We start from the raw sequence: 72,089 nt of genomic DNA on the forward strand, positions 1-72,089 counted from the left end.
AAAAAAGCTTGATAAAGGTTAGTATGATTCCATGACTACTACCAATATTCATAGGAATAAGCAAATGCCAGTACCTAACTATGAAAAGTGTGTAGGATAGCCATTGAGGTAAGAAAAAAAGATCATCTCTTCTGAATAAATATTTTCCATAATATGTCCCTAGGAACACATTGTCTGCAAAAGATGTTAATAGGAGTTCTGAGTTACAGGGTACCACAGTCGTAAATATTTGGGAAACTTCTCCTCTTGGAGATTTACGACGCACATTAGTATTTTAACATTATAGGTTCAGCTGGAGCCTGGAGTAGAGAAAGTAATTTGACTTTGTTTAATCCAGTTTATCCCAGATGTGTGTGAGCACAGAACCCTTGCTGAGGGTTGGTGTGTGTGTGTGTGTGTGTGTGTGTGTGTGTTGGCAGAGGGTGGGAGGTCCATGGTGAAGGTGGTGGTTATTGCTGTGTTTCTGTTGCTCATAACGTCTATTAATTCCTTTAGGAACCAGTGTTTCCTCTCTAGGGCACACTTTGGGGTAGTACTCACATTTAATGTGCATATGGGGATCTGATTAAAATACAGATTCTGATTCAGTAGGTCTGGGGTAAGGCCTCTGATTCTGCGTTTCTAGCTAGTTCCCTGGGGCTGCTATGCTGCTGCTGCTGGCCTGCAGGCTTCAGACTGAATAGCAAGGCTTTTGGAAATACTCTTTGGATGACAAGAGAAGGACGCATGGAGACCATCAGGAATTTTCAGAGTTACGTAACAGGGACAGAGGATAGCCTAACATAGAGGCTCACAGCTTAGACTGCACCTTAGAATTACATGGAGTAATTGGGGAACGGAAATTCAACCCCTGCCGGAATTCAGATTTAACAGGTTGGGAGAGGAGATCCCTGGGGTAGCTCAGCCGTTTAGTGCCTGCCTTCAGCCCAGGACGTGATCCTGGAGTCCTGGGATGGAGTCCCACATCGGGCTCCCTGCATGGAGCCTGCTTCTCGCCCTGCCTGTGTCTCGCCTCTCTCTCTCTCTGTGTCTCTCATGAATAAATAAATAAAATCTTAAAAAAAAAAAAACAGATTGGGAGAGAGGATCCCAGGTACTGGTGGTTTTTCCCTACAACCTTGCCAAGTGAGTCTAATGAGCAGCCAGGGTAGAGAACTACTGGCTTAATGGGGAGGGGCTTATTTCTGGAGTCAGAGTTCCAAGTTCCAGCTCCAAATTAGCAGGTGACTTTTAATATCTTAGTTCAATTCTCTGTGCCTCCATTTCCGCATTTGTAAAAAGGGGACAATAATGGTGTATAATCTCGTAGAGTCTTTGCAAGGATTAAATGATATGTTAGTGAAATGAAAGCATCATTTCTAATACATGGTAAGAGCTCAATAAATGTTCGCCGTAATGACAATTATTGTAATCATCATTATTGTTATTTGGTAACAGAGATTCTTAGGTCATTGTGTTTCTTTTTAAATCTGACCAAGATATTGCATTGGTTATGAGCTAAAACCAGATGAACACACATTTACTTTTCTTAATAAATGGAGAACAGCGTTAAGAGCACATGTAATGGGGGCGGCCCACGTGGCTCAGCAGTTTAGTGCCACCTTAGGTCCAGGGCGTGATCCTGGAGACCCGGGATCGAGTCCCACATCAGGCTCCCAGCATGGAGCCTGCTTCTCCCTCTGCCTGTGTCTCTGCCTCTCTCTCTCTCTCTCTGTATGTCTCTCATTAATAAAGAAAATCTTTTTTTTAATAAATTAATTTTTATTGGTGTTCAGTTTAGCAACATACAGAATAACACCCAGTGCTCATCCCGTCAAGTGTCCCCCTCAGTGCCGGACACCCATTCACCCCCACCCCCCGCCCTCCTCCCCCTCCACCACCCCTAGTTCATTTCCCAGAGTTAGAAGTCTTTATGTTCTGTCTCCCTTTCTGATATTTCCCACACATTTCTTCTTCCTTCCCTTCTATTCCCTTTCACTATTATTCATATTCCCCAAATGAATGAGAACATACACTGTTTGTCCTTCTCCTATTGACTTACTTCCCTCAGCATAATACCCTCCAGTTCCATCCACCTTGAAGCAAATGGTGGGTATTTGTCATTTCTAATGGCTGAGTAATATTCCATTGTATACATAAACCACATCTTCTTTATCCATTCATCTTTCGATGGACACCGAGGCTCCTTCCACAGTTTGGCTATTGTGGACATGGCTGCTAGAAACATCGGGGTGCAGGTGTCCCGGCGTTTCATTGCATCTGAATCTTTGGGGTAAATCCCTAACAGTGCAATTGCTGGGTTGTAGGGCAGGTCTATTTTTAATTCAATAAAGAAAATCTTAAAAAAAAAAAAAGGGCACATGTAATGGGAGAGCACATTTTCAGCCTCAGCTGCCCCCAAGAAGCATTCATTTAGGCTATGATCTCCATGAGAACAGGCAACCAATTAATTTTTTTTAAATGTGGTAGCACCAATGCTGTTGTTATGTGCATTGAACATATGGTGATAACTATTACAAGTGGAGATATGTCAACTTCTGTCTGCATCCACTGGTTTATTTTAGTGGCTGGAAATAATAAGACAATCATAATAAAGAACTGAGAAATGCCATATTTTTCATTATTTACAATTTTTTTTTAAATCCAGTGTTGGTTCCTCTCTTAATTATAGAAGTAGACTACTGAGTCTCATTCCTTATTTTTTTCTAAAGTAAGCTGTGCTCCCTGCTGTTTTCCACTACTCCACTCATATACCATCAAAAACTACATAACTTTTTATTTTCCTGCCCAGTGTCTTGGTTCCTTCTCCCCCTGCACTCTGCAATTTCCTACTCCTACTATGGTCATTATCAGTTTACTTATGTAATTTTCCAGTTCTCACCTTAATGGATTTATTTCAGGTCGAACTATTGGTTTGTGATTTAGGGGACAGAAGATATGGTCTATATGTTTTTATATTCTTATAATATGTGAATAGTAGTGTTTAATAATTTTCATATCATTCTGTAACGAATGTATGTATATTGTATTCAAGGTCAAGAGCTATCTTATAAAATAGTGTAGGTTCCTATCCTATTTCTTCTTCTGGGAAAGGAGGAAAACAGTATCTGCTCCCTTCACTGTCGTCCCAGTAAGATATAAAGATGCTCGAGAGAACATCTGTGAAAGAACTTGACAGATGCCCTTGGAGAGAAAGCATTACTTTACTCACTGGTGTTTTGAATATCATGAGAGTTTGAATTACGAATGAGTACATCCAAGCACATAATCGGTTAAAGACACTTTCAGACTCATTGTGGACACTGTTCACAGGCAGAATTGATTATGCAACTCCAATCGCTAGAGCCATGGGGATATCAGACCACAGCTACATCCATCTAATTCAGGAAAGACCTGAAATCGCTCCTCATTTTCAGGGCTCAAAAAAATAGAGCTTTTTCACATTCACCCTGAAGATGGAGCCATTTAACATTTTGGATACTTTACGATTTTAAAATTAATAACTTTGAATTGACTTTGTTTTGAGACACTGATGTTCTAGGATCTTCTTTTTTTCCCTTATATATGATGATTGTTTCCTTACCCAAAAAACAGAGTATTAGAAATATTTGGTTACAGTCATGGAAATTTGGGCATCAATCTGTGACCTTGCCTGTATTTATGGAGGTCATTTTTTTCTTGTTCACCTTTTGTTTTCTGTATCTGTGGATTCAGGAAATCAAGTATTTAAGTTTTCCAAATATGTTTTGAATTCCCATCATTGATGGCTGGCTACAAATAAAAGCATATTTTAAAAGCAGTATGAGAAGGAATGTGTTTATTTCAGATGCCCTTGTATCGTCCACAAAGTTTGCTTTGAATCTAGAATCTTTGAGTCAAGAGGATCCTAGGGGACATCTAATCTTCCTTTTCATGTAGTCCTCTAAGATTTTTATTTATATACTTTTGTTAGTTGTCATGGCTGGATTAAAATATCTATGATTAATTATATAATTCCCAAATCTAACCTTAATTGGTCTCTTTAGCAATGACTTGTCTTTTTTCACTTGTGAATGAAGGTAAAGTAGATCTAGATTAGCATTTTCTGTCATTAAGGAGCCTTCCGTTCTCATAGCTGAGCATCTTCAAACAAAGATAAAGTCTACACCAAATTAGAGGTCAAAATACTTAACTAAGAAAATACTTGTCTGTATTTGGAAGGACTGAAGACATGTAGATATACTGTGCCAAGAAACCATCGGGAGATCATGGGTTGGGTTCAGGTGAAACATCATGATATGTGGTAAGAACAGCACTGGAAGAGTAGCTGTCCTACCACAAGGAGGGTGGAAGTGGTTAGAAATCCAGGACCCCAGTGATAGCAGGGTACCCTTAAAGCAACTGTTGAACAACTTGTGGTTGTGTTAGAGAAGTGAGGACTACGTGAGGGTTGCCTCCTCCTTTACCTCCTCCTTTACTGATGTTCTCAGGCTCTGTGATTATGATGCAGGCATTTTCTTGAGAACAAGTGTTGTTTTTTAGTGGCACTTCTACTTTACTTTCTGAAAGGCTGGATCCCAATCCCCTCTCCCCTGTCACCTAATTCCACAGCTGGGGCCATTTGATCTTTTCAGGTACTGTTCCTCTTGTGTAGGACCAATTCTGACCTTAGGAGGACTATAAGTGCTGGAGATTCCAGAGTGCTTTGGAATCCTCTGATGCCTTGGGCTTGGGCCATCTTTTAGGGGCTGATCTCCAACATCCACCTCATCTCACAGTCTGGAGCCTTGCCTTAGAGGCTTAGAGGCTGTGGTATGCTAGTCACTGACATATCAGTCCCACAGTCTATATAGCAACCACAACTACCACCACCATCATCACAACTCTTATTACTAATGGTGCTACTTCACTTTTTCCTTTTCTTCCCCCACTTTCTCATATGATTATTGTTATTGCTATTATTTATTGCTATGAAGTAACCTAACCCAAAACTTAATGTGTCAAAACCAGAAACATTTATTATTTTTCATAGTTTCTGTGGTCAGGAATTAGAAAGCTGCAGAGTTTGGTTTTCTTTTCTTTTTTTTTTTTAATTTATTTATTTATTTATTTATTATTATTTATGATAGTCACACAGAGAGAGAGAGAGAGAGAGAGAGAGGCAGAGACACAGGGAGAGGGAGAAGCAGGCTCCATGTACTGGGAGCCCGACGCGGGATTCGATCTGGGGCCTCCAGGATAGCGCCCTGGGCCAAAGGCAGGCGCCAAACCGCTGCGCCACCCAGGGATCCCCAGAGTTTGGTTTTCACCATTTCATATGATACCAGCTGCATCTTTTTTGTAGATGCCCTTTATAAATTTGAGGTACCTCCCTTCTATTCCTAGACTGTTGAGTTTTCCTAATCATGAAAGGATCTCTGTTTTTGTCAAATTCTTTTTTTTTCATCTATTGAGATGGTCATGTCATGTTGTCTTTCATTCTATTATTGTCACATATTACATTGACAGATTTTCATATGTCATGGTTGAAAATTCTTTTCACGTATTGCTGGATTTGGTTTGCTAGTGTCTTCTTGAGAATTTTTGAATCCATATTTATAATGGATATTATATTTATCTTGTGATATCTTTGTCTGGTTTTGATGTCAGGGTTATATTGACCTCACTAAATGAGTTGAGATGTATTAGCTACTTTTCCATCCTTTTGGAAGAGATTTATAAGAGTTGTTAATTCTTTGAAATTTTGGTACAATTCACCAGCAAAGCCATCTGGTCCTAGGTTTTTTCTTTGTGGGAAGTTTTTTGCTCACTAATTTAATTTCTGTACTTGATATAGGTCTGTTCAGATTTTCTATTTCTTGATTTTTGTAGTTTGTATCTTTCTAGGAATTGTGCCATTTTATCCTGGTTATCTAATTTTCTTTAAAAAATATGCAATAGTCCATAGAATTCCTATAACCCATTTTATTTTATTCTTTCTGTTTTGGATTCATCATTTGGATACTTTGATTTTTTTTTTAATAAAGATTTTATTTATTTGAGAGAGAGAGTGTAAGCCAGGGGGAGAGGCGTAGGGAGAGAGGGAGAAGCAGAGGATGTGGGGCTTGATCCCAGGACCTTGGGATCATGACCTGAGCCAAAGGCAGATTCTTAACCACCTGAGCCATTCAGGGATCCCTGATACTATGATTCTTAGTGTAATTTTTTCCTTTAGTTCTTTTACCATACTAAGGTGTTTTGGGGGGCACCTGGAAGGCTTAGTCAGCTGAGCATCTGACTCTTGGGTTTGGCTCAGGTCATGATCTCAGGGTTGTGAGACTGAGCCCTGTGATGGACTTTGTGCTCAACAGAGAGTCTGCTTGAGATATTCTCTCTCCCTCTTCATCTGTCCCTCCCCCAGCTCATGCACTTGATTACTCACTCTCTGTCTCTCTCAGATAAATAAGTAAATCTTTAAAAAAAATGTTTTTGAAGTCTTTTTCTGCTAAATCTAACATCTGGTAATACTCATAGGTTGTATCTATTGACTGCTTTTTCCCAAGTATTGGTCACAATTTTTTGTTTTTTACACATCTCTCATCATTTTTTTCCTTGGAAAGTAGATATTTAGATATCAATGTAGCGACTGAATTCTGGTGTTCCCCAGATAGTAATTGTTGCTGATTTTGTTGTTTGTTTATAAAGCTTTAGCCTGGGCTAAAGCTGTGAAATCTGTTTCCCCCATGGTATGTGGCCACTGATGTCTTTGTTCATTCCTTGTTTTTGTTTTTGCTGTTATTCTTTTTCTTTTGTTTTAAACCTTGGTTTCCAAGGGTTTTATCCATTGTCTCTGTAGTTTAACAGCCAGCCAAAAATTGAACTAAGGCTTGTGTTTTAGCACCTTGAGCAATAAGAAGGCTACTGTTCTCTGTCGAGGGGCATGTAGGGAAGTGTATCTAGTGTTCAGGTTATTTTCAAGTCTTTGCAAGTATTTTTCTTCTGCTGAGCCCTTTTACGTTGCTGCTTTATCTGCACACTGCCTCAGGATCAATCAGGAATATTTGGATAGCATCGGTCTTCTATAGTCTTCAGTGAACCTGTACATGGTCTCAATTTGAAATATGATTGCCCCAACCACAACTTCAAGCCATTTATGCTGTTGGCTTTCCCCAGAGATGCTGTTGGATTTAGTCAGTGTTCTCTATTTTAAATTGAGTCAGCCCTTTTTGAGTGGTAGCAAGGCTGCCAGTAGTCATAGTCTGCCCAAACCAGTCAGAGCCTTCCTAACTAGGGATGGGAGCAGCACTGTCCCCCCTTCCCCCCTCCCCATCTAGAACACCAAAGATTCCCATTTTTATTACCTAAAGCCCAGTAGTTTTTCAGGTAAATAAATACTTCTCAAACTGTTGGACGTTTTTGGTTAATTTTTTGAGTGTTGAAATATTGTTTTGTGGTGGTTTTGGTCAATTTTGTCTAGCTTTATAGTTTTTTTGGAGAAAGAATTTGCTGCCTTCCTCACTGAGCCATAGCTGTCAGTTCTGACCATCTTAATGTGCATTTGTCTTCTTTAATCCAGCAAAGGGCATAGCACATTGGAAAACATTCAAAAAATAATAATTATAGTTTGTGACTATTTATTCATATGAGAAAGACAAATCCCCATGTATTGATGTCAGAGTTCTTATTTGAGGCCACTTAGGATTTTCTTTAAAGTTTTCCCAATATGTGATGTTAGGAGATGGGGCCTTTGGGAGATGCTTATGTCATGAGGGTGGAGCTTTTGTGAACGAGATTGGTATTCTTATAAAAAAAAGACCTGAAAAAACTCCTTTGACTCCCTTCACCATGTGAGGTCACAGTGAGCAGAGGGCCATCAGTAAGGAAGCAGGTTCTCCCCAGACATCAAGTCTAATCTGATCTTGGACTAGTTAGTCTTTAGAATGGTGAGAAATAAATTTCTGTTGTTTATAAGCTACAACAGAAGTTTATGGTGTTTTTGTTATTTCAGCCTAGAAGGACTGAAACAATAGGCAGTATTAAGTGTATGTAATCAACCCACAAAAATCTTGAGGTGTCACATAATTAACATTTATGCCTTGCTGTCATTGTGGTCTGATGAGATTGGGTTTTTCCCTGAGTCTAGGCTTCTTCTTGCTGTGACTCGATCATCTTGGAATGTTTTTGGTTCAAGCTTCATAGATAGGGAGAGAGAACTTGAGAAGTATGTTTCTTAAAAGTGCTTTATACTATCTCTGATCATACTGGTTTGGCTAGAGCTGTCACATGGTCCTGCTGGGTTGCAGGCGAGACTGGGAAATGTGGTCTTCCCATGTGCTGAGGAAGACTATGGGATCATTTGATTAATAGAGAGTGTTTCTACTCTTGCTTTTTGGAGGTCCTATTACATTAGCGTCCTTCTGTGGAAAAGAAAACTGGGACACAGAGATGGTGAATAACTTGCCCAAGATGTGTTCTTTAGGTAAGTTATTGGAAGACTAGACACTGGAAATAGTATTTATTGACTTCTAATCCAGTGTTGGTTTTGTTTTCCTCAACTTTACTCTTTACTCTTCTGCTTTTACAAAGCATCAGTTTTAATTGACATAGATTAAGATACAGGAAAATAATTTTAGAAAAAGTAGAAAAGCCTACTTATAATTCCACCAACCACTTTGATTATTTTTAATGTATGCATGTTTCTTTATGGATGTATGCTACGAGTTCAAACAGTAATATGCATTTATTTTTTATTCTCTTTTTCAATATATAAACATTCTTCCTAAGTCCACCTTCTTCTAATTATTTTGATTGTTGTATGGCATTGCACTGAGTGGACCTAATATTTACTCAGCCATTCCTCCTCTTACCAAACATATAAATTGTTTTGACACATTTTAGCCTATATACCTCAGTGTGATTTCACTATTACTTTAAAATGATATTTATTGTACAAAGGCTAATTAGGTAGATATTCTGACCACCTATAGACATTTAGGAAAGCTCATAGTTAAATAGGATAGCCTTTAGCTTATTTCTTTTATGCTGCTGACTGAACCATGTGCATATAGTGAAGCCCTATTTTTATATAATTCTTTTTTAATGAAAATATTTAACTTGTGAAAAATATAATTCTAAAAAATATTTGAATGAACCTCATAACATAGTTGTATTAGCCATGTAATATAATATTTCATTGCAATTTGTTTATACTAATTTATTAGTGAAGGATGGAGGACAAAAGGAAACTCAGAAGTGTCAGATTATATATATATTAATTCACTGAAAATATTGATGAGCACTCACTAAATTCCTGGCAATCTTTTACAAATTAAAGATGTATTGTGAAAAACCAAAACCAAAACCAAAGTTCTTTCCCTCAAGAAACTTATGGTATACTAGGGAAGGGGAGAGCATTGGGAACACAGATTTATACATATAAACCAATGACACATAATACCATTGCCATGAAGAAAAACAAAACAATGTAAGGAGAATAGAGTGTGATTGATTGGGTGGGATTCTATTTTATTTTATTTCATTTCGATATTTTATTTATTCATGAGAGACACACAGAGAGGCTGAAATATAGGCGGAGGGAGAAGCAGGCTCCCTGCGGGGACCCCTGATTTGGAACTCGATCTCAGGATGCCAGTATCACGACCTGAGCTGAAGGCAGACGTTCAACTGCTGAGCCACCCAGGCGTCCCGGAATTTTATTTTATATGAGGGTGTGTGTCTGGGAATGTATTTCTGAGATGTGACATTTGAATAGAAACCTGGAAATAGTGAGAAAGAACACCATGTGGATATCTGGGAGGAGGACCAGACAAAAGTTACAGCCAGTGCAAAGACATTTGGCTGGATATTGCTTGTTGTGTTCACAGCAAAGAGTTTGGTATGACTGAGTGAGGAAATGAGAGACACAAAAGTGGTACTGTATGACGTCAGAGAGTTCACAGGAGGCTAGACCATGTAGAGCTTTGAAGGTCATGGTATGAACCTAGAGTTTTGCTTTGAGCAAGGCAGGAAGCCATTGGAGGATGTTGACCAGAGGGACAGCACGATATGATTTTACAGGGATACTCCAGCTCTTGGGTGGAGAATACATGTGGAGCAAGGTAGAAGCAGGGAGTCCAGTGTAGGGGGTAGGGAGTATTATTATAATCATCCAGATGAGGAACGACCAGGATGGCAATGCAAGTGTGAGAAATGGCCAGAGTTTGCATATATTTCAGAAGCAGATACAGCATGTTTAAATAGGGAACTGTGGGATGTGCAAAAGAGAGAGGAATCAGTGGTTTCTTCAGGTATTTTATCCTGATAATTTGGAAATGGATGCACTATTTATTTCCAAGATGGATTTGCAAGAGGAGCAGATTTTCAGGGAGGAAAAGAGGGAAGGAGAGGGAGTGAGTTTAAGAAGGGGAAGGAATTGGGAGTTCATGTTTGGAAATACTCAACATGAGACCCTGATTGGATTTCCAAGGGAAGATGTCAAGGAAACAGTTCTTTGAGTCTGGAGAACAAGGAAAAGGTTTGGCATGGAGATGCAGATTTAGGACTCTCCATCTTATAGATGATATTTGATGCCTTTAGACAGGACAAGATCACACCCATCACCATGTGCACATGTCATAATATATGCAACATTAAAAAAATATATATCCCCTGTGACTCCACTTCCCCTCCATCTGCCACCCTGTTTCTCTGATCTCCTTTGCACAAAACTCCAAAATAAAACGTGTCTATATTTGCTATCATTTTTTTCTCCTTCTATTCTCTCTTGAATTCATTCTAACGAGGCTTCCCTCCTGCCTACCTTCTGGGTGATATTATCCTGTCACAAGGCATTCAATACTGACAATAAGCTGATTATCTCCATTTTACAATGAAGAAACTGAAGTTCAGAGAGGTTAAGGCCACTCGAGTATTCAATAGCAGAACTCAAACCAGAGCCTTGCTTCACTGTCTGCAGCCTGCCTCTTTCTGTATCCTAGTTCTCGACCAAACAGTATTGTGTTTGCAAACAGGGGCTTGGAAGAAGATCGGCTTGATTGCCAACTTACACTGAACATGTTACAAATTCCTCATAATTGTCTAAATAGAATATGATATCTCACCCCAATAAATGTATGGGTTCAAATTGTTCGTGCCTACTTTTTATAAGAAATAAAAGTTGTAGACAGATTGTGAACTTGCTTTATTTTAAAACACACTGTGGCTGTGTTTTATTTTAATGCATTGTAATTTCATGGGAATCCTGTAATCTTTAAAAACATCTGATACTGGTGTGGCTAGTGAACATGCACGTAGGGGGCAGGAGGAGGTTTGGGTCTTCTTACCTTGATATCCTAAACAATAGGGAAGACACGTGCCTTTCAGAGAAGGGTGACAGGATGTGTTATCTTCCTCAGAGCTATAGGCAGGCAGACCCACATCTTCTTTCTGGCCTAAATAACTGTGACTTGTAGTCGATCTTGTATTGCTCTGGCATTATTATTTCTCTGTCTTCCTCGGATATTTGCTTCTTGCAGTGGAAGGAGGAGAATCTCCCGGGGGATGTGAAAAATATTTGTTCTGACATGATCATGTCTTTATATGCGCTCATTTTGGCTGAGATCTTATAGACAGGATAGAATAATGCCTTAGAAACCAAATGTGGTGAAATGCTTTTATGATTTTAATCGTTTATCAGTTTGTCATGGCAGGTCTAAAATCTACTCTTTCATAGATTAATTCATTCAAAAATACATTGAGTGGTAGCTCGGGATTAGAGTGTGATGTTAGGGGATAATTTATTGACACAAAGGAATTTGGACTGAGTTTGAAGAAGGAGAGGTTATGAGTTGTCAGAAATCTAGAGACAGGGGCTGTTACCTGCAGAGGCGCATGGATACAAGAACAAAGCCATCATTCATAGGGGGTGTAAAGAGACTTACTTGGTTAAAGAGAAGACTGCACAAAGAGATACTGAGAGTGGAGAAGATTTTGGTGGAGGGTGTGAGTAGAGGATTGTGAAGTCCAGGAGCAGAACTGGAGCTTGGAGGAATGAGGCTTGTTGTAGACCATGTCATCAGCTACATTTGGATGGGTTATGAATCAGTGAGAGGAGATACTGAAGTCAGGAAGTGTGCTGGAAGCTGACTGGAAGCTGACATAGTGATGGCTGCATCTGGAGATGATGCTGACCTGGTCTGGAGAATGGGGCCATGACCTTGGTACTTTTGGTGCCAATGAGGAGTGAAAGGAAGATGGTGGAGTAGGTCAGTTTTCCGAGTGCTTGATTTTGGGTTACAGCACAATATCCCAACAAAAGTAGGGCTAGCGCTGCGCTGGTGTGCAGCAGGCCCTGAGTTGGGGAAATCTAATCTTCCCTCCAATACTGAAATGATTCACAATCTGAGCTAGCCCTTGGATCATTGGATGTTTTTGCAGCTCTACTGCCTCATTTATTAGGTAACACAAATGAGCTATATTGACTTAATATCTTCTTGGCATATTTTTGAGCATCCATTTTTGTGCACCAGCTAGAGGCAGTGGTACATCAGAGAAACCCTTTTCTAATAGATACACAATTAAAAAGCCATTCTCATGTTTTGCTCTGAATGCCTGGATGGGGAAAATATAGGATGCCATGGGGCTACCTAAAGGAGTCCAGAAAAGCATTCTACCTCCCTGAGGAAGTAACTCAGGATGGGAGTTGGAGTTTTAGTGAAGAGAAGAGTTGGTTTGGGCAGTACAAGGAGGAAGGAAGAGTAGAACAGGGGCATGGGCTAAGGTGCTGGCTTGAGCAGAGGCCCAGAGCAAGGAGAGATGCTGGACAAGAGCACTTATGGGCATGAAAGAGGTGGAGGCAGAGAAAGTAAAGACACCAGTCACACTGCCCAACATATCCTCCACCATCTAAATGGTGGGAACCTTGGGAATAACTGTCAACAGAGGGATAACTTGATCCCATGTGCACTGTAAGATCCCTCTGCTGCATTGTGGAAAACAGATTGGAAGAGACCAAGTGGGAACTAAGTGTACTATGGAGATGTTTCTATGAATGTTAGGAGATGTTTCTATGAATCCAGGCTAGAGATCAGGGCACAGGTGATGCCAGTGGGAACTGAGAGAATATGTGGGTTTAATTCCTACTTAGGAAGTAAAGTATACCCTGCTCGGTGACTGCTGTGGGTATGATGGCAAAGGCAAAGTGGGCAACAGTGGAAGGGGCATGGGAAGGAGAAGTCTAGATGTTAAACTGTTTGGCACATGGAAGTCAGCTTCCCTCCTAGAATCCGGTACTTCTTAAATGTTACTAATATTTAGGGCTGTGTGTGTGTGTGTTGAATTTGAACTATTCTCATTATGCCGTAAAAAATCTTCTAACACATATGTGCTTATAATACGCGCACACACACACGTGTGTGTGTGTGTGTGTGTGTGTGTGTATATATATATATATATATATATATATATATATATACTTGTATCTCACACATACTCACAAACACACATCTGGAATGAAATACACCAAAACATTAACAGTGGTTATCTCAAGAATGCAGATGGTGGGCGATTTATTTTTTATGCTTCTCTCTATTTGTCTAATTTTCTACCATGAGAAAAAAAGTTTTTCCTCCCTAAGACCAAGAAACAATTAAAGGTTTGAGGAGAAATGTATCTGCCACTATTGATTTTGTTTTAACAAAAAAAGATGGCTAAACACAAAATACGGTCTTTATAAACCTGGCTGGCAATTCTTTCCCTGATGTTATTGTCTATTTCAGACAAAGAATAGAAGTGTATGATCCCAAAAACCTTCAGCTGTGAGGAAAAAAAAATAAAGATCAATATATTTCATCCCTGCTTATATTTTCTGCTAACTCCTTGTTTCCCAGCTACCAGAGTGCTATCAACTTTAGTAACTAAATTAAAAACTAAAAAGCTGTAAACAAAGAAATCTTGGGAGTAATGAGATTACCCTACATGAAGTAGAGGAAAAGTATACATAAGGGATATATTATAGTGTGCCTTCATTGTTCTTATCTTTAAATGCAAATCAAAATGTAGACTTTCCTAATACGGAGACTTGAAGCACATAACAGTTCACTTTTTTTTTTTTTTTGCCAAATATATACATTTCATACCGCCAAAATATTATTTGGGCCAAGAGAGCAATTTGATTTTCTTTTCCTAAGGGATCTGGAATAAAAGAGATTGAGAGGAAATTTGGTGAACCCAAACCAAATGAGACCCCAAGCACAATGTGAAACCAAGCTAGTCAATCCTGAAACATTTCAACACATTTATTTATCTAACCCACCATGGACCTTGGCGCACATACTAAGAGTCTTCCATGTTCTGTGTGGTTTTCGATGACCTCCGAAAACTACCTGTGACACTCTGCACCAACGAATGGTTCCATTTCCCATCTGTTGTCATGCAATTGTTTTGTTTACCAACAGCTGTCAGATGGATATTATAATGAATGCTTTCATAGCAAATGTTATAAAACCAAATATAACAAGCGTTCGGGATGAAGCTGTTAGCACAGGTGGATACACAGTGCCTACAAAGAGACTCAAAATGGGGCTTTCTCATCTGCATCAGGAAACCATGCATTGAAAAGTATCTCATGTGCTTGTTCACAAGTATCTAATCCTGCCAACTCAAAATAAACTTCTCAGTTGTTCATGCAGTCTTGCCCACTCCATCAGTTGCAGAGAAGTCTTTGGTTGCTTAGAGTAATTGTGACTTAGCTTTTTCAGAAGCATTATGCTCACCCATTAGCTAGGTATGCTCATATGTTCATGTGCAAACAAACCACTTTTTGCATGTGCTCAAATGCATGTGCTCAGGCCCCCACATTACTTTGTTCTGGCCCAAGAGTCTATGTGGGGCTCAGGAACTTGAGCGTTTAATAATCATTTCCTCACTGTGTTCTGATGCCCCTGTGGCAAGACCACACTTGGAGGAATCCTTGCCTTAGCTGAGTGTTCTCTGCTCTCCCTCCATCGTTTATTTTAGAATTGCCCACAGGGAAACTATAATTGACACAGTCAATTCACTCAACCACTTCTAAACTATCCGTGCTCTCCTCACCAGCAGAAGGGTGTGTTTGGACCCCAAGGAAGAGGGATAAAGCAAAAAGAAAGGCGTGTGGTGGTTCTGGTGGTTCTTCTGACCTTATACCCAGGACTCTGGGGCCATCAATCTACCTGCACCCACTGTACTTGCAGAAGGCTTGGGAGGTGGCCTAGGTATCAGAGCCCTTAAAAGCATAGATATGGGGTTGTCCTCCCTGCTCCAGTTGTTGGGAGCATTGTAAGCCATGACCTCGTACCAATAGACATGGGCCACAGAGGATGGTGTGTTGCAATTTTTTTTTGAAAATTTTTTAATCTTACAAAAGTAATCTCTACACCCAATGTGCGGCTCTAACTCACAACCCTGAAATCAAGAGTCACATGCTCTACCAACTGAACCAGCCAGGCACCCCCGTGTGTTGCATTTATTGGAAGCTCCATTCCCTGTTCCCCAGGATTTTGTCTCTCTAGTTGTTGTAAAGAAAATCTCACTCCTAGAGTTCATACATTCCACCAGTAAACTGATAATATACCACACTCCTTTTTTTCCTGTGAAATGAAAGAGGGAAATATTTTGTGAGTTGCTATATGTGTATGTGTGTATGTGTATACTTTTATTATTTTTTTGCTCAATCTCAAAGGAGGAAGTTAAAACCATAACAGCAAGTCTAGTGTATGGATCTGGTATTTTTTTATACCCCAGGCCCAAAATATGTGTTTTTAAAGTCCTGGATGAATACTCCTGTTCTTCAAATTCTGTAAATGTTGAATAAGTGTTTGAGTAAATGAATGCACAAAGGACAGTCATTTGAATGAATCAACTTTGCTTCGATGTCTCAGTTTTGTGACCTTGAGTTCACAAAGCTAGTACCCAAATGAACACTGAAGAGCACTACTATTCAGTGTATATATTGTAACCATATAACACCTGCATTGTAGATACTACACAGTTTATGGGATCAACCATTTACTGTAGCATTAGGTTTGCAGGCCCTGGAGTCCTGGTGCTTGTGTTTGAATCCTGGCTCTGTGCACCTGACCACAAGACCTGGAACAAATGCTTTAATTTTTTGAGCCTTTGTTGCTTCTTTCAAAAATTTAGGCTAATAAAAGGACTTACCCCGTAGGGTTGCTATGAAATTTAGATGAGAAAAATCTATGTAAAGCTGTCAGCACTGTGCCAGTAACATATAAGCACTCGATGAGTGGTCGGTGGTGGTATTATTATTATTATTATTATTATTTAAAGATTTATTTATTTATTCATTCAGAGAGAGCGAAGAGAGAGGCAGAGACACAGGCAGAGGGAGAAGCAGGCTCCATGCAGGAAGCCCGATGTGGGACTCGATCCTGGGTCTCCAGGATCACACCCCGGGCTGCAGGTGGCGCTAAACCGCTGCACCACCGGGGCTGCCCTATTATTATTATTTTTAAAGATTTTATTTATTTATTCATGAGAGACACAGAGAGAGAGGCAGAGACATAGGCAGAGGGAGAAGCAGGCTCCATGCAGGAAGCCTGATGTAGGACTCAATCCCGGGACTCCAGGATCACGCCCTGAGCCAAAGGCAGACACTCAACTGCTGAGCCACCTGGTGGTGGCTTTATTATTATTATTATTATTATTATTATTAATAACATTAATCTGCCATTTTGCTTTCCTTTTGGGGGACACACATGCCTGTCAAGTTCCCCTACCAAAGATATGCCTTGACTTAGTTGCTGTTGGTCCTACCCTCAAAATTATTCAACCATGTGCCATAAGGCATATTGCACAAAATATGGTGCTCAGAATATCATGGCTTATATATTTTATCTTGCTGGCAAGGATTCTAAAAGGTTTAAAGCTTAAATTAGAGCCCACATGTACACGGAGTCGGGAGAAGGCGCCATATGCCTCTCCATCTTGTGTGTGGTATGACTAGAAGCCAGAGGGAATGACAACACACTAGTGGCTCCAGCCAAAACTTGAGGCCAGCAGCCTAAATCCAGATCAGGCAATATCTCTGGCTTTCCTGGTTCTGTCTGCTTGTGCATTTGACCTTGACAGCCAAGGTCTGAGCAGTTCCTCTTTGCTTTCTGTCATTAATCAGTCCCGAAGCATCTTTTAAACAGACAGCTTGGTTGGATTGAATAATGTGCCTGTGTTTTCTCATCTGATACAAGCATGAGTTAAACTGGAGTCACCTCCATTGGTGAGCTTGGATATCAGGCTAGGGCAGGATTTTCAAGTGGAGCCTTACCTGAAAATATCTTGCTAATTGGCTGTTAATGTTGTCCTCTTGCTACCATGGTGCCTGTAATTATGATAACCTACTGTTTCGAGTTTTCTATTGCAGTGGAAATTGTTACTGGAGGAGGGGAAGAGATGGCATTTACTTTCAATGGCAAGTGAGGCCAGATTTGGACTATGAGTCACTCTTGAGAATTTAGGGGTGGCACATAACACTGCATCACAGGAAGTATATTATGGTAGAAGATATTAACCATGCCCCACTTTATGATTGCCATATATTTTTAAAGTCATGAATGTACCATATAATGCATACTTTATTGGATAGGGGGAAAAACTAATATTGTATAGAAAAGTATGTAGTTGCTAGAAATATGGGTAAGAGAACCTGAATCATCTGTACTATTTTGCATGGTTCAAAATGCAATTTCTGATGCCTTTTACAGTGCTTTAGTTTTAAAAGATGTTTTTGTTTAACAAAGTGGAAACTCCTGCCAGATAGTTTTCATGATTAACTAAGGTTCTTATGGAAATTCATGACAGAGCTTTTCCTGGAATGCAGATATCTTGACTCCTGGTTCTGAGAATTTTCCACTAGATCAATATAACCTCCTAACAGAAAGATCGTGATTTGAGGAGAGAAGAATCATCTTTTATAATTAAGCCACCACTAAGCTGACATAATAACAAAGGAATTAGTCTCAGACTTGGAATTCTGTAAATGATTTTTGAGACTAAATGGCATTAAACAGCATCCAGAGAGTTGAGGAAGAGGCATGGGATGATGCCATTTAGATGACTTCTGAGCTTGTTTTTTAGCCCAGAAGAATTCCATATTGCACCCTATTCCCTCCCCCATAGCAATCACTCAGCCTCTGTGTTTCCTTCTCCACTGCAGTTTAGGTTAGAAGATGTCCTTTCTAGTAATACAATAAGATTTTCCCAGAACACTTCTCAGGACCAGCCTTTGGATGTTGGGAAAACATTCTACTCTGTTAACTATGGGATGGTGTGTACTTATCAAAATTATGGTGGACTGGAGATGGGCTTGGCATTTTGTCCTCTGGAGTAATAGCCAGTAAGATGAGTGATATCATTCTTAGTTCTAGTTTCATCTCTCTTGTCTTTATTTTAGTTCTTCCTCCTCTCTCATTTCTTTCTTCTCTCTCCTTTTGTCTCTGTCTTTCCTTCTCTCTCTTCCTCTCTCTTTCTCTCTCTCATACACACATACATACTCACACATACTTTTACCTATCCCTTAACTGGTATGTTTAATGAGGACTGTTATTAAACCCTTCCTTATATTTGATAATAGAAATTCTCTGGTACCCAAATCACAGAGACATAGTGATGGAGAACCAAATTCATATCGTGACTGTGTCATGTACTAACTCTATCATGTAACTCTGGATATGTTCTGTAGACTCTCTGCCTCTGTTTTGTAATATATAAATCAGGAATCATAATAATACCTTTCTCATAAGGTTGCCAGAATGATTAACTTTGATTATACATAGGAATTGCTTAGCACAGAGGCTGATGGATTAAAATATTTGAGTGAGCATTGCTAATAGAAAATATTTTCATTGGATTCGATCTCATAAGATGCAGGACTAAGGCTAATATCTCATAAGAGACCAACAATCTTTAAACAATATTTCCTGCTCAAATTGAATTAAAGGTCTTAACATGGTGCATTGAAACTGGTATCTAGGAAACATTCCATTTATCTGATGGTGTAAAATATTTGGAATGTTTATATTTGTTCTATGAGGAAATGTAAAATCAAAGCCATTTTTTTAATTTACCTTCTTAACATTCATCTTTAATATTCTCTAATGGATTTAATGATTTCAATGCTAATGAGTCCTGTTGGTGAGGCAGTCTGTCCACCCCCCCATCTTCTTACCTCTTCTTAGAAAACCTCATCATTGGACTATGAGTCACACTTGAGAATTTAGGGGTGGCACATAGCACTGCATCACAGGAACTATATTATGGTAGAATATATTAACCATGCCCCACTTTATGGTTGTCATCTAAATGGCATCATCCCATTCCTCTTCCTCAACTCCCTGGATGCTGTTTAATTGTGGCTTCAGCAGGTCTCTCAATAGGTTGAAGATCCCCTCGTTGGCAACAGCTGATTTGACTGAGGAAGACATGAATGAGGTTGGCCAATCAGATGATCTCTTCCTAAGAGTTAAGAATTTTGACACAGGGGATCCCTGGGTGGCGCAGCGGTTTGGCGCCTGCCTTTGGCTCAGGGCGCGATCCTGGAGACCCGGGATCGAATCCCATATCGGGTTCCCGGTGCATGGAGCCTGCTTCTCCCTCTGCCTATGTCTCTGCCTCTCTCTCTCTCTCTCTCTCTCTCTCTCTCTCTGTGACTATCATAAATAAATAAAAATTAAAAAAAAAGAATTTTGACACAGACCCATGTTCATACTCTTAAAAAAAGATCGGAAGGGTAATAAGAAATGGACCCTAGGAAGAGGGGCTACATAAGATCAGGAGGGAAGACAGATATCACTATTTACTAGTTTAGTGACCTAGAGCAGCAAGTCACTTCATCCAGAGAACCTCAGTCTTATCTTTTGAAAAGCAAGAATAGTAGCAGGGACTACCTCAAAAGAAGAAAAAGGAGGAGGAAGAGGAAGAACAGGAACATGTTAAGGCAGGTGAAACATTGAGCAGTGACTTTAACATAGTGTTAAAACATTTTGAATTGGATTCAGCCTTTAACCAGCCACTAACTGGGAGTTACTGACTCTTAACACTAAAACTACCCATTCCTTTGAGCAATTTGAAATGTTTTCTTTTTTATCCTATCTGGTGTGACATTGCTAATTGTTTCTTTCTTCCCAAAGCTCTGTCCTCCATTCATTCGCTGGAGGGGATTCCCACTTCTTTGCTTAGGTGGGCTTTTGTTGTTTGTTTTGCCTTTTCAATGCCTCCTTGTGCTTACCTAAGTGAAGTTGCTGTCCAAGGTTCTGACCTCTCTCAACTGTCCCATCTGTTTTCTCTTAGTCACTAGCTACCATTTGTTGAGCACTTATTTGGCCCTGGCACTGTACCAAATGCTTTGCATACATTCTCACTTAATACTCCAAACAGCTCTGTGAAGTAGGCATTATTGTGCCCTTCTTCAGATGAGGAAACTGACTCAGAAAAATTGACTAAGCTGTGTAAGGTAACATAGCTGTGTAAGGAAAAGATCAGGAATTTGCACCCTGGATTCCAAAGCTCATACTTCACTACCACTGTACTAGAGGAAGCCACATGTTAGATTTTTGCCTCTTCTAAGTTACTAGCTGTGTTATTTTGAGTAAATGACCTAATGTGGCCTTGATTCCATAACCTATAAAATCAGCATGATGATGCCTATCTTTCAGTTTTTTTTGTGTGTGTGTGTCAAATAATTTATGGAAAGCATTTAACATGTAGCATGGAATACAGAATGCAATAAGTCCAGGCTGTTATTAATAACAAATAATTAGCTTTCTATTCTGAAAGATTTCATTTTGGATCCATGGATGTGACTTTAAAAACTAAACCTACCCTCAGATTTGAATTATTGCCTAAGTAGATCCATGAAACTGGAAATAGAGAAATAACATACAATTCTAGCAATATCAACATTATTATTTTCATTTTTTTCCTGATGCTGTCAGCTTGTTATTTGTGCTATTTCTTAGAATAATAGAATTTATTCAGGCAATTTATCCTTAATACAAGTGATATAAATGGGACTATGCAGTGCTTATATATCATGCTAATAATGTCTGGTTCATCCTTTTTTTCTCTCTCTTTACAAATGGAGACATTGATTTCCAACCCCGTCCTGTCTTTTATTGCATTTTCTGCATTGAGGTCATCTCTGTTTACCACCTACACTGGATTCTGAAAGCTGAAATGATGTTTAACACTGTCCAACAACATTTTTTAAAACATCTACCATGTGCTTTCTTCAGCACTGTATATACTGGAGTAGAGTAAAGGAGAAAAAATATATTTACTCTCCCCAGCTCTAAGTTAAAATAGGTTAGTTAAAAATATACACCTGCCCAGTGATTTAAAGACAAATATAGACCTTTATATTGGGAGCTTCTGAAATAGTTGTTATATGCATACATGTTAAAATATGTGGACACTACTCATGATCTCACTTTTTAATATTTTTACTCTACTCTCTCTCTAAGTATGTCTTTCAATTTATGTTTTTTTGTTTTTGTTTATTTTTTGTTTGCTTATTATTATTATTATTATTATTATTATTTTTAATACAGGGAGAGACAGAGAGAGTGGGAAGGGCTGAGGCAGAGGATGAGAGGGATCTTAAGTAGGTGCCACTGCTCAGCATGGAATCTGATGCTGGGCTTGATCTCACAATCCTGAGATCATGACCTGAGCTGCAATCAAGAATCAGATGCTTAACTGATTGAGCCACTCAGGCACCCTTCAATCTATGTTTTTAATGCCCCAAGTATATCTTGATGGCTTCCTAAAATATTTCCTTTTTCCCCCCAAAATATCATTTCTATTAGCAATAATCGTGCCTCAGATAAACCTCTTTGGCTATGATACTGCCACTGTGCAAAGCTCAAAATATCATTTCTAACTCCAAATGTTTCTTCTGAGCTTGAGACTCATATTTCTTCATACACATCTCCAGTTGTCCACCGGCCATGAATAACTCATGGACCCCTTTCATTCATTATATCTGAAACTGAAATCAACACCCATCCCCTTGCCTACCTACCCCAATCTGTGCTGGCTCCTCCATCTTGCCAAATCACACATACATTCACCTACCCATTTTGTAGATCTGCAAGCCAGCACCGAATTACTCTTTATCATCTCTGCTCCACCTGAGCACAGTTCATGACCAAGTCTTATCAATTAACTTCTCTATTATTTCTTGAACTTGACCCAGCCTCCCTATTTCCTGCAAAGATTAAATCGGACAGTAGCAATAGAGAAGTAGTATCAACCTTTTTGGTTGATGCAGGAGAATCTTCAGAGTAGATGTTACAGCACTGATTTTCATTGTGCTTCAGACAGGCATTCAGAGGTGAAAACCAAGACAAGATTGTGACTTTGCAGAAGGGAAAAAAAATAACTTGAGTATATAAAAAGAAGCAAAAATCAGCAAGAATTGATGACAATATAGATTTAAGGGAAGAAAACATAGATTGGAACAACTTTCAAACATATTCAATATATTACATTTTTTGTCTATGCCTTTATGAATGAATTTTAAGGGAGATCTTATTACTTTATTTGTTTAGATTTTATTCATTTATTCATGAGTAACACACAGAGACAGAGACATAGGCAGAGGGAGAAGCAGGCTCCCCGTGGGGAGCTTGATGCAGGACTTGATCCCAGGACCCCAGGATCATGACCTGAGCCAAAGGTAGACGCTCAACCACTGAGCCACCCAGGTGCCCCAAGGGAGATCTTATTTTAAAACAAAAGGGGAAACTCTTTTTTTTTTTTTTTTTTGGGTGGGTGGGGGGAACTCTTTTTTTAAAGAGTTTGACCTAGTGGACAGAGAATGCTTTTGGAGTGGATTGTCTTTGCGGAGCCGTGTGACCTTGAGCATGTCCATTAACCACTGCAGGACTTAATTCATCTTCTGAAAATGAAGGATTTGGATTAGATAATATCAGACATTTTGGGCTTTTGGGTAGTCAGAGTTTTATGATTAGGGACTTGGAGGGAAAGTTTAGCAGTTAAAAGTTGGTACTGATGAATTCAGTGAAGAACTGGGCTGAATTATATTTGGAACTAAAGTGTACCCATGCTGAAATCTAGAATAATAATGAGTCTGGTATTAATATAGTCTGGCTTAAGTTTAATACTAATATAAACAAAATTATATTGAGAGAAAATGATGTTTATAGAGTACACCATCAAGATGAACTCTAGAAAAGAGAAACTAAACCTTATCTAAATAGTTTTTTTCCTCCCTATTGTCACCTCCTTTTTACATTATCATTATGTTTTCCAGGCTGAGAGATGAATCTCAAAACCTGCTTCTGATTGAGTTTTTTCTTCCTTCCCTGATAGAATATATATATTTTTCATTTATAAAAAGCAAATAGGTCACGTGTTTTCTCTTCTGAGGCAAAGATATAAACACAGCAAAAGTTTCTATGCTCAATTTCAGTTTCTTACTGAAAAAAATTAATATAAATGAAAAATATTCATTTACTTTTTGAACAAAGTTTTATCACAGATCTCTTACTTGGGAATAAATACTCCTTAAAACAAGCTAAATGCACATCCTTAATAATTTAAAGTCAGAGAAGCAGCCATGTGTAAAATAGGTGTGTGTTCACATAATTGACTACAGTATTTTGCTACATGGTTAAATGCATGATTTCCCCTAATAGAATGCCATTGTGGTCTACATCACATTTTCTAGTTCATAAAAGTCAAATGAGCTGTGACCATATTCTCCCAAACTTAATGGAAAGTTCATTTTGTGACTTCTGAGTTTAAATTGTGTCTTTCTAGGATGAATCAATAGATTTAAAGCACGTTAATGGATCACATCACCAAAAGGTCTAATCCTGAGTGACTAAAATGGTAGATCTAATTCAGATTTATTGCTTTTCTAGCACGTTGGACTAAAAGGTCTTTAATCTCTGTAATAGTATAATGGATTTGAATTAACTAAATAATGCTCACCTGATGCACATCATTTAAGTTGTCTACATATTCACATGGCACTGTGCATTTCAAACTTTTCAGGGGAGGGATGTGGGGTAAATGTGTTTAATCTGTGAATACTAGCAAAGAAGTAAAACCATATGTCAATAGAGACTTGAGAGCTCACTGTACATTTTGTTTCCTGTGTGGGACGCTTGCTAACGCGATGAATTTATACACTGCTCTGCCAACACACTTAACCACAGCTACCTATCAGAAGGTTATCAAGGCTAGAACAAAAACACATAAGTTATGTCCTGGGCTGTACAAACACTCTTGAGCACAGCCATAAACTATAGCTGGAATGTTCTCCAACACTCAACCATCCAGGGTTTTTGACCTTGTACAAACAGCATGGGTCATCAGATTGGCCAGGTTCAGAGATGGCACCATTTACAAAATACAAATGAAGATGTTCAGAGGGTTCTGGCAATGAGCTTCTGGGAGGACACCATTTGAAGGGAAGCCAAATTGTTTCTGTTATCTCAGGGAACACCTTGATTTTGAAAGACATTAAAAGAGCATGAGTCTACCTAATAGTTCTAGAAAGATGAATACAGTGTATTTATATTAGAACTACTGCCTCTAAAATAGTTAGAATCCTCCCTAATGTCAAGCAGTTGGATGGTCTTTTTGCATTGCTTTGCTCAACCTTTTTCATTGTATGCCCCCAGAGAGTACAATTTTAAGAATCTTAAATGTAGTAGAGTTAACTGATATGAGAGAGAGAGAGAGAGAGAGAGAGAGAGGAAAATCAAGTGATATTGTGACTCCACCTTCCTTTTTCTCTTAGCAAGAGCAAGTACCATCAGTTTTGCTATAACATGTCCTCTGTGTGGGATCCCTGGGTGGCTCAGTGGTTTAGCACCTGCCTTCGACCCAGGGCATGATCCTGGAGACCTGGATCCAGTCCCGCGTCGGGCTCCCTGCATGGAGCCTGCTTCTCCCTCTGCCTGTGTCTCTGCCTCTCTCTCTTTCTGTGTCTCTCATGAATAAATAAATAAAATCTTAAAAACAAACAAACAAACAAACATATCCTCTGTGTTCCTAAAAATCACCACTCTGTGCAAAGTAGTGCAATAAAAACCACAGGACTTATGGGAAAAACAAGATCACAGGCCATTTCATCAGTGACACATTAAAAACAACAACAGGAACTTTATTAAAATAGTAGCACAGAGGTGCCTGGGTGGCCCAGTTGGTTAAGCATTTGACTCTTGATTTCAGCGCAGTTCATGATCTCAGGGTTATGCAATTGACCCCTGTGTTGGGTTCCATGCTTGGTGCAGAGTCCACTTGAGGTTCTTTCCCTCTCCCTTTGCACCCCTTCCACACTTGCGCATGCTCTCTCAAATAAATCAATAAATCATTTTTTAACCTTTTAAATTTATTTTTTTATTTTTTTTTTATTTTTTTATTTTTTTTTAAATTTTTTTTTTATTTATTTATGATAGTCACACAGTGAGAGAGAGAGAGAGGCAGAGACATAGGCAGAGGGAGAAGCAGGTTCCATGCACCGGGAGCCTGACGTGGGATTCGATCCCGGGTCTCCAGGATCGCGCCCTGGGCCAAAGGCAAGCGCCAAACCGCTGCGCCACCCAGGGATCCTTAAATTTATTTTTAAATTGTATTTAAGTTCAATTTGCCAACATATAACACCCAGTGTGCCTCTCATCATTTGCCCTCCTTAATGCCTGTCACCCAGTTACCCTATCCTCCCACCTACCTCCCCTTCTGCTATCCTTTGTTTCTCAGAAGTCTCTCATGGTTTGTTTTCCTCTCTAATTTTTCAGCACTCCGTTTATTTCTTTCTTTCTTTCTATCTATCTATCTATCTATCTATCTATCTTTCTATCTATCTATTTTTAAAGATTTCATTTATTTATTCATGAGAGACACAGAGAGAGAGGCAGAGACACAGACAGAGAGAGAGAAGCAGGCTTCTGGCAGGGAGCCTGATGTGGGACTCTATCCAGGATCCTGAGGATCATGACCTGAGCCAAAGGCAGACACTCAACCAATGAGCCACCAAGATGCCCCCAGCCATTCAGTTTAAATCAGTGAATTTTAAAGAAAATAAAACAGTAGCACAGTTTCACATGTGTTAGATGATTAAAATGCACAAGTCCTGTAGTAAACCAGTACTTTAACTTGAAGAAGATGAGAAATTTTCTTGTGAAAGTGGGCACTGGGAGGGTTGCAGCTTTTGATTAATTATTGAGAAATGATAGAAAGGGAAAGGTCTCTGAAACTGGATGGAAAGTGTAGCACCAGATGTGAGTGAGCCTGACTCATAACACATATTGTGAACTGGGTTGGCAGGTATATGTTTGAGGTACATGTTTGTGTGTCTTATTGAGTATTTCTGTGCACCTCATTTTCAACTGGGTGGAGTTTTCTGTGTTAACCTAGTGTTTGATGAAATCAAACATAAGTAAGTATGAAATCCACATTATCTTCAAATTGTTCCCTGCTTTATCTATTGATTGGGATGCATTTGCATTTTCAAAACCAGCATGGTGGTAAAATTGACTATGCCTCAGAGTGAGCATGATATGGTTGGTAAATATTGGGGTCCTTTCAGTTACTCTGTTCCCACTGTATCTCAGAGTATTGCATGTGACCAAGAATACAGATGATTCTCCATGACCTCACATGCAAGCTAACCACTATGTCTTATACTCAACTGGGTAAATAAATAATATGTCCTGAGTTGGGAGGAAAAACATGTCTGCATCAGGTCATTAAATTGTTTGCAAGGTGTCCCCCTTCTAACAAAGGATATGTTTGATTTCATTGGATATTTTCCCTTTACATATTTGCTCACAACCTAACTTTTATAGGAGGATCTCTTTTTTTTTTTTTTTAAATTTTTATTTATTTATGATAGTCACACAGAGAGAGAGAGAGAGAGGCAGAGACACAGGCAGAGGGAGAAGCAGGCTCCATGCACCGGGAGCCCGATGTGGGACTCGATCCCGGGTCTCCAGGATCGCGCCCTGGGCCAAAGGCAGGCGCCAAACCGCTGCGCCACCCAGGGATCCCTATAGGAGGATCTCTTATCTCATATATCGTTGAGATCATTTTATTCCAACAAGCAAAAAATTGTCCAGGAATGTTGGGTCACTCAGAGAGAACTGCCTTGTGATTCAAATATTTTTGTCATCGATGGGGACCTGTGATCTTTGTGTCAGCCTCAAAGGAATTTTGAGGTTATTCAATCCATCCTCCATGCATTATAAAGGAGGATACTGAGTTAGAGAGAAAAAAAGGACTTTATTCAAAAATGTTAAGAGAAAGGCTCTTTCACAAATATGTCAGGATGTAACTCTAGGGCTTTCTTAATTAAATGTCTGCAGAATTCCTGTTAGGTCAGTTTCTTTTACCTGTTGTGTTACTGGCCTGTACCTGACTCATGAATACATATACATAGAAAAGTCAACTCCAGTGTGGCGTCAGCGTTATTTCTTTTATTGTCAAGAATGGCCAACAGGCCACCAACAAAATTAATATGTATGATTTTATTTTTTCATCTAGTTACTTGTTTTCTCATTTTATACCAAATTCTGTTCAAAGAAAGTTTTTTTTTTCAAAGAAAGTTTTTAAAGCTTTAATTCCTCCCATGATACAGTTAAGAAAATGGGGATGCAGAATTTGTTTTTAGAGTAAGTCATTTTTATACATCAGTGTGTAACCAAGTCAGTGTTGGCCCTTCTGACTACCCATTCAGATATATTACTGAAAACATTGGGGAGCAAATGCCTTGGGGAATTCACATTTGTTCTAGTTCATTCTAGAAGGTCCTAGAAGCTTTAGCACCCATTAGGCACTTGAAAAAAATCTATAAATAAAAATAAAAATAACAAAGTCTATCCAACCACCCAAAACAGACCAAATCACTATTTTACTGAAGTTGAAACTAATATTCTTTGGAGGTATTTGAATATCAGCATAAAATTATGTGTATTACAGCGATGGGGGGAACATATGACATTAGAGACTAATTTGTTGGGCATGTCTACAATGTCCTTAAAATATGAGCCATTGATGGGGGGAAGAAAAGATGATGAAGTTGAGACATTTTGGAATGTATGCAATATTAATGGATTGATTTCTTTATATTGTTAATTGAGTTGGATGGCCTCATTTAACAATGGATGTCTATTGTCAGTACATTGTGTGTGTGCATGTGGGGGTGTTGATGCTCACACGTGTGTTTCTCATAAACCCTTAACCTTCCACAAAGAGGGCATTCCAAAAGAAAGAGATGAAAGAAAATGCATAAATGCACGATAACACATGATTAAGTTTTGACCCCATAGATTGTTAACCTTCAAAGCTAACTCTGCAGTAGCACAATATTATTAGCAATAAAAGGAATTTGCTTTGCCCTTTTTTAAATTACCATAAACCGATTGACTGAGACAGAATGATGTTAATATTTAAGAAGTAGGACACTAGATTCTATTATCTCAGAAGCTCTGTCACCAGGCCCTCTCTGTAGTCCTGTTATCTAATTATTGGGCTTAAATTGCATTAGTGTGCTAGCAATTTGTCTACCACTGGAAAAGTAATTGACATTTGGGTTACTGCTTCATATTTGGGAGACTTGCTAGCTAGTTCCGAAGAGTCCTCTTCTGTCAGGGCAGATTAGCTTAATGTTGCCTAGAAGAAAGGGAAGCTCTGTGTTTTAAGGTATGCTGCCTCTGTAGCTGGTTGCAATTTGGTATTAAAATTTCGGTTCTGTATCAAAGCTGATAAGTCACCTGAGATGAAATTGAACAAGGTTGTCGTGACAAAGTAATTAATGGCATTTTTTGACTTTCAGATGACTTTAGGGGAAGCACACTTATTCCATTCGTCTGCTTCTGCTGCTATGTTTATAAATATGTATGCACATTTACAAAACATCTTTAACTGTTGTCAGATGTTTTTGCGGGCTCCAGATTTATGGTTCCTCTGAATTAAACAGTACCAGGTACCCTTGGTTTACCGTTACAATTTGGCATTGACAGTAAAGGCAGTGGCTTTCCATAATATTTCAATCATACTGCTTCTTTTGACACCACACATTGTTGATAGGCACTTTTCTCCCTCCTTTTTTTCTTTTTCTTTGTGTAAAAACTGTGCTCTGGTTATATTACTTGTAGGCTTATTTTCTGCCTACCAGTTTCGGTTTGTTTAAGAAGACAGGGATGGGTATTAACACATAGTCTGCACTTCTCTTTGAAGTAGTGTCTGAGAAATCATACCAGTCTCTGACAATGTGGCAAACGTACTTGGAATAAACAGATTATTTGGCTCCTATAACCAATTCACCTGAGAGTCACAGGCTTTCTCTCACATGTCTTGAGAGTATGGTCTGGGGTAATCTGGACAACAGAAAATAGAAGTGGCCAGTTTTCTTTATTTTGAAAACTAAAGGTGACACTTGAAAGTATTAAGAAATTGAAAAAAAGTTGGTATTTTCTCTTTTAAGTCACGGGTCAAATCTGCTTTGCCACACCACTCCTTGCTAAGTCACTTCAACCTCTTCTTCCTGGCTCTTTGTACTCCGTTTCGCTGGCTCCTTTCAGTCCCACGAGCAAGCCAAGCTCCGTCCTGCTGCCAGGAGCGCTCTTTCCTTAACTCTTTGCCAGTCCAGTTCTTTCTCATCCTTTAGGAACCCGATAAAACATCACCTCAAAGAGTCCTTTCTTATTACCTTCTCCTCTGTCCCAGTTTCTCTCCATCTAAGCTTGATTGCTTCTTTCTCTGTTCTTGCTACAATACACCATTAATTAATTTACCTACTCGTTTCCATCCTTTTTCTTCATCTGCTTTCCTCGATAGATCACAGGCTCCATGGGGCAGAGGTATGATCTGTTTCACTTGGTGTTTCAGGAGCTGGCAGTCTTAGATGCTCAATATTTATGCTGCATGCATTACTAAACCTTCCCCCAATTTCAGCCACAACACTTTTTTCAACTTTTGATTTTGAAATACAGACTCACAAGAAGTTGCAAAATTTCCCCTCCTTTCCCCTGTGCTCATCATTTAGTTCTCCCGTGTGGTGATGTCTTAAGCAAGTGCATGAGGACATAAATGGCAGGAAGCCACTACATCTCACCTGTCTCCTCTTTTTTCGGTAAAAGACAAAAAGAAAAAGCAACATTTTCAGGTGCAGTTTATATTCCATAGGATGCACTTGTTTGAGGGGTGCATTTTGATGAGTTTTGACCAACACATACACTCATGTGACCACCTCTATCCTTCTGCCTTTCTTTTAGGCTGACACTGATTTCAGTAGACAACTCTCATTCATTTAATCCTTTGCCATTTTATATTTTACATAGATATAAATTCCTCTCCCCTCCCCTGATGTTCCCTTCAAGGACAACATGAATTTTTCAAGCACAGGAACTTTTGTTTATGTGTGTGTGTGTGTGTGTGTGTGTGTGTGTGTGTGTTTGCATATGTAGTATTGGTTGAATGCATTACATGTAATTCCTAAAATTCTTAAAGTATCTAATTGAAATGTCATCAGAGAACTACTTTTTCTAAGTGGGTGCGTTTGCTTTTAAAAAAGAAAAAGAAAAAAAAAATAAAGAGCTCCTGCCTCAAGTTCTGTTTGGAGTTGCTTGGAAGTTTTCCCAGGACAGATTTTAGTTATGGCTCCACACACACCTGCCAGCCAGGCTTCTGGCTTGGGTTGCCCATCAAAACAAACCTTGCCTCTGACGGACTATTTAGTATCCTCACCTTCTTCCTTCAGCTCTCAGATGCTCTTAGTGGCTTCCAAGGCTCATGCTGTTCAGTGGAGCATTCTGCAGAAGGCACACTTTTCCTTTTATCTCCCAAGAAATGGCAGTTAATGCAATCTATAGAAAGCCATAAATGAGGCTGATAAAATTATCTAGCAGCCAAAAGGTTGCTGCACTCATTTATCTCTGCATAATTCAGAAGCTAAATGACAAGATTAGGGAGAGGAGGCAGTCCATTTGACAGGAAGATGTGACTTAGAATGATGAAAATCAAGGATTTTTTTTGTGTGTGTGTATGGGTTCCCCCCCCCCCCAGTTTTTGGGAGAGATTGTTAAGAGAGGGTTAAAGATGAAGAGTGGTTCAAGGAGAAATTACTCTCTAAAAGTGTACTTCTGGGGACACTGCAGTACATTGTCATAAGAAGTAGATTGCCATATACTCACATATTTAGTGACCTCATTGAATGATGATAGGACCCTTACCATTTGATGTGCAGATTATAGAAAGGTGACGGTAGAGATGAAATTTGAGTCAGTCTGAATTTTTTGTTTACTTCATAATTTTTTTTCTTAACTTAAGAGGGATATCATAGTCATTAATCTCTCTTGGGATAAATATATTTATTATTCATATAATTTTATATTATATTGATATAAACATCTATTATGTATATTTATGTTTACTTACCTGAAATGTAATAGCTACTTTAGTTTTTACTCATAGAAACTAAATAATCTATAATAAAATATATATAGTGATTTTCATATGGACTTATATTTTATATAACAATACAAAGTAATCCCATTTTTATAAAATTAATAACTTTTTAAAAATTTCTAATTGCTCTACTAATGTATATTTCTAAATGGTGAGATATGGAATATTTAAAATCTTTCTTCTTTTTTTATACCTGTATTTTGCTTAATTTTTTGTATGTGTGAAGATAAATATTTGTTGCTTTGAAAGAAAAGATTATGATTGTTAAAAAGAATGCTACTTCTAGGGTGGAGGTGAACATGAATGATGTCTTCATTTATTTATTTACTGAACAAACGTTATTTGTTGCCTACATATACTTGACATTTGGTAGATACTTGACATTTGGTAGAAGGTGAAATCTACTGGGTCCCTGCTTCTTTGGAGCTTACCTCCACTTCTCTGTCCCTGTCCTAGGATTTGGGACTCCTTATAGACACAGTTTCCCCCTTTATCTCACAAAATGCCTGGTATAAATCAGTCAACAACTATCTACTGGTTGTGTCCTGGGGAAATATTCACACAGTTGTGCATGGCGGGCATATTTTATTTGGCTTGCAGTTTTTTAAATTCAGGTTAATTGGCATTGCTTTAAAGAATCAGGACTTTTCACAGAACAAAAGTTTGTATTTCTGGTTTTTCTTGAAAAATTGGAATCTCTGGCAAAAGTGCTTCCTTTGTTTGAGGCATGTTCTATTCTCAACATTCCCTATAGTGTTTCCCCTACACTAAGGCTTAGTGTCAGTTTATCAACAGGCCATTTATATGCTGGTATAATTTAGACACTTTCCTCCTTTTTGTGACCCACCTGGGCCTTTTAGGCATTTGAATTTTTTTGGCCATTTATCTTATGACCTTGAAGGGGAATTTTGCAGTTGTTTGTAGTATAAAACTGTAAACTTTTCCATAGTTTTTGAGAAGGGGTACAGACAACTTACAAAGTATTTCTTCTTTCACAGAGTGGGATAAACTGGAGATAGGACAAGCCTTAGCATTTACATTATAAGTACAGGCTGAGCGATTCCCCTTCTCATGGGAATTTGGTTGGCACAAAGCTGCTACAGAATACAAAAGCATCTTTATAAATAGTGCAAAGTACCTATGAAGATGGGCTACATTTGGTGCTATTGACAAGCTATCCACCCATAGTTAGCACTTGGGCGTGTGCATTATGTTCCCATGAGCTCCATGGGCTTCTGTTGCATCAACAGAAACCCTTGCTTACCTTAAGAGAAACTTAAGAAAATCAGAAAGTAGAGCAATTGGCCTGTTTTTTAGTTTGAGTGGAACCTGATGCCATCTCATCTAGTATATGTAATCCTTCTGGTATGAGGGGGAAGGCAAAGCAAGTGATTTGCTGATAAAGCCAGGCATTATTAAAGCTTTGAAAACTCTGACCATACAGGTGTGGTCAGATGCATTTATCTGTACTGAGTTCTCCCCCTTCTTCCTGCCCTAAGGCTCAATCTAGTTCTTTTTTTTTAAATTTTATTTATTCATTTGATAGAAAAAGACAGCAGGAATGGAGGGAGTGGCAGGCAGAGAGAGGGGGAGAAGCAGGCTCACTGATGAACAGGGAGCCCATGGAGGTTGAACCCGGGACACTGGGAACATGACCTGAGCTGAAGGCAGATGCTTAACTGACTGAGCTACACAGGTGCCCCTCAAACCAATTTTTCCCTGAGATCTTCTCAACTATCTAGGAAATTGAGATTGTAAGGGAGGAGCAAGCCACAGGCACTGAACGACTTAGTTATTCTGTTGCCTAGAGGCAGGATGCAAACCAGATGGTGTCTTAGGTACTTCCAGCCTGAGACTGTTTCAGCTCCTCTTCCTACAGTTGGGCAGAGGGAATCCATAGACATGAGGTATCAACGTCTGCATTCAGTTTCTTACTAGCTCCATTACCTGATTCTTGTTGGTCCGTATAGGTTCCTATTAGACTCTACCCAGAAGGGCCAGTACACTTTCTATTGATGGTGGGAAGACCTTGTATTTCTGTCCTTTTGGGCTTTTCAAAACAAACAAACAAACAAACAAACAAACAGAAAACGTTATTTAAAGGATTTTATTTCCTTTCTCTGGATAGAAACGCAACAGAGTTAAAGCCTTTACAAAGGTCTCATAATAATCCTAGATTTTTAAAAATGTAGGCACAGACTTTTCAACTGGATATTCCTCAAGTTAAGTATCATAAGGGAGGAAAGATATCTCTTTGCCCTACCCTTCTAAGTTCTCAACTGGGACTCCTTTAACAGACAGCTTGACAAGAGAAAAGCATACAGATTTATTTAATACAAGTTTTATGTGACATGGGAACCCTCATAAGGAAATGAAGGCCTGGAGAAATGGTTAACATGAGTGTTTTTATGCTAGGTTTGATGAGTGGAGGAGAGTTCGATGACCTGCTTCAGGGGAGGGTCTGAGGGTCTTTCTTGACATGCCATTTTTCAGATTCCTCCAGCTGGAAATATTCAGTATGCCAAGGTACCCTATTTTGGAGCAGGGGTCCTGAACCCTGTCATTATGTAACAGCTCTCATGGGACTGGGTCAGTGGAACTGTTTGGCCTTCTCTCAGGACAACACAGGGCCTGTTTTTTGGTTTCTTTCAAGATGCCTTATATTCCAACTCCACATTTGAGAAATTTACTATTACAGGAAAGACCAAACCAAATGAAGGGAGGATCATCCCTTTGGTTTTGACACCAAAAAAAGACATATATGGCACCTGGACAACCTGCTTATATTATATAGATCAAGGAAGATCCTAGACTCTAATGACACACTTGGAGAAATTGTCCTGTTCTGTTTCCATGGAATCCAGGGTTTCCTTTTTGCCAGTGCCTCAATTCTAGCAGTTACTGAGCTTCTGCATTTGTTAGAAATGATTTCAGCTGCAAGTAACAGAAAACTTGAACAACAATAATTTTAGCAATAGACCGATCTCCCTCTCTCTCAAAAACACTGACATCGGTGCAGATTTCCTTTCTAGGTACAGATTTCCTATCTTCCAGAACATATATCATACCTTCTAAAAATGTATTAGGTGTACACTACTCTGTATTTAAAATTACATGGATATATATGTGTGTATGTGAATAAGTTTTATGAATAAAATAAATATTCACTGATATAATGGAGTAATCTATTGGGGTTTTATAAGTCTTCACTTATAAATGTGTGAATCCATCTTCTTTCCACAAAGAAGACACATTTCAAAACATTTTTCTCCCAAAGAAAGATGTACTATATATTCACTTTGAAAAAAAGGGCAAGAGAAAGAGGCCAATAGTAACGAAATGTCCCTGTTATTAATGGGGAAATTGAAGAGCCACCTATTTAGAATAATCATTTTACATAATGAAGCAGACCTGAAAGGCATCGCCTGTTAAGAGTGAAATATGCTAATTTTATGTTCACTGCTGTGGTCAGCTAAAGACATCCCTGAGTTATGACCTCGTAGCCTTTAAAATATTTGGTTAGCTCTTATGAGTCAAAATGTACCTCATTTTGAACTAAAATCCTCAAAATGTAAGTCTTGTCGTTGATGGTAATTTCTATTTATCACTATATATTTGCATGTAGATACTAAAAATTTATTGATTTTTCTCTTTTATTACATAATGTATCTTTTTGGGGGGAGGTAGCTTAATCAGCCCTTTCTTGAACCTTAAATTACTTTTTTCTAGGTGGCCTTGTAAAGTGCCCTCATGTTTTGCCTCTATCATATAGGCGTCTTCAGTGGGTAAATGAGATCTCTGAGGCTTCCCTTAGCCCTCTTCCTGCAACTCTGGTGGGATGTATAGCCTGCATTGTGGAAAACCTCCTAGGCTGCTTTTGAACTCCCATGGTAGACTCTTGCTGCTTTGACATTCTAACACCTCTAATGATGATGATGGTGCCAGCCCTGTGCTCTGTGTGCTTCTAAGTTGTCAGTTATTGCTGAAGAGTTACACAAACATTGTCATTTGCTTATGACACACATATAAACCATTTATGAACCTTAAAGCCATTGGGCTAGGCTTTTATTTCATCTTGATGAAGAGTAGAGCTATCAGACAGCTTGAGTATTTCTGTGCTTTGTAGCAAAGACCAGTCTGGGTGTTAATCTCAGTGACTTTGATCTGTTCTTACCCTTTTGTCAACTGAGCTAAATTTTCTTGTGCTAAGGCTCATTCACCATATTCCATCTCTCACTTAGCGAGAATTTCTCAACCTCAGCATTATTGATATATTGGTCTGGATAATTCTTTGTCAGGGTGGGGGGGAAGAAGGGGAAAGGCTGTCCTGTGTATTATAGGATACTTAGCCGTATCTCTGCTTTCTATCCACTAGATGCCAATAGCACCTATTCTGGTTGTGACAACCAAAATGTCTCTAGATATTGTCAGATGCCCCTGGGAAGCAAAATCACCCCTGGTTGAGAATCCTGCTTGAAGCAGATGTCCCATCCATCTCTCAGACTTCTTCACCATCTACTGCCAAACTTGCTTCTTGTACTTCAGGAACATGGTCGTTTTTAGTTCCTCAAATGGGCCAAGCTCCTTCTCATCACTGAGACATTGTGTGCCATTCTCAGTCTGTCTCCTGTTTTTCTTTCCCTTACCCACCACCCCCATCTCTGGGAGTCTAAAGGTCCTCAGGACCTTTAATATACCAGTGTGTGTTAGGAATCTCCAAGGATGAGAGAGAGTGGTAGACGATTGAGATTAAATGGTAGTGATAGAGTGCATCCTTTCCTACATTTATTTACTTGACCATGTGCTTTCCCCTAATTCCCACACATGAAACTTCTCTTTTGAGGCTAGCAATTATAAACATAGCAATTGAAAACATTCCATTTCCTTCTTTCTTTAAAGATGCTTCTCCTCCATGAAGTCTTGTTCTCATCCTTAGGCCGAAGGGATTTTTTTTTTCCTCCTTTAGATTTTCTTAGCGTACTTTTGTCCTTCCCTCCTTAGGATTGTTGATCTTACGATGATTGTGTGGGTGAATCTCACCCCCCCCCCCCCGGTGCTCACAAGCTCTTTGAAACCAAGTATTCCACCTCATTCAACTGCATAGAAAGGGCTCCCCAAGTATTCCAACCAGTTGGCTGTGTTTATAACTCAAGATCTGAATCTACTTGCTATGATACCCATTGACGGGATCCATAAGATGATCATAGCAGAGTAAAATGCGGAGACAGTTCTCAAATTTAAAGATCAAAAGCATCAATATTTTAAGCATCTAGAAGGCAGAGATGACATGGATCATATATTTGGACCTCCTCTGTGGTTCCCTGGAAAGAAATAAGCACAAGTGACCATAGTGGTTGAAAGAATAGATTCGGTTTGGTAGCTCCAGTGTTCTCCAACCTTGTTTGCACCATTTCTTCATTTGAGCTGCTGCAGCAGTCAAAACAACTACTTGCTTTATTTGGCTTACTCTTTTCTCCTGATTAGCCTCTGCTGGAGATGTTGATGAGCTACAGTTTCAAACTCTAGAGTGAGCAGAAGCCGAGTATCTGACACATTCAAATGGTAACTGGAATTTTATTTTCTCTTATTCTAGCATAGACAGATACTCATCTCTGGTTACAGTCTCTGATCCAACTTTTGTTTGTGCCTCTTTATCTTCTTTACCTAGTATGCTTGAAATCTGAAAAGCAATTCTTTCTTTTCCCCATATCTATGCCTCTGAATGATTTATATTTTTAAATACGGCTTTACTTGAATATTGACCTTCTGAAAACTTTCCCTATTTCACTTTTCCCCCCCTCCCTTTGGAAGCTCTTCTTTGATAACCAGTCTGGTCTTCTGTTCTTTCTACTTTCCTTCTGACTATTCACCTTTTGCCCACTTAAACTGAAGCCCTTTGGTGTCTGCTTGGAATTTTGGCAGTTCAAGTTCAAAAGAAAGCCCTCTTGAGGTAACCTGTTCTGACATAACCACATCTTAACACAAAGCTTTGCTGGATTAATGGTTAGCTAAAAACGTCTCTTTGCTTCAGTCATGTTCACCTCTGTGTATGAGGGTAACATTGTGTCTATTCATTTGGGGGATTCTTTTTTTTTTAATAGAATTTGTCTGAATCTAGAAACAAGTGTTATTTTATTGAATGTCCCACTTTCAGAGGCATATTGGAGAACAGAAATGTTGCCAAAGCAGTCTGAACACTACTATCATATTTCCTTTATTTGAACATGCAGGCATTTTCCACATTTTAACTCTTTTTAAATGGGGAAAGCTTTTATAAGTTGATGTCTCATACAGTCCCTGTGTTCTCTTACAACTGAGAAAATGTGATAATACAATATTTCAATATTAACAGGACACTCTTAGGATTAGCCCTTATGAGGGGAATACCAGGGAAATAATGGGGAGAGGAAGGAATTGATTTGCAATTTGACTGTCCTCCCCATCCCTTTCTCACCACAAGCTGGCCGTGCATGTGTGGGCTCTGGGCACACCCATGTCATGGCACTTCATGCAGCACGTTAGCAATATCTGAGTCACTTTCTTGTCTCTTTGAGGGCATGAACTATCTTTCTCCTCTCTGTACTTCAGTATTACATAGACACCTGACCAATACGTTGAATGGTTGTATGTAAGAAAGAAAAGTTATATAATCTTTGCCAAAAGGAATTTTGAAAGAATGTGTCCTTCCCTTGAATGCTGTTAGTTTGGGTTCAGTATATATTATTTTTTTTTATCAGTTTCTTTGTTGAACCCACAAGCATTTTCAATAGAATATTTAAAAATACCCGTCTCTTCCTCTTCAGCATGCCAGGTGAATTCTAGAGTCATTCATTGAGATAAGTGTATGAATAGAATTAGCTAGCTGTCTTGGTTTGTGTTTAATAAGAAGAAAATCTACTTTTGCTACATCTAGTTCTCAACATACAGGATATCGTGACACAGATGGATAATTTGTGTCAATAGAATTAAATAATACCATCCCTTGACACTTCTATGGGTTTCCAAGATCCTTCTTCAGATGGTTCATCTACTAATTCCAAAGCCAGAATCTCCATTAAGCTTATTAGTAAATCCCAAATGGAACTAGTTGAGCAAATAGAAAAAAAAATCCTAATTATACTTTTTCTCCTTAAGTGCAAACACAAATGGGATATTAATTGTAGTTTTTTGACACAAAGGCACAAAGGTCAGTTATATATATGTCAAAGTTGAGGTGTGCTACACAGCTATTTGATAACTGAAGGACCACATCTATAGACCAGATATACATTTGTGCTGTGTTACTGAGTCACTGAGAGGGGATACTAAAAATGATATGTTAAAAGTAAAAGCCACAATTGGTAGTTGATGATTTTGGTATGCCCAGCGCCAGTCTTTGCTGCTTTTTCTTTTTTTTTTTTCCAAAGATTTTATTTATTTATTCATGACACACACACACACACACACACACACACACACACAGAGAGAGGCAGAAGCACAGGCAGAGGGAGAAACAGGCTCCATGCAGGGAGCCCGATGCGGGACTTGATCCTAGGACTCCAGTATCAGGCCCTGGGCCTAGGGCGCTCTAAACCGCTGAGCCACCTGGGCTGCCCTGGCTTTTTCTTTAAAAAATATGCATTGGTCAAGGCTGGGCTTTGTGTTCTGTTGATTGGGTGATGCTCTCTTCAAATGGGAATTAAATTGTAGAGTGATCTTGGACAATTTACTTAGCCCCTCTATTTCTTTATCTATACAATGGAGATAAATTAATCCTTATAAAGGTTCAATGGAGATAATGCATAGAAACTCTTAGCACAAAACCTGAACATATAATAAATATTCAGTATTTACATGTATGTATCAATCATCTAACTGTCTGTCAGCTATCTACAGCTCTGTGTGTATACATATAAATGTATTTATCTATATATCTATCATCTGTCCCTATTGTCTCTCCACACATACAACACATACAATACATACATTTATTTTACTTTCTTGAAATACTAATTAATTGTTGCAAGTTGATGAGCACTTTCATCTCTTGTCTTTATGTGACTAAAAGAATCATTGTGAAAGGGGGATCCCTGGGTGGCTCAGCGGTTGAGCATCTGCCTTTGGCCTGGGGCATGGTCCTGGAGTCCCGGGATGGAGTCCCGTGTCGGACTCCCTGCATAGAGTCTGCTTCTCTCTCTGCCTGTGTCTCTGCCTCTCTCTCTCTGTTGTCTCTCCTGAATAAATAAATAAAATCTTAAAAAAAAATCATTGTGAGAAATGGAATTTTGCCTCTTCCCACCACCTGCTCCTAATAGATATTAGTGCTGTTTTGTTGTTCTTAAAGAGTCAGTTAACACAGATCTACTGGGTTAGAAAACTCCTCTGATGTCAGAGGAATGGTAGAGACAAAACAAGGACTTAGCTGGTTTTTCTCTTAGAGTCTATCAGTCAGATTATATTGACTTGTGATTCTTTGATAGTTTGTAATTCATGTTAATATTATCCCTCTCAATCAGTGAGATCTTTTGGTTAACCAAAATGCAATCAAAATTCTGAAAAGACTGTTTTATTATAGTTATAAACTATGTTTAAGGAGCTATTTCTTCCAAGAGATTCAAATGTTTGCAGTGTTTTTATTATAAATCCATTTTTCATTAAAAAAGTAAGATAACACTGTTACTAATCCTGTAATGGAAAATTATGAAGAAAATAAAAACATTCATCATAACACAATCAGCATTAAGTTTGTGGTACATTCATTGCCATGTAATCTGTAATTTATGTAGCTTTGATTATAATAAACATGAACTTTTGATTTTTTAAAAAATGAAACATTGTCCCATAGGTGTCTAGTAATCTAGTTTCTATAACTACAATTTTAAATAGCTATCAAATACTTCATTGAGTGTGTGTGTGTGTGTGTGTGTGTAAAATTATAGAATATTTGTCATTCTGTTAGGGAGAATTAAATTTTACCTTTTTTATTCTAAATAATGTTCCAATAGGCTTCATTTTCCCTATTTAAGATTATTTCTTTAGGCCAGGCTCCCAGAAATGCAATTACTGCATCAGGGAAAAAGGAAGATTTTATATGGCTCTTGATATATATTTCCAACTTGATTTTCAAAAGGGTCATACCAATTTATGTAGCTACCAGCCGTGGATAGAAATGCTAGTTTCTCTACATCCCTACCAATCTTGGGTATTGTAATTACTTTAACATTTTGCTAATAGGAACTGTATCACTGCTGTTTAATTTAAATTTCTCTGATTACCAATGAGGTTGGTTATTTTTATAAATGTAATCTCTGGGGACATTTTGCTAATAGAGATCTGCCTTGTGTTTTAACAGTTCAGCTGCCCAGATAACACTTAGAGAGCCATGACTAAAAGTTCTAGTAGGCATTAAACAAAATAACATGTATGTGTTTTCAAAGATTATATTGTATAACCTCAATATTAGTCAGAGTTCTAATGCATCATCCACAAAATTTGTTATTCACTAATATGATTTTAAATCAATAAAAGGGAATTGATTTACTTTCCTTATTTTCTATAATAAGGGAAATTGTGATCCTTCTTTCTTTATATTCTTTCTTTTCATTTTCTAATAAGTAATTTATGCACCTGGTACCAAATTTAAAAGGTAAAATGGCATATAGTAAAAGGCAAGGGCTAATGTAAGACATATTTATATCTAGCAAGATGTGTTTCCAAACAGCAAACCAAATGTTTACCCTAATGGGAATGAATGTTTTAGAGTAGGGAGATATTTATTTTTTAAAATGTCAATGTGAGTGCTATAAAATAATGCTTCCAAGTTCATCTTAACAGTTTTCCATCTCATTTATAAGAAATTATTTCCAACCTTCTTCTACTTTGCTGTCTCTCACTATAAAGGCTGAAAATTCGTTATTTTTCTGTTCTAAATGTTTTTTAATCTTCCTTGAGACAAAAGCATAATAAAAAGGATTAAGCAAGCCTGTTCTTTTCCCCTTTTCTCCCTGCTGGGAGCATACAAATGATGCCTGGAGCTGTGGCAACCACAACTGATCGTGAGAAGAAGGTGAGGAGAACCATAGCATTGATCAGCTCTGCCACAAACTCCACTTTCCTCTGGATCTCCAACTTTAGCACCCAGAAACATCATCTGAAGGGTTTTTTAAAAACACAAATTGCTGGGCCCCCATCCCTGAGATTCTGGTTCAGTAGGTCTAAGGTGGAATGCAAAAATTCATGTTTCTGATAAAATCTCAGGCAGTGCTGATGCCTGAGACCACAGACCATATTTGGAGTGGTAAGGTGTAAACTTGTTAAGTAAGAAAATAAAATCCAATTTTTTTTAAATTTTTATTTATTTATGATAGTCACAGAGAGAGAGAGAGAGAGGCAGAGACACAGGCAGAGGGAGAAGCAGGCTCCATGCACCAGGAGCCCGACGTGGGATTCGATCCTGGGTCTCCAGGATCGCGCCCTGGGCCAAAGGCAGGCGCCAAACCGCTGCGCCACCCAGGGATCCCTAAAATCCAATTTTTAAAGGCCGCTGTAGTTGATATTGCTTCCACCTCAAAGAATTATTAACTGATTCACCTGCGAGCCCACTTATTGCTATTTCACGTACACCATTTATTCTAAAAAAAGATGTGGAGGTCAGGCTAATTGAATGTGCATGAAGATGAAGACAGAATTGATTAGATGGTCAAACGTGGTCAAGAGTCTCCTATTCCTAGAATGTTGGCTTGTCCCTAGTCTCTTCCAAATGCCTCTTCTCTTCTGGGTAGTGATAGGCTATATGAGAAGAAGGGAACAATGGAAGAGTTTGAAGGTGATTTTTCAAAATGAAGAGTTAATAGCTACAAACTCATCACCTACTACTGAACTAAGAAAGTGTTATTTAAAAAAAAAAAAAAGTGTCCTTGTTCTGAAAGCTTGCATCAAAAGCTCCAGAGTTTGATGTTCAACAGCAAAGCATTGGATACAACCTGAGTATCTTCTAAAAAAATATTTCTACGTCCTCTGTCTCACCTCCTGGTTTGTCTTTGGAACACATAGAGCTTGGTTTCGAAGCCCTTTCTCCAAGGATTAATTGAATCAAGATCAACCCTATCTGGAATGTACATTTAATACTTTGGGATGATGTCAGTAATATATGTAAGAGATTTTTATATTAGATAACTACTCATTAAAAGTCAATCCTTTCCTCCAGGGTTTAAAATAGAAAGTATTCACCTTTTGCAAATGAGGATAGTGAAATTTACTTTAACTCATGCTACAATGAAAACTGGAAGAAAGGGAATTGCTCACAATACAATATAACTCCACCAAATTTGCATAATTTAGGCATAAAATGTAATACCCTGCTCACACTCTTTTGTCTTGAATGAAATTGGTTTTCAAGTAATGTGTGGGGAATCATAACCAGCTTTAACAAAATGGATAATGTCAGAAAGCAAAAGTTCCTATTAGCCCAGGAGGCATTGCCGAAGTGTGAATCCAGTGTACCACATTTCTAAAAAAAGTTAGTTTTGTGATTTAATGCAAAGGGCTTTGTGGACTTAACTGAAACATTTAGACTTTTTTTTTTTTTTTTCTATTGAATGGAGTAATTAACTGTTTGGGACCTTAAGGCAATCTTTTTTTTTTAGATTTCTTAAAATCATTGGGTGATCATTATTCTAAGAATGTTAAAAATATGACCTAAATTCCTGTAACTCCTTTCCAAACAACACAAAATTCTTCTTGTAAATTAATGTTTCAAAAAGATTGTCAGTAATGTAGAGTGAAGCTGCAGAGGAGTTCCCACTAAACAGACAGTGAGACTGAGGTTCGGAATGGTCATGCATTGCCCGAGACTATATATTGAAGTGCTACTAGAATTTAAGAGCAGAGATGCTCGGAAGCATGTCCTGTGAATTGGGTCTTTCATCAACACAGATAGTATAAAAATCCAAAGAATCACTCACTGACAGCATTGGTCTCAAAGAGCGTTTTCTTTTGTGTGAAGTTAAAAGTTGCCGTTTTCTGTTCACTGCCAGCTATGGACTTTGACCGTCCCTTTTTTTAATCTTTAAAATTGGGATGATAACATATTCCTTATGAGATTTTAACAGATAAAATAATAATAAGTCATTACTGTCTCATGTTCCTTTCTTTTTTTTTTTTTTTCTTCAGGTATCTTTCTGTTGCAGACACACCCAGTTTTTGACACTAGCTCTCTTCAAACTTGAGTGTCAGTCAGAATTGCTTGGAGGCTCCCAGAATTTTTGACTCAGTGAGTCTGAATGGAGCCCAAGAATTTGAATTTTTAACAAGTTCTCAAGTACTATAGTAGAGTATAGTACTATACTCAAGTACTCTATACTAGAATTATGCTGTTCTAGCCCATGCCCATTCTCCATTTTTCTCTCTTTGTTAGGTATGATAATGTTTTCATTTAAAACAAAACCACAGCCACAAACCTCAATTTCCCAGGATTTCTTGCAACTGGGGCTGGCCATGGAACCAGTGACATAGAAGTAACACCTGCAGACCTGGGATTCTGGGGATCCCAGGATTTAGCTTACACGTTCCTTTTTGCCATTTGCTCTTCCCCCTTCATGTTTCTTTTAGCTTGGAAGGGGTATTCTAGTCAGAAAATGGAGTAGCCATCTTATGACCATGAATCAGGAAGCCTTTGTGAGTAAGGAAGCAGGAAGACTGAAGAATCAATTCTAGATTGGCTGCTTAGTGCTCACCTCCAAACTTCTGTTTCATGAGACAAAATGGCTCTGTGGTTACCAATGATAGCAATCCTCAGCTGACTTATTTCTCACACATACACACAAACATTTTGGACTGTCTATTTAATAAAAGTAGAGGCACAAAGAAAAGAGTGATTGGCATTTATTTTAAATGATGTCTACATGCTGTGCCCCAAAGTTCTTTGAGGGCAGTGGGTGGCTGTGACATGCAGAATAGAAGCCTCCTTGGCCCATCGTATTGACAGGCCATGTTGTGCTGGAGTGTCAACCTCTGAGAGGTAGTTAAGATAAATGACATCTCCCTACCTTTTACCCCTAGAGAACACAGTGTCATTCTGCAGCCTGAAAGGCCATTTGTAAAGCTCACAGAGTTGCCTTAGCTATTAAAAAAGAACAAAAATCAAAAGCTAAGCTCTTTCTCCAAGGAAAAGACACTACTTTGGATGGTCTCTGTGCTCTCCTGTGATTCCCAAATGCTTACTATGTGCATGAGACACAGACTATATCTTTCCTGGCATTCACCCTTCAGGGACTTTACTTGTCTTTCCCCTTGTATATTGTCTTGCTATTTCTACCCTACCTATTGCTCCATGTGTTTTGAGACAGAAATGGGAACAGCTCATTCTGATGTGTGTAAGGGTTAAATTACACACACAAGAATGGATTTTGCTTTATGAGCAGCTCATAAAAAGAGATAAGTTGTTATTTGCTTTTTATGTATGTAGGAAAAGGGAGCATGAGCTAATAGTACTATCATAGAGGAGCCAGAAGAAATTTAGGATGTATATGAATTTAATGCAAAATACAAACCCAAATGTAAATATTGGTTTCCTTCCAGATTTTCAAGACTTTAGGAAAAAAAGAAAAAAAAAACACAGATATCCTTTACTTGTAATTCTTCTGATGGGAAACCATTCTTCCACTATTGAAAAGTGAATGGTTTTAAAAATAGAATATATACATTTTGAACTTGACAGTGTTTAAAATTAAGAGTGGAAACTTATCTTTGATTTGAACACGGCATGTAGTGTATTGCACATTTTTGGAGTATTATTTATTCTTATGAATGTGATTTAAATCCCTTATTTTAAAGAAAAATGAAAGACTTGATTTTCCTTTTGTAATTCAGCACAACAAAAAATTCCCCTTTATCCAGTGTGTACTCAACTATAAATTTCCTTTTAAATCAAGATTACACTTATATGATGAAAATAATAAGAGGAAATTGTAGATAATAATAAACATGTTTTTACCCTATCTTTTTTGTAAAAGACTTTATGGCAGCATGCAAACAGCTATTCCCTTTGCAAAAACAAGATGCTGGGAGGATAGAAGAGAGAGAGAACTCAAGAAATTAGTGATTGGAATGAGTCTTTTTAGCTCTTTAAAAATAACAATAACCACTAGTATCTATTGAACACTCACTGTGTACCTGATACTTTATGCATATTAATACATTTAATAATTATAATATTGTCAAGAAAATACCCTAATTATCTCCATTTTTCATATGAAGGAATTGAGGCTTAAGTGGACATGCCTCTGATTGCACTGTCATTTGGATGGAGGCTCAGAACTGTAGCTCGGGCCAATATTTTTGAACCGTTGCACTTAACCTACTAGTGTATCAGTTAGCATTTGCTACATTGAGTTTCCCCAAAACCTAGAGGCTTAAAACAGCCATTAACTCAGCTCACAATTCCATAGGTCAACAATTTGGACTAGGAGACGCTGGCTGGAGGAAGTGGGAGGAAGCACAGGCAGGCCTAACAGAGCTGAGGTCAGAATATCCATTTCTCCACTCCTAACAATCCAAGGAAACCTTTTTGTGCTTGACGGAGCAAATGTCTCATGTGACACCTTAAGGAAAGACTGCATACCTGAGTTGTGACCTTTGGCAGGTAATACCCAAGGACGTCCCTAGTTGTGGATGTGCAGAGAACAAAGAGGTAGAATAAAAACACAAAGGCAAGATACTCTTAGAAAGTGTGGTATTTAAAATTCACTCACTTACTTGATTGTGTGCTGACCTCTACCCAAGCAGTGCTAGATGTTGGTCGAGGATAAGCACATGTGGTCCTTTGACATTTGGGGGCATGTAATCTTGGAGAAGAAGTCTTGAGCCAGTAAACACTTACCAATTACCACTTGTGGTACATGTTAGGCATGAAATAGAGCATTAAGATAGAAACTAATTAGAGGAGGGTGTATTTAGATAAGTTGGCCTGGTGAGAGATTTTGGAAAGGTGATAATGAAGCTGACATCTGAATGTTGAGAAGAATATTGCCATACAAAAAAGGGGAAGCAGGTGTGTGTCTGTGTGTGTTTCTGCAAACAGTAAATGCGGTGTTTAGTGCAAGCCTAAGGTAAATGTGCAAAAATGAAACTTATAAGCGCAGGTTTCCATGTTCATACTCAGTGATGAGACTCCCCTGTAGTTCTTCTTTTCTCTTTAAATGTTACCTAAAGAATCTCATGATCATGGAAGGAATTCCACCCAGCTGCTCTGTAAAGATAAGGAGGGGTGCCCATTGTAGGTGGAATGTAAGAGCAGCAGATGGGGAGTAAGATTTGTCTTGTCATCTTGGCTTTGACCCTCATTCCCAGCGTGTCCTTGGCAAGGGCATTCTGCCTTACCAGAATTTAGTTGCCTCATTTGTAAAAAGAGTAAGCTGACTTAGGTCACAGTGATGTCAGTTGTGACTGGTGGGTAAGTGCTCCGTGGGAAGAGGAGTTTGAGGCCCTTTATGATCTCTGTGGGCAAGAATTCTGTAATTGATTAGGGATGTCTGCCATGGAATTAGGAAGTAGTGTTGTGTATGTGCCATTTTCTGATGAACCTTCGGTTTTCCATCACAGTGTTTTCTATGGCTTTTAGCTAATTGGGAAAATTTTGTAGCTTTCCAGTTATTTTGTTCTGATAGTTAAAAAGGCAGCAGTAATTGAAAACAATCGAGGAGGGGGCTAAATAAATCAAAACAGTGCTCTACACACTTGCATCAGAGGGTTCAAACACAGCAAATCGTGCCCGGGAGGGAAGTGGATTTGTATTTCTCTCATTTGTAATATTATTAGTGTGATTAATAATATACAAAGACCAGTATTTCCTGAAATTCATAATTTTGCCCTGTTCCTCCATGAGCTTTGTGTTTCCCAGAATAATCATGCTGATCCATTTCCTTAAAAATGTACTGAATGCTTAAGTGCTCATTTTGCAAGGGCAGCAGCATAATTGGACACAGTGGGGAAACATCAGAGAAGCGGTTTGCTTCCTAAGGAGAGGAGAATGTGGTGTGAGTCGCGGCCGGATGGAACATCACGCCAGGAGGGACCCCATCTCTGCACCATGTCACTATGTGGAATGCTTAAAGTCTATTTATGGAATTAGGGCTCTTGGGGACAAGGGCTAATTCTCAGCTGAATGGAGGGCTTCCCTGGGTTTTAAAATGCATGTTCTTTTGAATAATGGGACTGAATGGAAGTAGAATGTTTCAGCAATCTTTTCCCAATATGATAACTCTTTGGCGATACTGGTGATTTTACAAGTAGATTTTATCTTCATAAAACTCTGACCTGTATGATCGTTTTCCCCCCCGCCTTGCCTCTTAAGTAGCCACTTTCAAAGCATCCCTATCTTACCTTTGAGATTGGCTCCCTTGTCATATAGGTGTCCATACCTATGGTCCTAGCTTTAGAAACTAGAACAAAGGAGGTAGATCAGAGTCCTTAAGTTAAAACACATTGGAGGGTCATGCTCTGCTGTGTGTCTGTGTGCTTGTGTATTTCTGTGTTTCCCTCAATCCTGTTCTGTCTCCTTTTCTCAAACGGTTTATTAATGCAGTAACTGTGGGGTCTTGGTTAAACTTGCTTCCCTGGAATATTTGGGATCAACCTATTAGACTTAAGCAGTGCTAATTATGGGCCTGGACTCTTGGATATTTGACACCCACAACTCTTCTGAGTTGAGGACAGTATCGATGGCCTTTCCAGGGAATCAGGCTTTGGAAAATCTCAATATGGTCAGGGTAATCATGCTGCACAAGCCCAAGGGGTGCCATTCTCACTGAATTCAATATAGCCTGCTTAGCATATGTGGGATGCTGATAGAGATTTACCAGGGAAATACACATAGTTTACCGAGGCGGGAGAGAAGGGGGAAGATAGAAAGAGATGAAGTGTGGGCCCGGTGACAAAGTATGTCATGTATCATGATTGAGTCTGGATTTCATACTGAGTTTACCTGATATCAGTGGTGTTTAAGAAAGGCCTTTGTAGTCACAGCTTAGAGGGTAAGTAGGTGAAGGCCAAAGCCAGAGGGAAGAGAAAAGAAATACTGAGGTAAACCATTTTTTCTATTGATTTCCCTCACTTCCATGGTTGGCACCTCCCCTGGCCAAAACACCCTCTTCCTTTGTGCAGAGGATTATGGTGAGCGCCTGATGAATGCCTGCTCCCACTTGTCCCACATCCTCCACAGTGCTATCAGAATAATCATGTCACCCCATATGAGACCCCTCAGGGATGAGGTGTTTGCATTGCTTTCAAGCAGGAGACAGAATTCCTTATATGGCCAGCATGGCCTTGCAAGATTTCCTGGGCACCCACCTCACCACCACCTTGACCTTCATTTCTGTCTCTTTTTCCTGTTTTCACCCACTCCATGTTGTTTGCTCTCATAGAACTTTTCTAGAACCTTTCATTGCCATAAACTTACTTCACCATAAACTTACTTAAGCCTGATTCAACACTATTTACTGCCCCTCATTCCTGCTCAGTATCACTTCTTTGGGGAAGCTCTGTTTCCCTCCTGTCTGCTACCTACCACGATACCAGGTCATTCTCCTTCCTAGAATTCATCTCAGTTATCATATGTTTGTTTATATGTTTCTTTGATTGTCCATCTATCATTCCTGCAAAATTGTAGGCTTCTTGAGGGCAAGTGTAATTTTTACCGACTGATTACATATCCTCTCCCTTCACTTAGCACTTTGTCTTATAAATAGTAACATTCAAAAATACTTCTGAGCCAACAGATTAGAGACAGTGGGGATCTGGGTAAAGGCATCAAGAGAAGGACCAGAGAAATGGGATGGAATTGTGGGATTGGTAGCTTCTATTTCCTAAGTGATACAGAGAGTAATTGGGTTTTACCTGGGTGACTGAGTAATGGGGGCATCCAAAGCATTCTGTTTTATCTCTGAACAAATGCAGGGGGTCCAGTGTTATAAATGCACAATGACTTATCCAGAGAATTCCTCAACAACATGAAATATCTAACCCGTGCTTTATACTTTCATTCTGTTGACCCATAACAATGGCAGTCATTAAAAATCTTAATGACAAGAGTGTTTTTATTATAAGTACATATTCCTATAGATTTTGTTAACTATTCTGTCTTTATTATCTCATCAACACAGAAGGGTATTGTTTTGAGAATCATAATGCATGAAATTTTGGTGTTAGGAGATGGAAGTGCACCCTACTTCCCCCACCATCATGAAAGATATTGGTGAAAAAGAGCATGGGCAATGCTGAGTCCTTATTTGGCCTGGCCTGACCCATCTAGTTACAATATTAGCTAGGTGACCTGGGCAGGTCACAGAGCCCATTTTTATCAGTTGTAAACCCAGAATAAAAATACTTGCCCTCTAGGGTTGTTGGGAATTAGAAATATCTGTAAAGTGTCTGACACTTAGAAGGCATCCAAATATTGCCCTCACAGTGATGACATTAGGTCTATACCAAACTTCAGTTGTAGTATATGTATGGCAAGTCATCTGAAAATGAAGGTTTTAACTTTCTTGGAAACTAAATCTATCCCTTTTGAAGCTCCCTCTCCTGGTTTGCTCTTAATCCAGGAACCCACATTATATTACAAGTACCTAGCAGCACATTTCACTAGATGTTAATTACCTTCCTTTCTGATGTTGGAGAATTTAAATAGTGACTTACCTCACAGGATGCTTTCCGGAATAGTGAAAATCGCCAGAAGATAAAAGCAAATATTTTACTGAGCTTTGTTTTGATTTCTCCATATTTCCAATTTTTATCCATAGCTTTCAAGACTCACATTAAGTGTTTCTAAGTATATATTAGAGGTTCTCATCCCTGACTTCAAATTAGAATCAAGTGGGGAGAGTTTTAAAAACTGTCAAAACTTGGCCCCACTCTACACCAATTAAAGTAGAATCCCAGGAGTTTTATGCTCAGACATCCTTATTTTTCAAAAGTTCCCCAGGTAGGTGATTCTAGTATGCAGTTGGGGGTGAGACCCTCTGATGTAAATAAAGCTTATTTTTTATTAAAGTTTTAATTTTTTTAGAGAGGGAGGTACACAGAGAGAAAGAATCTCATGCAAGCTCCATGAGAAGCTTGATCTTATGGCCCTGAAATCAAGAGTTGGATGCTGAACCACCCAGGCACCCCTAAGTAAAACTTATCTTAAACTCCATCCTCTATCCACACTCAGCCATATGAGAGTATAGTATTTCAACCCCATATTATGTATTTGTGGATTGAAATGAATGAATTAATCATGTGAATGAATAATCCTCTAGTTTACTAAATAATGCTCACCTTGTATTTTGCTTCAATCTTCAATCCTCCCTAGTTAACTTAAGATTCTTCTTAAAGAAAAAAAAAAAGATCCTTCTTAAAGTCTGTATCAGGTAATTTCTGTGGACCCCACAGTGCCTTAGAGAGAGTATACACTCAGTAAATGCCTATCATATTAGTGAAAGATTTACATTGAATGTCTGTCACATGACAGAACGATTTATGGAGTTCACTTGTTAAGAATTAACAACTCTTCTTCCAGACTCATACAAATTTTTTTTCTGTGAATTTGAATGATAAACATTTTTCTACTTGTAATAAAACTTTATCATTTGGCTGTCTATATGGACACTAATTGTCTCTCAGCCTTTTGAGATAGTCCTATAGCTTATCTTGAAAGAGACATTGATTCTCCAAATGCCCATGGATGACACTGATGAGTAGAAAAATAGATGTGGTACACACACACACACACACACACACACACACACACACTGCAATATTACTCAGCCATAAAAGAGAAAGAAATCTTGCCATTTGCAATGATGTAGATGGAGCTAGAGAGTGTTATGCTAAGTGGAAAAAGTCAGAGAAAGACAAATGACATATGATTTTACTTGTGTAGAATTTAAAAAACAACATAGATAAATAAATGAAAAAAAATAGAGACAAACCAAAAGACAGACTCAACTATAGAGAACAAACTGATGCTTATATGGTGGGAGGTAGGTGGGAGATAGGTTAAATAGGTGATGGGGATTAAGGAGTACAGTTTTTGTGATGAGCGCTTGTGTCCAATGTAAGTGTTGAGTCACTATATTGTATACCTAAAACTAATATTACACTGTATGTAAACTGGAATTTAAATAAAAACAGAAAAAAGAAAGGAAAATAAAAGAACCATTGGCTCCCACTTCTGCTTGGTCTCCAGCCCTGTAACGGGGGTTGGGAGAAACATCTGAGCTCCAAGTCACTTCATGCAGGACATTTGAGTGAATTTCCCTCTTCTTGCCTCATGTCACTCTAGACCCTCACTTAAACATGAAGGCTTGAACCCACCCTTTGGCACACCTTTCAAATATTCCATGATCTCATACTTTGGGGTACAAACTTCTAAAACTTTACCTTCCCCATTCCCCCAAGGTAAACTTAGCTAGACCACCTGAAGCTGCCCTTAATTGCTGTTGACTTTATTTGTTGTGATTTCCCCCCCCTAAAACAATCCCACTGCAGTAGGGAGGGGTTTCCATTTTCATGGCATCAAGGTTCAGGATACATACTGCTCAGTCTTATTTGGTCCTTTTTATTCAATTGATCAAAAACTCTAACTCTTTCTTGATTACCTGAGTTTCACAGTCAGAAACATGCAAACTGTGCATTTTCTCCTTTCTCATTTTACTTTTGTACCATAAGATCCCAATGACCTCTATGTGGTCATTGTACTCAGTGACTTCACATATTCTTTTACTTCAACTCAACCTGGTGCTTTTCCCTCCAGTACAATAAATGCTCCTTCTGACCAGCTCTTGTGATCAATACTTCCCATTTCACAGGCTTATTGATGTAAATATGCACACGACACCTTTCATACCATTCTATTTGTCCTCTGGGGAAACAAAAGCAAATCTCAATAGCCTTTAAATACAAACAATTAATGAAGAGAAATTCCAGTACCCCACCTCCACTGGGACAGATAAAAGGAAATAAACAAACTAAGGAAATCTCCATTCAGACTGGGTACTACTGGGATGTCTAATGAAGCCACATCCATTTTTTTTAAAAAGTGAATTTAGCTTACGGACTGCTGGAATATTGCTGGCACAAGTCTTGCTGTCCACATGGGTGGCAGACTTTTAAACACGGAAGATCAAACATACTGTGGTGAGCATTGAACATCACTTTACAAGTGTGCCCATGGTAGTTAATAAATTGTCAAAAATAATAAGACAGCTGCCAAGAACAGAAGCTATAAATAGAAAAAAAATCAGACATGACTGGATCTTTCTGAAAGATAATTTTCCTTGTAAGTAACTTCTAGGAGCAACACAGAGCTCTTCAATGGTAAAACCTACACTCCTTGTTTCTGAAGAGAGCAGCCAGGGAATTAGAATGCGCCCAAAGACAGGGAGTTAGATAGGCTGTAGCTACAGGGTGGCCATTACATTAAGTAATTTAATGAATACTGATACTGAGGAAATAAATCAAATGCAAACAATCAACACCAATCAAGGAAGCTGAGCATTTCAGGCACTTAAAATGTATTAAATGAGTGTTTCAATCACAGTGGGTACTTTTTCACAAACTCTCTTAATCAGCTAGCATCATTTTCGACAAAGTGGCCCATGCATGTAAATATGGTGATCTGAAAAAAGCCCAATGGTCCATTCACACATGGACAGTATTAGGAATGGAAATTCTGCTTGGGGTTTTCACAGATAGGATAAACAACAGTAGATACATTGGGAGAAGTTAGTGAAAGTCAATTTTTTTTTTTGGGAAAAAAAAGCATTAATATTTTGAATGGAGTGAAAAAAATAATTTCAAACATAGAGTAAAAGTTGAAGTCTAATTATGGGCAGCCAATTCACCTCCCAGAGGCAATCATTTTTGTTTTTTTATGTATCTTCCATAAAATTATATTCATGTGTAAGTCCTCATGTAAACATTTCTATTTGTATATTTAGTATGTGTACCTATATTATATGCATGTATAATTGTCAATATTGTAATACTTATAAATACATGAATCATATGACTTATACTATATTTATATATGATTTATAAAGTCATATATATCACTTATTCATAACCTATTATTTGGTACCTTGTTTTTGGCATATAATAATATATCATGAATAGGCCTTCCTGTATAGGTCAATTGTATTCTGCTTAAGGTCTGTATAGTATTTTGTTGTCTGAGTCTATCATTTACGTCACCATTCCTTTATAGGGCATTTAGATTATGGCCAGTTTGGGAAACTATAGTTTTTTTGAACACACACACACACATATATACACACAATTAAACATACAATTGGAATTATGGGATTTTAAAAGGCAAAATACTTGGATTCCACGTATGTATTCTAAGTTTCCAAGTGTACACATACACACACCCACACCCCTTCATACTTTTCTACTTTACATGTTATCTAATTCTCATTTAAGTATTAATATTACATCTGTTTCACAGACTATGAAACTGAGGAACTGAGAGGTTAAGCAATTTTCCAGAAGTCACACGGATAATAAACACATGACCCTTCCTCTGAACCCAGGTCTCCTTTCCATTTTGACTTCAATCATCTTTAGTCACTGTTCTGCAGTGATGTTAAAACTATCAGTCATAACACAATTGTATACACCTCAAAGAATGGGTATATCCGGAAATGCTGGGGAAAATATTTTTGTTTTGTTTTCTCCCCAGAGAAAAAGTCAGGTTCATTTTTTTCAAATCTTAATTGTAAAAGTTACTTTTGGTATTAGCAGAGAGTAAAGGTGGATATTCCTACTTATCCAAGAGCCTTAATGACACTCATATTAGTAGCTGTGCTTGGAGAAATATATATATACACACATGCACACACACACACACATTTATTCATTCATTCCTAGGGGGAAGCTTTTTCGTTTGAAAATATCAAGTGAATTAGAAGTGTTCTGTTTGTCCTTTCATTTCCACTGCACATCTTCACATCTTTGAAGAGATTTACTTCTTTGCACTTTCAAAGGACTTTAGTTGATTTGGGAGCAATAAAACTATTTTGATTCTTAAAGTTCCAAGTGCTCTTGGAGGTCTGGGAAAACATTTGAAGGTTCTTCCAATAACACTGGCTATAGGTGCATTTACATAAGGAGACTGCTGTTTAAGCCTATGGTTTGCAACTGCATTTTCTTTTCCACCCCACCTTTCTCCCCTTGCCATCTCCCAAACAAGGAGTCTGTGTGTTTGCTGGTGCTCAGCAGTCTTCTTTTCTTCAGCAAATAGTAGCGTATCCCTTCCTTTCCTTGTAGGTTTGGGTGGATGGACCCTCCTGATTCAAAAGTGGCACATAACCCAGACCTGACGAGTAAGGGCATCCCAAATACAGATGTCAGTGAATGGCTCAAGGATGAGTACCTGGTCCAGGGCAGGCCCGTGAAACTCAATTTAGAAATTGCTGGAGGAAATAGCACCTTGATTCACCTGGTTAGGAGCTGTGGACATGGGAGCTTGGAATAGCTGTGACTGCCATAGTGAGAGATTCTGCCTAAGATGAGGGACAATACAGAGGAAAGCAGATCCAAGAGATGGAGGGAGAACAAGCCTGGGTGACACTGTGCAAACACCTGTATTTGAGCTTGTCTCTACAGCTGGATGTTTCAGTTATGTTAGCCACTAAATGCCTTCACTCCCTACTCCACCAATGCAGTTTAAGTTGGGTTTCCTTGCACATTCTCTTTGGGAGGCCTGACTTACACACCCTTCTCTCATACAGTTGCAGTATTTCCATATATCTGGTCATTCTTACTTAAAATCCTTGGAAAATTTTGACTTTTTAATAGAAAGAAAAATCTGTTACCTCACCATCCTGCCTGTTTGAACTTCTCCACTTTCAAATTTATTTTACTAAAATTCTAATTTGGGAAGTCCCTCCCTCTATCAAAAAAAATGCTGGTGGTCAATCATTTTCTGAAAAATGAAATCTTTATGTTTTAGTTTGGTATTCAAGGCCCGTAGGTATCTAGTCCACCCAGCCTTCAAGTCCTGGTGCCCTCACTTGCCTTATGCAGCCTTTGTTTTAAGGAGATCATAGACTCTACTCTCTCCCCCCAGGATGGTGTGTATCTTCATAACTTTATGCCTTTATGCCTTTGTTATGCTGTTTCCTCCTTCTTCCCAGTCTGCTTTGGCACATACCTATCTCCTCTGGTAAAATGAATGCTCTGTTTCCAGGAGTTCTGGAGCTTTTACTATCTCTGACAGTATGATATTTATTATATTTGATCAGAGGTAGTCATTCATATATCTTCCTCATGCCTCTGTTTGATGGTTTCTTGGCAGCAACTACGTCTTCATTTTTGGGTCCCTGGGGTACATAACATTGCTGAATCAGAGCAGGAACTAATGCATGTGAATAAAGTCACAAATAAATGAATGAGTGAATGATGCACTTTTACTTTTTGGGTTCATGAATATAAGCAGAAATGATTGCTTCACTTTTTCCTTATTTGTCCTGTTTTATAGGTTTTAACTCTTGCAAAAAGAAATTTTTTTTTTGACAGCTGTCATGAGGATTCTTTTAATGCAATCTGGCATTAAATACCTTGCCAGATGCATTTTCCTTGAGGACACTGATAATGGCTTTTTATGGTTAAGATCCCTCTAAGGCTATGTACATGCATCAGTGATTTCATTTTTCATTTATCTATTCATTGACTTTTATTAAGCACTTCACAGAGTCCAGACCCTGAGCCAGGCAACAGCAGACCCAAGACAGTGAAAGCCTACTTTCTACTTCTAGAGATACCATAGTCTTCAGCCTAACACCTATCAGCTTTTACAGTTGGATCTCTCTATTGCCCTGCACACACACATAATAAACACTACTTATTAATAACTTTCTGTCTACCTTGTGTACACCCTTGATGGCTCTCCTACCAACTCTGACAATAGTGGAATCCTTATTTGGTGAAGGAGGAAATGGAAGCTCAAAGAGCTAAAGTGATCTGACCAAGCACTTAGAGCTACTCAGCAGTAGAACTGCCATTTGAACCATCATTTATTAATGCCAGAACCACTATACCATAATGCCTTTCCATGGATATGTCCTTCTTTCAACAAGATCTCTTGGGACATGGGGCATCTCTCGCTTGTTTTCATATTCAAAATTTTAAGCTCTCTCAAGCCCACTGAAATGCTTATTTCAACAAAAATATTCAGCTTGACCTACTTCCTTGCTGAGTCCTCTTTTGCCTAAATATTTTATATTTCTTTGAGGTCCATGTCCATACTCATATTTTTTATATCTGTATTGTTAGAATATTTTAATTGCAAGTAATAGAAACATAATTCATACCACTTTTAACAAAATGGAGTAAAAAAAAAAACCCTGACGGGCACTGAGGGGGGCACTTGATGGGATGAGCACTGGGTGTTATTCTGTATGTCGGTAAATTGAACACCAATAAAAAATTAATTTATTAAAAAAAAACCCCAAGTGATCATAGAATGTATTGGATTTTTGTTTTAGCCTACAGAGTTGAGTACATAACTATAGGAATGAGGGTGTTGGAGACTGGACATTAAGCTTTTGTGACTGAACAGTGGCCAAGAGCTGTGAGGACATTCTTTTTTTTGAACTCACCTTGCATCTCTACTTGTTTCTACCTCTTCGTGGGTTGGCATCTCCTCCTGCTAAAGATAACTTCCTCTAAGTAGCTAAGGAAGAATGGGCAGGCAAATCCAACATTTTTTCTTTTGAACATCATGATCTTTCCCTTCCCCTGAAAGCATGGCGGGGGGTGGGGGAGGGCATATTCCCTTCTAGCTTAGCAGAAATATCTCTGAGAAGAACCTCAATTGGCTTGGCTTTGAACTCATCCTTCACCCAATCTTTGAGTCTAGCAAGAAGAGTGTTACTGTACCTGGAAGCTCTGTGGTAACACCGTTGATTGAATAGTAATTGGCTGAGAGAAAGAGGAATGATTCTACCAGAAGAAAGGGCATGAAAACTGCGACACAAAATCAAATATTAAATGGCATAGTCAACTCTAGAAGGTGATTTGGGATTTGTGCTAGTATAATTATGTGGATCATATGTAGAGGGCATTTGTCTGGTACTACCTCAGTTTATGTCTCTTCTGGATTCCTGTCTAATATAGCATTTGTCACTCTTAAAAATATCCAGGTTTAGATGATAAGTGATATGGCCACGTTTACCATCAGATACAGTATTTGAAATTGTGATTGGCTTGGAGAACTCAAAATGACCTTCCTTCCTTTGCTCCTAAGATAATTCCAGGTATATAATAGTCATCTGGTCTTCACCTGATTAGGAAGTAATTTGGGATGGTGGGCCAAGCATTAGTCTCAAATCAGACGGTCACTTCTCTAGTCTTGACTTGGCTGGTTGGTCACATGTGTGATTTGGAGCCCATCATAACACCTTTCTGAGCCTTACCTATAAAATGGTTGAAGTGCTAGAAGCAGCTTACAAAATGCACAAAAGCATTAGTGAGAGGCAATTAGCTGATACATAAGAAAGTATGGTATAAAATAAAATAAATAAAATAAAATAAAATAAAATAAAATAAAATAAAATAAAATAAAATAAATAAAATAAAAAAGAAAGTATGGTATAGACTGTGTACAGTTCAGTACTATTGTAATAGTAATAATAGGGACACCTGGGTGGCTCAGTAGTTGAGCGCTTGCCTTCAGCCCAGGGCGTGATCCCAGAGTCCTGGGATCAAGTTCCACATTGGGCTTCCTGCATAGAGCCTGCTTCTCCCTCTGCCTATGTCTCTGCCTCTCTCTCTCTGTGTGTCTCTTATGAATAAATAAATAAATCTTAAAAATATACATATATAATAGTAATAATAACAGGCAACATATATTTTGAGTGTTTATCTAGACATTGCACCAACCGTTTGCATAAACTACATCATTTTATCAGCAAAAACAACCTTATGAGATTCTCAGTATTATCTCTGTATTACACATGAGAACACTGGAGCATAGAGAACCAAAGATACTTGCCTCAAATCTTATAGCAAAGACTTGGCAAAGCTAGGATTCAAGCCCAGGCCATGGCCATTCACCGCCAGACAGTGTTGAATTACTTTCACATATGGAGCATGTGCCTTTGTGTGTGTCAGAGAAAGAAAGAGAGAGAGGTGGGGAGAAGGACAGAGGAAGTTTTCTTTCCCGAGTCTGCTTTATTTCTCTGGTTCTGCTGAGAGGAAGCAGCAGCCAGGTGGTCATGAGGAGTAGCCATCCCTCCAAGATGGCAGAACAGACCAGCGCTGGTTAATGGCTCTGGGATGATCCCATATTGAGGGACATCCGTCCCTTTGTGCTCTGACATTGATGTTACTGTCAGTTGACAGTGAGCTTTATCATCAATCCCTTCAAGTACAAAAGGCCACTGTTCAGAAACTGTCATTAAAAGCAGCCTCTCTCTTTTTAAAAGCAGTCTCTCCTTTATTCCCTCCATAATAGGAGCCAGTGTACCAGAAGAGACTGACCTTAAGTTGAGCCTGTTTAGTTTAAAAAAAAAAAAAAAGAAGAAGAATAGGTTATGTTTTTAATGTATTTAAGATTGAGGCACAGAATTAGAATGGATCTGGGGGTAGTAGGAAGTGGAAGGCAGGGTGGGAGAAAGCAGAGGTGGCCTTGGGTTTTCTTTGCTTTTGGATAATGGGCATTTCTAGTTAAATCAACACAGTCTATTTCACAGCCTGTCTCCTGGTGATGTATATACTCTTTGGACAGGGTTGTGGGCTGCCTAAAGATCTCTTTTAGCCATAGGACATGGGTATAAATAAGCTTTATGTAGTCACAGCTGCAAAGGGTGATTATGGGTAGAGTGCATTCTAAAAGGATAGGGCAGGATGTTCATTGTTAAGGGGAAGGAGGGGAGGGAGAAGATCCCAAAGGGAAGAAACAAGCAGAGAGTTCTGAACAAACTTAATGGTCTTTGTCACTTTTTTTTTTTTTTAAGATTTCTTTTCATGAGAGAGAGGTAGAGACACAAGCAGAGGGAGAAGCAGGCTCCCTGCAGGGAACCAGATATGAGACTCGATCCCAGGACCTTGGGATCATGCCCCAAACCAAAGGCAGAATCTCAATTGCTGAGTCACCCAGGCATCCCAACCTTTGTCACTTTTTAATGACCCTTTAGGGAGGTGATTTTATTGTAATTAAAAACTTGTGATTGAGAAGTGACTCGGTATGGAAGTTAAGAACATGGATTTTGCAACCAGGCTTCCCAGGTGCCAGTGTAGCCTTTGTCATGTACAAGTCACACAACCAGTGTGCAAGTTGCTTAACTTGTCCATGCCTGTGTCCACAGCTATAATCCAGCCTCCACATTAGCTGTGAAGATGAAATGAGTTGACACACATGAAGAGGGCTTGGAAAGTACTCGGCGCATAGTGAGGGCTCAGCCAACATTTGTTCTTATTTACATTTCATGCATTTGTAGACACAAACAAGGCAACAGACAAGAACTGATCATTCTACATTTTGAGAGTGCTTAGAAGTAAGGTCAGTTGGGATTTAATTTTTCTCTTACCCATTGTTGCCTGTCTGAGGTTGATGGGAAAGGCCGTTATGAGGAGGTAGCATTTGGGCAGAGACCAAACAGAGAAGCTGGAATCAGCTGTGGGAGAAGTGTCCCAATTGAAGGAAACAGAAGGTCCTGAAAAAGAAAAAAAGAGCTTGTTGTTTTAGAGGAGCTGAAAGGAACCAGTGTGGCTGGAGTGCAATGAGCAGGACGGACCTGGTTGCAAGGCCAGATCAGGCTAGCTTTCCATGCCAAAGGACATGGCTTTCATTTTATCTTATTTTACTTTTTAAAGATTTATTTCTTTAAGGTGGGAGGGGAGGAGAGACAGAGACAGCCCTAAGCAGACTCGACTCTGAGGGGGCCCTATCTCATTACCCTGAGACCATGAGCTGAGCCAAGACTGAGAGTTGGATGCCCAATCAACTGAGCCACCCAGGTGCCTCATGTCTTTCATTTTAGAGAAGTGGAAAGCCACTGGATATTTGATGAGTAGCTTGCTCAGCTTCACATTTGAAGATTACTCTGGCTATGGAACAAAAAAACGGCTTGTAGCTTGGGGTGGAAAGACTAAAAGGGGTCTGTTGTTAAATGGGGAAAAGGTGATATTGACTAACGAGGGAGTGTCAGGGTTGGATCATAGCTTCCGGCCTCCAGCACACAAGGTCTGGTGCTCTAGCTATGTGTTCTCACCACCATGTTTACTTTGATACATTCATCTGCCACTGCTTGTTTAATTGTTTTTACTAGGCTGTAAGGTGAGGACTTTGTCTTTTCTCTGCTTCATTATATGCTCAATTCCTTGTCCATTGCCAAACTCTGAAAAGGCTCTCAGTATTTATTTAATGGATGAATATGTACTGTATAGTGCTCATTGCAATGTTTAATGTTGCAAGCCCATGTTATTAGTACATCAAGTAATCTACTTCATGAAGAGGGAAGTCATTCCTTTTGAACTTGCAGTATTTATGATGGGACGTGGGATTCTAGAGATCTTTATGTCAAAGAAAATTAGCAACACTGTGGATCTTGGACAGGGCAAAGGCAATATTACATGGTTTGGCTATTTTCTGCAGCAAGATGTCCCCTTAGCTCCTTATCTGTGGCATCTCAACCAGGAGCCCTAGTTAATTTTCATGCAGAAGAAGCCTTTGAAACCCAGGCCTCTTTCATGCTCTGGGAAGATTTGAGAGGGGTCAACCCTGTTTAGATTGGTTCTCTGCACCAGTCAGGGAAGCCTGCTGGCTGCTCTCAGCATGGAATATGTTGCAGGGAGGAGATGAGCAGGAAACAGACCAAAGAACCAGGGCACTTCCCAGCTTGAATCAGGCCTGTCTTGTGTGGATTCATTATTTTGTTGAAATTAATCCCCAGAATGGCAGACATAGTATATTTGAATGTGAACTGACGGTGCATTTCTTGGCCAAATGAATGTAGTTTGGGATTATCCATCCTGGTTGATTGTCCTTGCCTCCAAACCCTAACATTAGCACAGATAATTGAACTATACCTGGTTTTGTGTTTTCACACCCAATTTGATGTCCTTATGGCATTTGGTATGGGGTAGGGTTGCAAGGTGATCTTGTCCTGCTAGCTTTCATTCACAATGGACCCTGTTTACAAGCAACAGTGACTCTAGCTGTCACTTAATGAGAGCTTCCCATGTTCCAGCCTTGTACTCAGCCCTTTACCAGAATTATCACATTCAATCCTCACTACTATCTCACAGTAATACTAATAATAATACAAAGAACTTAGTTGTCCATTTGTATTATTTGTTATTTACTGTGTGCCAAGTGCTGTTCTAAGTGATGGCATGTATTAGCTCATTTATTTTTCAAAATAACCCCAAAAGCAATAACTCCAATTCCAGGAAATGAGAGTCACGTGGATTAAGATCTGAATGGTATACTTGGTATTGAACCAGGTGGAAACTCTGCCTATAATGTAGGTATTGTTATCATCCTTTTGTTATAGGGAGCTCAGAAAGGTTAATTTCCTTGCCCAAAGTCACACAGCCAGGGTGTGCTAGGGTTAGGAATTGAACTCGTTTCTCTCTCTCTAAAGTTCTTGCTTTCTTTTAATTGGCTTTTGGTTCTCAGTAGCTATACACATTTGTTATTGGTGGGTTTGGGACACTATGACAGAGAAACCATCTTCCAGGTTTTTATTACAGTGTAATTTTACAATGATATCATGGCAGAGTAAGTGTGGGGATCTAATATTCAGTTCTGTAGTTGTGTGAGTTGTGTGAGGAAGTCGACCTGAAGAAATTCAAAGAGCTCCAGTTGGTCTGAAGAGCAGGATATTATAGGGTGCTCTAGCACTGTTTTCTTCTCCCTGCCAAAGTTTGGTTGTTATTGTTGCTATTGTTGTTTGTAAACTCTTTGTGACTGTGTATAGCCAGGAGCCAGAAGGACGACAGTGGCTTTGTAAATTTGCAACAGATATTCAGATAAGATAAGTACATAATTAGCATGGAGCAGCAGATGAGGTTGTCTGGAAGATTTAAATTCTACATAGAGAATTAGCAAATAGTCCCTGATGACAACGACTTTTAGATGAGTGTGAATGGGGAGCAGAGGCCCAGCCCATCTAGACCATTTGTGGTAGAATGGATTGTTCAAGAACAACAATTATTTTAATGTGCTTGCCATGTGACAAATATTATGCTAGACTTATGTGCATATATCTATAATGTAATTCTCACAATAACCCTATGAGATAGGTACTATTATTAAACCCTCTTGCGGATGAGAGTATTGAATCTCTGTTGAACGGACATGGCCATTCCTTCTCTCTCTCCCTCTGACTCACCTTATCTTCCCTCTCTATTACACACCCATATCCATCTAATGAATGGCAAAATTAGGATTTTGAATTCAATTCTCATCTAACTCCAAATCCTTTTCTCCTCGAGGTCAACATTAGGAGTTCAACAAAAAGGTTACTAAAAGTGATGCGATTTATTTTCCACCATCCCTCATAGTCATCATCATTTTAGCACCACCCGCCACAGTAATCACATCTATTCTTGGTGTGCCACCTACTTTGGAAGGTGAAGTGGGGTACACAGTTTCCATGTACCAACTCATGGGGAAGTCACAGCAAATCTCTGAGATGGGCACTACTATTTCCATACCTGTGGCTTATATGCAAAAGCTGAGATTAATATTCCAAAGTCACATACACAGAGGTTGTGCCAGGCCTGGTCTCCTCCTGTGCTTGACCAGCCAAACCTAGACAGATGATTTGTGGTTGGATAGATAGATAGATAGATAGATAGATAGATAGATAGATAAAAGTATACCTATGTATATACAGACTTCTTCATCTCTATCTCTATATCTGTCTGTCCATCTATCTAAATTTAGAATTCAAGACTGCACTGCTGTTCTCTTTCTTCTGAGTCATCTGACCAGCTCACTGCATTTGAAGCAGCCGTGCACTTAACTCCTTGCTTACATTGGTATTCCTCTTCGTAGCAGCCCCTGTCACAATAGCAATTGGAATAAAACCTAAAGAGTAGTGCAGAGAATATAAATGGGTTATTTTTCTCTTCAACTCTGAGTAGGACAAAATTCTCATAAAGAACTAGGGAACAAAGGTTCCGTGACAAACATACACCAGGGGACTCTAGCTCTCTCTGATACAGCCTGTGTAACATAATGGAAAGAGAAATTTAGGATAAAAGGAATTCAATGAGCATTTTAGGTTGCCTTGCTGGATGGAAGCTCATGGTCCTGTGCATTTATATGCGTCATAATTAATAGTATTTATTGAATATCTACTCTGTAAGCAAAGCTATTATATGTCTCCTACCTATACAGCTTATGACTCAGAATGAATGCATATGAACTGAACAGATATATTTACAGAGAACTTTTATCTATTCTATTGTATCGCCTACAAAAGTGGTGTCTTTATCAAAATCAGGGAGGTAGTCATTAAGAGGGGCAATACAGCTCCATTGTTGGAAATGAGAGCTTTTTGAATAATTAAAAACTAATATGAAGTTAAATCTTTTATTTTGAGAGACAGAGTAGTGAAGTGGTTAAATGCGGGCTTGGTCATAATCCTGGCAGAGTTTGAAGCTTGGTTCTAATATTAAATGATTTGGGGCAAAGTGAGTGACCACTCTTATTTTCAGTTTCTTTTTCCATAGATAAGGAGCTCTTTAATATCTGTGTACCTCTTCTAAACCCTTGGGCCATATCATCAAGCCTCTTTCTGAATGCTGGTCAATTGAGTAAAACAATGAAAAACATAGTAGTCTTTGACAATAAAAAATAACTTAAGACAACTTCTGGATTTCTCCTGGGGAAAATATATATTAAAGCAAATTTAATTTATCATCTTTAACAACATTCCTCATGTCATCTTTTCTTCCGTGTTCTTGAATTTGTATTGTGTCACAACCTTGCACTGGCTGTCTCCAGTCTCTCCCACCACCACTGAGCCTTCAGCCCATTAGCCCCTCTATCTTCTCCCCACAGCCTATTATTCTTCTGTCATTTGTCCTTTTTTAAGTAAGCTTGCCTATTCCTCTTCCTCTTCCTCTCGTGCTGAAAGTTCAGCTTCAGTTATGTCCAGGCACCTGACAGATAAGCAGGCTAGGGAGGGAGGTAAGCTGAATGACAAATTTGCTTACCAGACAGGGAGGTAGGAAGGGCCTGGAAGTATTGTCATATCAATACCTTTTGGTTTAATCACCCTTCTACTCTTACTTCTCCTTGTCAAAGGCACATAGTGAAGACCAAGCTCAGACTGCTCGTTCCCAGACTCAGGAAAAGTCTGGCACTTGAGATGTAGCAATATCTACAGGTTAATTCAAAGCTACTTTCTCTAAGGTCCAGATAGGATGGAGTTGATGTGGGAGGAGGGCTTATGGTTTGTGCAGCCAAGAAACAAATGGAAATGGCAGGACAAGAAGAATGGAAGAAATGCAAATTGGTGTGAACTGCTGCTCTGGTGAGGCTGGTATTTGATGTGTGAATAAATGATGATTTTGACTGTAAGACCAAGGAGGGGAGTTCATCAGATGCATGGGTATGGATAGGTTGCCAATAGGAGAAGAATGTGCCATTCGGGGTCCTGTGAAGTCAATGATCTTGTTGGCTTCCAAAGTCCACAGAGCAAAGTCATCTTGGAAGGATGGATAAAATGGCAGCCAGGTAGAAAGGATTACCCAGTAAGGGACAGGGGCTGAATCAAAGGGCTGAGGCAGGAGGAGGCAGGTATCCTTCATTTCAGGTGAATGGAAATCACTAAGCCTTCAGGAGCAGGGAGTTCATGTGGAGGCAGTGGGACATAGGAGTGAATCAGAGAAGGTGATAAGACCAGGTTATGTAGATAGTGAGAGCCAGAGTCAGTCGCTGGATTTTACACCAGTTGCTGTTGTGAATTTTGCAAAGCGTGTAATTTTTATGTGTTAAGGACAGAGGTTCTTGGCTTTGGCATTATTAACATTTTCATCCAGACAATTCTTTGTCGTGAGACACTGTCTTCTGCTTTTCAGGAGGCCTAGCAGCATCCCGGGCCTCTACTCACTGGATGCTAGGAACATACTCCCTCCCTATTATGACAACCAAAAATGTCCCGAAATGTCCCCTGGGGGAGAAAACCACTTTCAACTGAGAAGCAGGTTTCAATTGAGAAACCCTTGCTTAGGGGAAGGTATTGCTAACTGCAATGCATAGGATGGCATATGAGATCTTTAGCAGGCTGTGGCAAAAGTTGGAGGCAGAAGTGATGAGGGTGTATGCACCCTGACACATAACCCAGCACCTCTACAGCCAGCAGGATTACCATGAGTATATGTAATATTTTTAGGAGAAAGAGGCATAGGTTTTGGGGTATTTAGAAGGAAGTGCGTATTTTCTTCAAGGCTTTTTTATTTATTCGAGAAAGAAAGAGCAAGTAGAGGGAGGGGCAGAGGGAGAGAATCTTTCAAGCAGACTCCCTGCTGAGCGTGGAGCCCTACTCTGGCAGAACTCATGGCAGGACACATGAGATGACCTGAGCTCAAACCAAGAGTCGGAAGCTCAACTTAACTGACTGAGCCATCCGGGCGCCCCTACATTTTGTTTTTTGATTATTTTATTTTTCTGATTTTATGAAGATGGTGCCACAGTTAAAGACACTGAATTCGCTCTCAGCAGAGATGTTAGCCAAGTCTCTCTTTTCACTGTCTAAATTAGAAGACGTTAGCAATATTTGATGTTGAGTTTCTGAATAAGATCCACACTGCCCTTATCCTGGCATCTTTTGTAACATTTTATTTATTTTTAAAACTCCTTAGAATTGTACATTTTTGTCTAGGTTCAGTTAGTCCTCTACAGCCAGCTGGCCATTAAAGGAATGTAGAGAGAAAATTGCTGAAGCAACTATGCTCTTGTTTGTATTGCATAATCAACCAAAATAGCCCCAGAAATGATTATACTTGAAGTTTCAGTGGTAGCACAGATATACTGTCATTCACCTTGACCCCATTTAGGACTATATCATTTACTCAGATTTTATTATCTGTCTCAAACAAGAAGTTCTTGTAAGAGTGTGTGTGTTTTTGATTTTGTGTGTATGTGTGTGCGCACGCACACATATCCACTGATTAGTTTTGTATCCTGTCTCCAAATAAATCTTCCTCAGTCACATCTCCACTCATGTCATGCCTCTACTCAAAAATTTTCAATGGCTCCCTGTTGCTTATCAGATCAACAACCCTAAGCCACTTAGTATGACACTGAATGCCTTCCATGGTCCAAACCTTCTGTTTTTCAGTCTTATCTTTCCTTACTCCGTTGTGTACATTTCACTTTTTTTTTTTTACATTTCACTTTTTAACTAAGCCAGCTGAATTTTAAAAATGTTTATTAAAAAAGAAGCAATGAGTAAACCAACAAGATTCCAAGTCCTTTTAAAACATTACATGAACAATATGGAATAATGTAACATAGACTTTTCTTATACTCACTTTCTAAATCAAAATTGTTATTTGCTTCTGACAGGGCATCCGGTATTTAATTTTACTCTGTCAGACAGGAAATCTAGAGCTGCACATTCCAAGTGTGTGTGTATTTATGAATTTTTCATTAATTACTCTGACTGAAATTGGATACAAGCCTAGCTTAGAAGATCACCCATTGTTTATTTATTCAGTTTGTTATCCAGGTCACCTGCTATCCAATTAAATCTATCATTATTCCTTTGCTTTTGCTTATTTCATTTGCAAAATGTTTTGCTTGAGGTCTTTTCAGTATCCTTCCTGCTCTCCTATCCTTCATGCAGAGTTCAGTAAGTCATCTAGGGAAAAGTTCAACACCACTCAAAACCCAAATGAATGAAGCATGGCACTTTCTTGATAAACGAATACAGACACATCCATGTGTCTCCATTTCCACTTTCTTTTAAATAAGCTTGTGAAAGAAGTAGGCAAATATCTTTCTTCTTTCTCTCTTCTGCAAAGTCCCTTTGCCTTCTTGATTCACCCCCATGTGTTGTTCCCTGTGCATCTGGCAGTGCACAGTTATTTTTTTTAATTTTTTTGGGAGTGCACAGTTAGAGACAAAAGTACAAGTGAAAGTGGTGATTTAAAAATATCTGATGAAAATAAGTCAACTTCTCCCCTTTTAAATCTCTGTGCATGGTCCTGTTTAAATACTCCTTTATCTTTGTGAGAAATGGAATTTAAGATTTTCAATTCTGGTAAACAGCCACCATCATAAATCTGCAGGCTTTTGATCTAGATACCCATTGCCTCTACAAAATCTGTTGAGCTGAGAGAAAGTTCTCCCATTGAAAATAATGCTGCACTTTATATGCAGCCTATACACCATGACACTTGATAGATTGCCACAGGATTAAACATACTTTTCTTTGTCATTGCTGGACAGGGGCGATTTTGGTTTATGGATGCCCCAGATTACTTTCTACCTGCCTCTCTCAGCTGAGTACAGAGAAGTTTCATGACCAGACTCCTCCATCTGCTTCTAAATGACGTGTGGTTGACCCCAATTGCATTATCACTAGATTTTTAGATACTTTAAGTCCTGGGACATATAGGGACCCTGACTTCTGTTCCCTCCTTGCAGATCTGTCTAGGTTTGATGGATTCTTTTTAGAAAGGCTCCCCTGAGAGGTCTTGCAGTCAGCATGAGGACACTTTTTGCTTTTATGTCCAAGGAATTTCTTGAGTCCTAACTTCTAGGTTCACAACACATACCTGTGACCTATCAGTCGAGTGACTGGGTGCATATTACTTAATTACTGTGTGTGTGTGTCAGTTTCCCATTTACATAATGAGGATGCTAAAGCATGTACCTCTCAGGGCTTTGTGGGGATTAAGAGGATGGTACCTGGAAAGTGCTGATCAATAACTGGACGTAGGTTAAGTCGTTTGTGTCCTCATGGTTATCACATGAATGGTTGGTAGATATAGATCTTTATTTTAATATTTTATTTATTTATTCATGAGAGACACAGAGAGACAGAGACACAGGCAGAGGGAGAAGCAGGCTCCATGCAGAGAGCCCAATGTGGGAGTCGATCCTGGGACTCCAGGATCACGCCCTGAGCTGAAGGCAGATGCTCAACCACTGAGCCACCCAGGTGTTCCAGTAGATATGTATCTTCACAGAGGTTGAAGGGCTTGTCAAGTTATACAGCTCCAATCCAAACTGAGTGTGTCCCAAATCATGGAGTGGAATAGAGTGGAATGCCATGAATTGTAGCAGAATGGAGTGGCATGGAGTAAAATGGGGTAGGGTGGACTGTGGTGGAATTAAAATGGAATGGGATAGGATAAAGTGGAGTGATACAGAGTGGAACCAGAATGGCAGGGAGAAATATCCTCGCACAGATTTTAATGAACAGCCATAGAGAGACAATCTATCAGATATCTGTATTGAGAAAGCATGCATCTTTCAAGACAATGAAGATGACATTGCCTAACAGAGGAGTGATGTTAATTGTCCCCTGGGACAAGGATAAGCTATATATATGGATATATATTAGAATTATGAAAAAATAACTCTTAGAATGTTATCCTCAACTTATGTCAAACCCCTATACCAGAGGTAGAAATTATCTGGAATATACAACAGAACTTACATATATATATATATATATATATATATATATATATATATATATAACAGATTCAGATCCATTTCTGCATTGGCTTGTGAACAGACAACTGGGAGGAGTGTGGTTTTCACATTCCTGGTGGATGAGAAAAAAATTGACAGTTATCATTTTCCTTCCAAAAGACAGGCAAGGACTGACATATTCCCATGGCTTGTGTTTTACCAAAACTGATGTCTCTAGGTCCTGGTGCTATTCCCATCTTTCAGTTTTTCTATCTTGTGCAGTATTGTTTTTGCTCTACTTACTGCCAAAATAAGAGGTCAAAGCAAAAGCTGTTTTCAAACAACTGCCTGTTCTAGCCTCTCCCAGATGTCAGATGATGAGTGTGATCGTCTCAGTGGCTCACGTGTGCAGTGTGAGAGTCATTCTGACCATGGAGCAGACAGAGATGGATAGATGAAACATTCACCGGGTCATCTTTATCCTGGGAATCAGGCCTCTGATGCTTGGCAATTCCACCAAGCTTTGGTGATTTCATCTATATAAATGCCTACGTTATTATTATTTTTTTATTGGCCTCTTGGATCAGCTAGGGTTAAGTTAAGTTACAAGTGACAGAAAACTTTGGAAAGCAGTGGTTTTAAATAAAATTTTACTTTTCCATTGCATGAAATGAAATCTAAAGAAGGACAGGGCAGGTGGATGTAGAGACTTCTCGGTGTTCCTTCTATCAGGTTATTTCACCATCTTCAATACTTAGCCTCTACCTTCTGATGCAAGATAGTGACTTGATTTTCCAACATCATATCCTCTGTCCAACAGGCAACAAGGAGAATTAGGGAAATAATATCATATTTCCTCTTTTCAATGGGTACTTTCTGAAAGTTGCCCACACCAATGCCACTTATATTTAAGGAGCCAGAACTTAGCTGCACGACTATATTTTTCCAAAGGAAGCTGGTAAAAATAAGATTTCATTATGGGTAACCACATGTCCTGTTGGGCTTCTTCTTAAGATATAAGGGAACTGGGATCCCTGGGTGGCACAGTGGTTTAGTGCCTGCCTTTGGCCCAGGGCGCGATCCTGGAGACCCGGGATCGAATTCCACGTCGGGCTCCCGGTGCATGGAGTCTGCTTCTCCCTCTGCCTATGTCTCTGCCTCTCTCTCTCCTGTGTGTGACTATCATATATATATATAAAAGGGAACTTGGGGAGAGCATGAATGCTCTTTATCACATCCATATTGATGGAGACTATGTTCACTGCAGTAAAATCCTGTGAGCATTGGTTAAGAATATTTGTGGCTATTTTACCGTCAACTGGATTACAAAGTCTTTTCCAACAATTGTATGCTCATGTTTATTTTCACCTCATTATTAGGTCTGGCATATCTTAGGTTCTAGAAGAATCAGAACATAGGTCCCAGGGCTGTGATTTCTTTATTATTTCTGGTTTTGGAGGAGAGAACAGGAAGCCTAATTATGTGTCTACAAACAGGAATCATGACCCGCTTATTTTTAGTTTCTTTTTTGTCTTGAGTATTCCTTCCTTCAAGAAAGCAGCCATTGCTCTAAGCACCAGGGTTACAGTGGGACACAAGGTAGGTCAGCTCCTTGTCCTCATGAACATTGCATTTTATCCTGGAAAGGCAACTTGCAGCCTGAAGGACAAGAGAAAGTCACTCAGAGTCGAGTCAAAGAGTCTAGGAAAAAATTGCAGTAGGAAGGACTGATGTGTGCCAAAGTTGGGAATGAAGAAAATTTGGTGTGTTCAGGAGAAGAGAGGTGGTCAGTGTACCTGTGTGACAAGGGCCAGAGGGCAGAGGAATGCCCCACACAAATAAGGTACCCCAGGGTTTTGCTCAACATTGAATTAGACTTTCCATTTCTTCAGGGATTTTATTTGAAATCCATTTATATGAAGTTCTTGTCACCCCACTTATTCCTGGAATAATTTCAGTGTAGAGTATGCATGCTGAAACTATTATGCTGGCATGGAATGGAAGGGAGAAGGATGTTTATGCTTTTAGGTGAAGGTACTGATAGAGAGGCTTTGATGAAGGCATTCAGTTGGTTGGAGAAAAATAACACACTTCTTTGCAGATACATTTCTGGAATTGCCTGATTTGGATTGAACAGTACAGCCTCCAGTTATGAAACCATTTCCCTCAAGTTTTTTTTTTTTTCCTCCCAATCTGTCTTTCACTCTGACAGATGTGGCATATCTTGTGCCTAATTCAACAATAACTAATTTCTCTCTCTCTCTCTCTCTCTCTCTCTGTTTCAGTAGAGCTTGGAGCTTGTGCTAATGTCTACTTGCTTCCTAGTTGGCATGTTCATGACTCTGTTTGTTTTTATAATTTGGAGAATTTTCTTTTTGTTTGTAAATTTGTCATTATTCCCCACAAAGCTCCCTGCTATGGTTTGGTAAATATCTTCGTATCTTCATGTTGAAAGCACCACTCCATCTGCGAGCTAGATACTTTCATCCCAAAATGCCATTCCAGATGAGAAAGTTGGAAGGAACTGTAAGGATTGGCAACGGTGATCGCCAGCAGCAACATCTATTATTATGGGATTAATAGGAATTAAATCTACTTGAGCCATGAAGTGAGCCAGCACTTTACTTGCAAGTGAGGCTAAGGTTTAAAAAAAAAAGAACAAAAAACACAAGATTTACAGCAGGACAATTGTCCTAGACTATTTTTGACCTTATTTTCCACCTGGTCATTAATTTGCACCAGGAGCTCAATAACTGTACTCTCATATAGTCTTGAAACCTATAGTTACCCTACTTCTGCAACTGCCCACACATTGCTTTCTGATCCCCTTCATTTAAAATGGAATTTATTTGGCTTTTCAGTGTTCTCTTGGATACTCCATGTGGATTACTCTTTGTCCATTTTGCAGTTTTCTGTTATGAAGGGAGAAAAACTCAAGGTCCAAAGAAGTAGGTGATCCTTTCCATACCACACTATGTCTTCTGCGTGGCGTTAACTTGACTTTCTTCCAACC

General features: G+C 39.0%; 1 pseudogene; it reads right to left on the minus strand.

Annotated features, from left to right (window-relative positions):
- Window positions 1–21,792: 21,792 nt before the first annotated feature.
- Window positions 21,793–21,869, minus strand: LOC129520385 (U4 spliceosomal RNA; annotated as a pseudogene).
- Window positions 21,870–72,089: the final 50,220 nt, after the last annotated feature.

The sequence above is a fragment of the Nyctereutes procyonoides genome, unplaced genomic scaffold, assembly GCF_905146905.1.
Source record: "Nyctereutes procyonoides isolate TBG_1078 unplaced genomic scaffold, NYPRO_anot_genome, whole genome shotgun sequence".
In the NCBI taxonomy this organism is placed as follows: domain Eukaryota; kingdom Metazoa; phylum Chordata; class Mammalia; order Carnivora; family Canidae; genus Nyctereutes; species Nyctereutes procyonoides.